The sequence below is a fragment of the Saimiri boliviensis genome, chromosome 18 (assembly GCF_048565385.1).
Source record: "Saimiri boliviensis isolate mSaiBol1 chromosome 18, mSaiBol1.pri, whole genome shotgun sequence".
NCBI classification, from domain to species: domain Eukaryota; kingdom Metazoa; phylum Chordata; class Mammalia; order Primates; family Cebidae; genus Saimiri; species Saimiri boliviensis.
The window spans coordinates 33,517,631-33,589,719 of NC_133466.1; positions in this window are offsets into that span (position 1 = coordinate 33,517,631).

The window sequence follows — 72,089 nt, forward strand, 5'->3', positions numbered from 1 at the left end:
AAAATCCAAGTGAGGAAAAAAAAAAAAAAAAAAAAAAAAAAAAAAAAAAAACAAATCATAGTTTAATCACTTAAACTTGAAAGCTACAAAATACTTGCAGGGATTATTATTATACTAAAGGGGCATTTATTTACTTAGGCTCCATTTTCATGGAAGAGAATGCCTTAACAGAATAATTTTCATCTAGTGAGTATATGAGGGCAAGAGTACTCTCTCCAAGTATGTTGGAGAAAAGGGTAAGGAACTACCAGAATCTGAAATGTTGTGATTATGAGGCATGTACAGTCTTAGAAAAGCAAATTCAATAATGTATTTGTATGTTTATATGAAAATATTAAATAAACTATGGAAAGAAATTCTACACATAATTTTCTGGTCAGATATGTGATCCAGCATAAAAAACTCATTTTACTATCATTTCCTTGGGCCACTCTCATTATCACCCATGTCATTTTGAATCCTCTGAGAAATACACATCAAGATGGGATTTGTTATGCAAACAATTTTCTGAGAAAATACCTGAAGAGGATCAAGGGAGGGAGAAGCTATAGGCAGAATGGGTAAACAGAATCTCAGAATGCAGCTCAGGTAATATAATGTGGCCATGTCAGTGTGGAGACTGGTAGAGGAGTCCTGCACGCTGCAGGAAGGGATCAGCATGAGTACCTCTGTAGTGCCTAGTCACTGGATCAGAGAAGCCTGCTGGAGCCATGATCTTGTCATGAATGTATTTTTGGATCGATAGAGGAGGCAGCCAACCACATACCCTGTAACATGTTCTCTTGAAGGAGATGAGCAGCAGATTTTTACATCACTGTACAGAGACTGAGAAGAAATTCATAGAAATTTTGGGTTGCTGTAAAAGTTCCAGGTCTTTATTTTCTGGTAGTTATAAATATATTTGTCAAAATTTATCAAATTTTGAGTTGCTGTAAAAGTTCCAGGTCTTTATTTTCTGGTAGTTATAAATATATTTGTCAAAATTTATCAAAGTAGATATATTATTGTATGCAAACTTTATTTTAAAAATGTTAATTTTTTAAAATGAGCATTAATTACCATTTTGATATTTTTATGTTTAATATTTTACTGTGAATACTTATTTACCACATCACATTACTAATATGTTTTCTCATTTTTTTAAACACCATCCTTTCTGTTTTAATATCATTCTTTCTGAAGTGTATGTTTTAGTGGTCTCCTTAGTAAAGGAATATGAGAAGTAAACTTAGAATCTTGGTCTAAACAAATTCTCCAATCTCTCTTATTCGTGAATGGCTATTAAAATAAGAATCAAATTCTAGATTGACAGTAATTTAGAATGTATTGTTTTGAATGCATTGTTCCACTGTCTTCTGGCATCTATTGTTACAAATGAGAAATCTGTCATTCTGTCAGACTTTTTAAAGCAGATTTTATGTTATTTTTTTGTGTGTCTTTGAAGTTCTGTAATTTCAGTCTGATGAGTCTCAGTGAGAAATTGTTTTTGTATTTCCTGCTTGAAACTTGATGTGATCTTTTAATTTGAGAACTCATGTCTTCAACTCTGGAAAATGTTCAGACTTTATTTCTATGAATATTTTCTCCTCTCCATTCTGTGTGTTGTATTTCTGAGACTCCTAACAGTCAGTGTTCTTAATTGCAAGCAAAACAATTAAACTGCTTGAGTTGAGGAGAAAATAAACCACTAGGGAGATTGGAGAATGAAAAATCAGAAAGTGAGCAGAAGTACAGGAAAGCAAAGCAATCAGCACCTGAGACAAGGGCATACCACAAACAACCGTGAAGAGAATATTGTTGTGACTGCCAACTATTAGACCTCGTGGACTGCATGGGCAGCACCCCTGGTGCTGGACACTGGACACTGGTCTTACAGCCACCTCCACTGGGCTCCAGGAGACTACATGCTGTTGTCCTCATATGAAAAGATGCTGCACTGTTTCTTCTTTACACATTAGTTTCCCACTAATGTCCAAAGTGGATGTGTTTAATTGGCCTTGCCTAAGAGGTATATTCCTTCCATTACTGCCAAGGCAAGGTTAAAAAGTAGGTATCTGTCCTTTTCAGTGTCTATCATGGGATACAGGATCTGCCTTCCATCAATTCTTACAATGTGGAATATTTCTCTCCCTCCCCTCCCCTTTCCCCCCTCCCCTCCCCCTCCTCTCCCCTCTCCTCCCCTCTCCTCCCCTCTCCTCTCCTTTCCTTCCTTCCTTCTGTCTTTCCCTTTCTTTCCCTCCTTCTTTCCTTCCTTCCTTCCTTCTTTCTTTCTTTCTTTTTCTTTCTTTTCTTCCCAACTCTTGCTCTGTCACCCAGGCTACAGTACAATGGTGTAATTTTGACTCGCTGCAATTTTCATCTCCCTGGTTCAAGGTTCAAGCATTTGTCATGCTTCAGCCTCCAGAGTAGCAGGCACCTGCCACCACATCTGGCTTTTTTTTATTATTACTATTTTTTATTTTTAATAGAGACAGGGTTTCACTATGTTCACCAGGCTGGTCTTAAACTCCTGAACTCAAGTGACCCACCTACCTGGAACTCCCGATGTGCTGTGTTAGAATCACAGGCGTGAGCCACTGTGCCTGACCAAACTGGACTATTTCTTTTTTTTTTTTTTTTTTTTTTTTTTTGAGACGGAGTTTCGCTCTTGTTGCCCAGGCTGGAGTGCAATGGCGCGATCTCGGCTCACCGCAACCTCCGCCTCCTGGGTTCAGGCAATTCTCCTGCCTCAGCCTCCTGAGTAGCTGGGATTACAGGTACGCACCACCATGTCCAGCTAATTTTTTGTATTTTTAGTAGAGACGGGGTTTCACCATGTTGACCAGGATGGTCTCGATCTCTTGACCTTGTGATCCACCTGCCTCGGCCTCCCAAAGTGCTGTGATTACAGGCTTGAGTCACCACGCCCGGCCGAAATATTTCTTAATAGAAATGTTAAGAAAATAAACTTAATAATTTCAACACTAGTAGCATACTCAAAATATAATATAAACTTAATAGTTTATATTCAGAATAGAATATGAACTTGATAGTTTTTATTCAGAATATAATATAAACTTAATAGTTTCAGAAGTTCAGCTTTCTGAGTGATAAGATTCACCATGATTATATCTTTATTCCAAAAAAAGTTCAAATCTAATATGCCTTTCCTTTAAATAAACAAAAATGAACTCTCTTTTTTCCAGTGCTGATGTTTATCAGTTATTCCTAATGCAAATTTCCATTCCCCCATTTATCTCACCTCAGTATATGGTAATCTACGAGCCCTGTGCCACCTTATCCATAACATAAAATGTAAAAGTGGAGAAAATAAAGAATATGTTAGCATAAATGCTAAAGATATTAAAATACAGTTGTATTGCCAACACATCATAAATAAAAATATGGAATAACTACCATAATTGTTCTTGCTACTCCTGTTTTCTAGACAACATTAGATATAATGACTCAATTTACTTTACCTCATTTTTCAATGATTTTAACTACTATTTTTCATTACTCTTTCCTGTTTTATTTCATTGTTAATTCTTAGTAATTGTAATATGCACATAGATGATCAGTAGAGTGCCTAGCTTCTCAGTTCTTTGACACATTCTGCTTAATGTGTTCTGCAGTCTCTCCACCAGCCATTAGTCTCATAATCTCATGGTCACACTCTAGACCTTCTCATTACCAATATCTGCATACCTTCCATGTCTCAGTAATGTCTGACCTACTCTTTAAACACCACTTATTATTTTTCCAGGTCACTTCCTCTTGTATCGTAGCTACCTATACTACTCAGAACAATGTAGAAATGGCAGTTACCCTCATTGTTCCATATAGCAATTTCTCTGGTAACTTCAGTTTTAGGTTAAGTACCGATAGTTAGGACTCCAACCAATTCATGACGTAGGATTGGTAGTTTCCTTGTCCTCCTGATATCTGTTGGGAACATCCCTACTCTAAGGCCATTGTATTGGTTACATGCAATGTTCATAAGACATATATATTTGCTATTTAAAATAATGGATGTGTTGGGATTTACTTGTTACAGTGTGTAACTTAGACTATGCTGACAGAAAAATAAATTGTCTTCTAGAAGTGCAATGTTGTTACAGCAAGATCTTAACTTGTCTTTCTGTAGAATAGAAGCCTGGGGGCAAATAGTGAAGATGCAACTGGCTTGTAGGTTGGTTCCCCACGTCAGGCAGTCATAATATATTTGACTTAATAAAATACAGCTCTAGACACAGACATTGGAAAGCAGAATTGCAATAGTCTGTATTGGTTACTGGCACTGACAGGAGACTGATGACTTAAGAAGATAAATAATTTATTCATCAGTAAGTACAAAGGGGATGAGAATGAGAGGAAGTGATTATTTTCCCTTTCCACTTTTCCACCCAGCACATGACTAGAAAAAGGTAAAATGGAAAAGTCCTGTTTGTGAAGGTCAAATTAAGGTGTGGACTTCATGCTTAAATTTTTCCAAATGTATTTAGGTGTATAAAAATGAGGCCTGAATATTTTTAAAGTATACTTCAAAATCAGGTTTGACATAAGTATACAATCCAAGAAACCATTGCCACAAATAAGATTAGTAATATTGCCATTACCCTCAAATGTTTTCTTGTCCACCCCTCCTCTGCCTTTCCCAGCACTGGCCAGGCAACCACCGACCTGCTTTCTGTCACCTTTAAAGCCAATGAATGGATTAAAGTGTCTCAGCGTAAAGATCAAGTTAAGAATGTAGAGCCTACTTGAATTTGTATCCTTTCAAATATACAAAATGCCTCAGGGAGAAAAGAATAGATATGTGACTTTCCAACTAAAACATAAAAGGTTCAAGGAAACTGGAAAGAAACAGGGGAAAAGACACATACATGGGTTATCAATCAAAGAAATAGAGTTGAGATTTGTATCTCAAAACTAATTGTATATATTGTTTCTGGCACAGCAAATGTATTGGAATTAAAGAAATACAGTATCCGTGGGTTTTCTTTAGAAAACTGTACTTTTACAAGAACCAGAAGCCTGAATTATTTAAAACTAAAAATGTCCACTCATGCCCCTTACTTTCCTTGTCTAAAAAGAAAGTTGTCATCTGCTTAGCTGCCAAGGAGTAGTTTCCAGAAGCAGAATCAGAGATTGATAAAGGATCATTTCACCCTCCCAGGGTTAAGTAATTACGAACCCATATAATCTGACTTGAGCACATCACTACCTATGTCCCCTATCCTCCTCTTTATCACCACATACATCTCTAATCCTTGTCTTTACAAATGGGACTGGATAGTATGATGATATTATCCTTGTTTCACTGCAGTATTCGGAATACATAACTTTCCTTTTCAGTTCCTATTTGAAATACATAACTTGTCCTTTCAATTCATAGTCACCAGATCAAACAGAAATGCATCTAGGAGAAATAAAGAAAACTACCACACACCACACAGAGGTCTTGGACTTTGAGACTGATGTTATAACTAGCTGTAGGTTTTAGGACTTTTTCTTTGTGAAGGGGTAAAGTGGAGGAAGACAGTCAGTCAGAGATTTGAAGAACAGAGGAACACACTGTGATAGTCACAAAGGCCGCTGACTGAATATGTTTAGCACTCCAAATTTCAGGCATATAGGAGTGCAAGTCCTTGACATTTTCTTCTTTTACCTCTTTGACATATTTTCCTAGTTTTATTCTCCTTGTATACTCACCCTCACTCCCCAACATTGGCCTTCTAATTGTCTTGATACCTGCTATACATATTCCTACTTTAAGGCCATTGCATTGGCTAAGTGCAGTTTCCCCTGCTTGGACAAGTATTTTCCCAGTTATCCACTGAACTACCCATTTCTTTCAAATCTTTGTTCAAACATGACGTCAGTGAGGCATAGAAATCACACTATTTCCCTCACCCTGACATTGTGGATTCTTTTTCAGTTTTCCTTTTTTTCTCCATCACATTGAACAACCTATAATATAAAATTTAACATAGTTTCCTGTGGTATTTACTGCTTATTTTTGCCTTGTTCCCAGTGAAATGTAAGTTCAACAAAGGATTTTTTTATTTGTTGCTTTGTTCTTTTATTTTCCACAAATGTATCGCAAACCCATGCAATTATTATTTACACCCAGTAATATTTAATAAATACATAAGTGAATCACATGGTGATTTTTTTTTAGAAGAGTCAATTATATTGGTCCCTGATATTTGGGTTATATTTCCATTTTAGGAACTTCAAGGTGAGATAAACACCGAGTGCATTTAACAAGGAGGGTTATCAGAGCAGCCTTAGGAAGGTGAAGTTTCTTTTGATAAGCTGTCAAATAGCCACATTTTTTTTTTTCAACATGGACATTTTGTTTGTCCATAAACTCCTCAGAAATCACTGAGGTTTTAGGGGACATTAGATGACTGATATCCTCAGAGCAAGTCATCCTGTTGTTATGAATATTAAGAATATCATTCACACTGCAGGCTTGTTATTTCAAAAGCAATAAAACGATTCGTCTTTTGTTTTGTCATTCAAACTGCTAAATTGCTGCAGGTATCTCTCCAGACATGCTAGGTAGAAAATTCATCATAGGTACCAGTGCTATCATTGCAAATTTCTTTTTCAATACTCGCTTTCCTTTTCATTTGAATGATCCTGAGGCTGTGAAACGACTCAAATCTGGAATTTGGTTAAAGGCATTTGAAAACCTGTGTGGCTTAAACCTGATCTTTTAATAAGCAGACTCAAGAATTTTATTTTGTCTATACAAATTAAAGTAGGCACCTAATGAGACACCTGTATATTTTGGTACTAGGGACATTTGTCAACTTCCTCATTCCATTCTTAAGTAGTGAATAATTTAATTATTATTTTGATCTTATGCCCAAGAGTTTAACTCTGTTAGTTAAATGTCCTGTCATGTCTTTGACTTTTGAGATTATGCCAATTCTATTGAAATATCACTCATCTGTATCATCACAGCTACCGATGACTTTAGCCTATAAGTTAAAGAAACTGCCATAAAGCCACTTTTAATTTCTCAGCGCTTTGGTGAAAAGACAATTTCTCAGTCACTAAGGAGAAATATGTAGTAATAGAACAACTGTATCACATATTACAATCCACTTTAATAGTCTATGTATTTGTGTATAGCACATCATTCCAAGAACTTTTCAATAACTCAACCTTGTTTCACTTCCTCACAGGAAGCCAACCAAAGAAACAATGAGAACTCGATGCTTTATATGTCATATTGAAACAGACTCCTTGGCAATACATTTACATTAACGTTCTTCAATCTGAGCATTATTGACATTTAGGGCTGAAAAATTCTTTGCTTTAGGAGATTACTCTGTGCATTGTAAGACATTTAGCAAGATCTGTGGTATGTACCTGTGACTGGGTCCAGACAGTTTGGGGCACAGCTCCCCACCACTCGATGTGCCCAAGGTTCTTGGCCTCTCTCTTTGCCCCAAGAACGGGGAAGGGGCCCTGGTGGCCTGGTGAGTTTACAGTTCAAGTAAGGAACAGACGCAAAGAGTTTACCAGAAAGCGATTCATTAGGCAGAGAGAGAAAGAGAAGAAGCTCCCACGCTGTGGTGGGAAGGGGAAGGGCACTGGAGGGAGATATTCCCAGCGGCAGAGAGGGAAAAGCAGCTCCCACGTGGCTGTGGGAGGGGGTCTCAGAGACGGAAATCGGCACAGGAAAGAGGCGTTTTGACTTTGAAGTTATTCCTGCCCCTTCAGGTTCTTGTCCAATGAGAGGAGTGCTTTTAAACTTCCTCTGCAGTGATTGGTCTTTGACTCTGATTCCAGATTGGTTGCTTGGACCCACAACAGAACCCCTCCTTCCGGAGCTTTTGGCGGGCTGTCTAAACACAGGAAGCTCACCTGGAGTTTCTACCTAGCCCGTGTGAGGGAAAGTCAGACAAAGAACTCTAGGTTCCGGGATTGGGAGGTGGATTAACACAGTCCCTCATACCCATTAGAAGACGATTTTACCCTCCACCGATTTCAAACAATGGCAAATGTCCTTGGGAGAACAAAATTTCCCCTCATTCCAAACCACTGAATAAGTCAATGCATTCAGCCAAAGCCAAATAATTTTTGACTTTGTGGTAAAGGAATTTCAGAATGTGTATCTACTTACATTCTCCAGATATTTTCTGACATAAAGTAGTCATATCTGACAACGTCTGTGGTCTCCAGCTCCATTGGCTTCACTGGTCTCCTGAAACGTGAGAGAATGTGATATTGGCTGTAGACCTGAAGAGCTGAGAGATAGTAGAGTTGGATCTTGAGTTTGGCTTTTCCTTGAAATGTAACTTCAGGTGAGGCCACCTAGCCTCATGAATTAAGGCACAGGCTGTCTCATAATCTATGGCAGGTAGAAAAGTTTGGGTTAGCAAGAAAAGTACAGTATTTATTCACTTTAAAAAAAAAAGTTTTCAATAACTGTAAAATCAATGAACATATTTTTTAACTTCTGTAATTTTGTTCTGAAATAAGTATACTTTTAAAAATGAGAGAGGTTTTCATAATCCATGCTTGGCTTATGAGTAATATTATAGCTGAGAATATTTTGAATATACTTATTTCAATGACTTTAAAATTTATATTATTGCCATTTCGTGTGATGAGATATGTTTTTATTTTTGGAATAACCTGACTCTGCTTTTATTTAAATTATTTTATTTTTTTACATTGAGTTCAATTTTATTATGATGTATTGTCTATTTTTTTTTTTCAGGTGCTCCGTGTTTACATTTGCACTTCCAAGATTAAGAATTTTAAAAGTTTATAGCATGTTGTCATATAATTTCATCTGAAGTTCTTGCATCCTTTAGGTAATATGATTTTGAATCCATTCCCAGGCATGTTGCAGACTTGGGGCTTTGATTTCTCAGAGTGTCTTTACCTCCTATGAGCCTGAATGATCAGCAGACTTACAAAATAGAACAAAGAGTTCTGAATCTTTGACAGCCTTTTATAGCTCTTTTTTTAATGGGATCACAGAGATCCAGATTCCACAGCAAAATAGAATGTCCTTGCTTTCCATCCCTATGCAGATATTAACATCCCAATGCCAGCTGTTCAGGTCTTTCTCTAGTTCTGACTTACCCGTGATCTCTCTGGCTTGAAGTCTTCCTCATAAATCTTAGCTATGATTTCTATTTATTTTTCTTTCTGGTTTCTGAATAGTTTCCTCCTTGGTTTGAGCTAAACTTGGTCTGAAAGTTTATATATTACATTTGGAATGGCAAAATGAGATGTGAGAGTTTCTACCACAAACCCGAATCTGCTATATTAAATAGAAGTCAGCACTAGGTATGCTTCAATTAGAATATATATGAATATATATATATATATATATATATATAATTATGTTTATTTTTCTGAGATACCGAAAGTCAAGATTTGACTCACCTCTCAGAGATAAATTGGTGAAAATTTGAATAATAATTCAGAATATTAGTCTCCCAATTCTATTACTTCAATAACCTTGCATAGTCTCCCTTTGGATTTTTTTTTTTTTTTCACTCCAAGGAATTAAACAGGATAATGTAGATAAATAGATAGTAGTCGATATATATTCTTTAAAAGTATATTTCTTTATTCAACAACTATTTATGGAGTCTCTACCATGTACCAAGCTCTGTTTCAGTTAATAGGAATATTTCAGTTATGAATATAGCACTATTTCTCACTTTCGGTAGGTTTATATTCTAACTTGGAACTCAGAAACTACACAGATAGACACACACACATACACATTATAATTTAATAAATACAGTGTAACCATAGAGACACTGATAGATACACATTATACAAAAAATAAGGAAGTTTATTGAATCAAATGGCAGTACGATGTTTAGTTCTTTGAGAATCTCCATAAAGGTTGCGCCAATTTATAGTCCCACTACCAGTGCATAAGTGTCCTCTTTTCTGTGTATAGTAATCAACATAAGTATCTGTCAACAAATGTTGGATAAAGAAAATGTAGTGTGTGTGTGTGTGTGTGTGTGTGTCCTCGCATATATATATATATATATATATATATATATATATATATATATGTATGATATATAATATATCATATAAACTATATGTGACACATGTAATATATAATATACAAAATATCTAACATACATATTTTATATACACCCACACACACCTTGAAATACTACTCAGTTTTAAAAATACTAAATTGCTTCCTTTATAGTCACATGGACGGAACTGGAGGACTTTATCCTAAGTGAAATGACTCAGAAAAAGAAAGTAAAAAACTGTATGTTTTCTCTGACAAGTAGAAACCAAACAATGGGTACATATGCACCTGTAAACATACAGAATGGAATAATCAGTATTAGAGACTTAAAGGGAGGAGGGTCAGATGGTGGAAGGGAACGAGGGCTGAGGAAGTGAGAAATTATCTATGGGGTACAATGCTTTCTATTTTGATGATAGTTTCACTAAAATCATCCATTTCACCTCTACACAATATCTTCATATAACACAACTGTATTTGTACTCCCTAAATGTATTAAAATAAAAATAAAGTTTAGTTGGGAAAGGCTGAAGTTAGAAAGATTATTACAAATACAACGATTAAAAAAAAAAACTCTCAAGATGTAAAATTTGGACAGCATCTGAAGCAAAATTGTTAAAAGATGTAATAGGAAAGCCCGTTAAAAGACTTCTCCAAGCAGAAAGAACAAGAATTCACATACCCTGACATTGGAGCAAATTTGTCATGTTGGAAGGAAATTGAGCCCACTAGTGGGAATGTATGGAATAAAGGGAAAGATTATTTTAGAATTGGACGTTGGAATTCAGCAGGAGCCAAGGCTCATTAAAAGAGGTGCATGTTCTAATCCCTGGAACTTTTGAATATGTTATGTTCCATGTCAAATGGGAATTAAAATTTCAGATAGAATGAAATTTGTTTATCAGCTTGTTTTGAGATGGGGAATATATAGTGGGTTATCTGGGTGAGTGCAGTGTAATCACAGATTTCCTTATAAGTAAAAGAGGAAGACAGAGAAGTCAGTGTCAGAGGACTCCAACAGGAAAGACTCAATAATCACTTCTGGCTTCAAACACAAAAGAGAACCATAAACCAGATATGATAGGCAGAGCCTTGAGAACTGTAAAAAGAAAAGAAATGGATCTCTCCCAGAGCCTCAGGAAGGAGTGAAGACCTGATGATGTCTTTATTTCAGCCCAGTGAAATCCATTTTGGATTTCTAATCTCCAGGACTGCAAGATAATACATTTGTGTTGATTTAAGAGATTAAGTTTGTGTTCCTTTCTTACTGCAGTAGTAGGAAACAAATACAGGTCATCTCATTTAAGGCCTTTTAGGAGGCCTTCAGTAGCACTTTGGACTTTGTTCTAACCTTTTAGGATCCCACCACCAGAACATATTTAGCAGGAAAACAATACAATACGTTTTATTGATTTACAACAATATTCTAGCTAATCCATAGAGAATAGTCTAGAAAGGATTATTAGTGTAAGCAACAAGATTTTTAGTTAGATATTTTAATAGTTTAGATGAAAACCTATGAGGGCTTTAGTTATATTTTAAATATAAACAACTGTAGGACTGGTAAGAGCTGTAGTTCATAGGTGTTGATATAGATGTCTCCAACAGTGGTACCTGAGGGCTGAAGAAAATAAAAAACTGGGAATTAGTGAATCTACACTATCTAAAGTCAGGGAACTGGAAGTGAATACCTTGGTAGACTGTAGTTGAAAAAGAAAAGTGGTAGAAGGAGTAAGCCACAGAAGATATTCAAAATCAGAGGCTGGGATAAAGAAGATCCAGAAAGTTAGAACCATAATAAATAACTTATGAAGTACATTGAAGTCTAGTAAAGTATACATGTCCTGAAATAAATTAAAAAAAAATTTCTAAAAAGTAGGAATGATTCATTGTGTCCAATGCTACTGAAAAATGGTAATTTGAGATTGTAATTTGAGAATCAAGAATTAACCATTGTCACATAGGATTATTTTGTAACATTAAAATATATAGATTTAATACAATTAAGAGGAAAATGGCTTCTTAGTCTGAATTTAAGAGAAAATGCTAGGTGAAGAAAGAAATTTTGTCTGCTATTTTTAATATTTAATATTTACTTATGTTTTGAAAATGTTCATTCCTTGAAAATTCCAGGAAGAAAAATTGGAGGAAGTGAAAGAAAATATGAAAATAATAGTGGCAACTTAAAATTATTGAATAATTATAATATTTTAATTTATTGAACTTAATTTTTTCTAAGAAATATAAGTTCAATGCAATAATCCCAGGACATCCTACAATAGGATAAACAGATAGGGATAGATAATATGTGTGGACTTATCTATCTGTCTATCAGTTTAAAGAATTAATGTCAGGATGACAATGTTACTAAGTTAAAGAGAAACTTAATGCTATAAAAATGCTTTAACTATTTGTACCTCAATTTTTGTTTTTATTTGAAAACTAGAACTTTAAAGAAACTGTAAGTTAATCAGGTATGGGACTCACATCTGTAATCTGAATGCTTTGGGAGGCTGAGATAGGAAGATGGATTGCTTGAGGCTAGGTGTTTGAGAGCAGCCAGGGCAACATAGTGAGACCTCATCTGCACACAAAAAAATGAAATAAGATAAAATTAACTAAGTATGGTATCAGATGTGTGTAGTCCTAGCTACTCAGGAGGCTGAAGAGGAAGGATCACTTGAGCTTAGGAGTTACAGGTTACAGGGAGCTGAGATCATTCCATCCTGGGTGACAGAGCAAGGCTTTGTTTCTTAAAATTAAAAAAATGAAATGATACATAGTATTAATTGATGAAAATTTTTTAAACATTTGCTGAAAAACAAATTATGCTAAGATGTCTTCTGTTAATCATGTGGTATTGGAAATCAAATTTCCAGAAGGATGTCTGCAAAATTGTAAACTAGAAAAGCCCCAGGCTCTCATTCTGTCCTAGAAACATTTAAAAAAAAAATAACCCAAACCACGACAATTCTCAAAAACTAAACTTGAAGCTGGCTAAAGAAACTTTATAAGAACTCTTAAAAACAGTTAAAGCACTGCAGAAAGCAAGAAACATCCGTCAGAAGAAAGTCACCTTCAAAATAGTCAGAAATTTAATGGTATTTTTACTTTCCTTGCCCTGCTATCTCCCCAGCCTGGTACAATTTTGCTCTGAAGGAAGCAGTATCCTAGTTCTTAATACCATCATTTTAATGGAAAGGAGCAGAAAATATCCTATTTGCAATATTCCAATCTGTCTGGAGGCAGCCAGAAGGACAGGTACTCTGTTTCAACCAACTCAGAGCTCAGGTGAGAGAGTAGAATACGGTATTCTAACTTGGATCCCAGGCAGCACTTGAATCTAAATGCTACTTGAAAAAACTGCAGAGATACAAAAACTCACAGACTAGGGCGAGAAATTCGAAGAGAAGACACAACAGACCATGTAAGACCCCTCAAAATCTGTGAAAAAGCTCTTCAGGAAATTAGGGAATTCAAAAGCATCTATGTATACAGGATAATCAAAAAAGCCACACTCAGGCCTGGAGAAGATGAGCACTCAGAAAAGACATAAAAATACGCAAAGTTTCTACCTCAGCCTGATGACAAAGACTCAAACGTATCCAAATAATAAGCAGAGGACTTTCTCAACACAGTTTGCTAAAACTGAGAGGTTGCTGATTTTTTTTAATGCCCAGTTTTTCAAAATCAAAAAATTATAAGGCACAAAAGAAACAGGGAAACATGGTCCCTTCAAAGACAAAAACAAACAAACAAACAAAAAACAGATTGCATTCCTGAGGATAGACAGACATTGGGTTTGCTAGACCAAGACTTGAACAAAATTGTTTTAAATCTGCTAAGATAGTTAAAGGAAAACTAATTAAATTATGAAAATGGTACATGAAAAAATGTGAATTTCAATAAAGAGATTTGAAAAATTATTTAAAAAGGAATGAAACAAAATTTCTGAATCTAAAATTTACAATAATGGAGTAGAAAAATGTACTAGAGCATCTCAGCAGATTTCAACATGCAAAACAGATAATCCAGAATTGAAGATAATACATTTGAAATTATTGATTGTGATGAGCAGAGAGCAAAAAGAACAAATAAAATTGAACAAAGCCTGAGACATATACCATATTATCAAGCAGACCAATCTATACATTATAGAACTCTTAGAGAAGAAAGAGCTGGAGAGTCTTCAAGGAAATGATGGCTGTAAGATTTTCTAATTTAAGGAAATATATCAATAGGCATATATTAAAAAACTCAACAAGCTACAATAGGATAAATCTGAAGATATCAACACCAAGGCACATTATAATCAAACTTTTGAAAGACAAAGATGCGAGGAGAATCTAGAAAAAGCAAGATAAATGAAATTCACTGCATCCAAGGGATTCTCAATAAGAACAGCAGCCAACTTCTATTTTGTTTTCTACAGGGCTAAACTCATATATAATCTCACCACAGAATATAGACATTCCCTTCTCTCTGCAACATTGCCAACATCTGTTATTTTTTGATGTTTTAATCGAAACCATTCTGACTGGTGTGGGATGGTATTTCATTGTGTTTTTGATTTGCATTTCTCTGATAATTAGTGATGCTGAAATTTTTTTCATGTTTGTTGCCTAATCATATGTTTTCTTTTGAGAAATGTTTGTTCATGTTTTTGCCCACTTTTTACTAGGATTGTTTGTTTCAGTCTTGTTGATAAGTTCTGTATATATTCTGAATTTTAGTGCTTTGTTGAAGGGATAGTTTGCAAATATTTTCTCACATTCTATAGGTAACTGTATACCGTATTGATTGTTGCTATGCAGAAGCTTTTTAGTCTCAGCAGAATCTTTTAAGGCCATAGGAGTTGGATAATACACAACCAGGTGTCACATGAAAATGAGACACATTCTGAGAAATATGCCATTACGTGATTTTCGTCAATGTGTCAACATCATAGAGTATGCTTACACAAACCTAGATGGTATAGCCTAACACATCTAAGCTCTATGGGGCAGTTTATTGCCCCTAGGCTACAAACCTATACAGCATGTTATCGTACTGAATACTGTAGGTCATTGTGACACAATGATTTTTGTGTATTTAAATATATATAAACATAGAAAAGGTGTTGGAATAATGCAATATAATAAAAAATGGTACACTTGTATGGGGTACTTTCCATGAATAGAGCTTGCAGGACTGGAAGTTGCTCTAGGTGAGTCAGTAAGTTGTGACTAAATATGAAGACCTAGGATATTATCTTACACTACTCTAGATTTTATAAACTGTACACTTTGGCTAAAATCAATTTATTAAAAATTTCTCTTTAATAATGAATTAATCTTAGCTTACTTTAAATCTTTACTTTGTTAACTTTAAGTTTTTAAATGTTTCACTTCTGTAGTAACACTTAAAACACAAACACATTATAAAACTGTACAAAAATATATTTCATATCTTTATTCTATAAACTTTTTATTTTTAATTTCATTTTACTTTTAAGCTTTTTTGGCTAAAAAGTAAGACACAAACACACACATTAGCCTAGGTCTGCAGAGGGTTAGGATCATGAATATCACTGTCTTCCACCTTCAAATCTTGTCCCAATGGAAGGTCTTCAGGAGAACTAACATGCACAGAGCTGTCATCTCCTATAATAACAGTACTTTCTTCTGGGATACCTCCTGAAGGACTTGCCTGAGGCTGTTTCAAAGTTAACCTTTTTATTTTTAATAAGTAGAAGGAATAAACTCTAAAATACTGATAAAAGTATAGTTCAGTACATACATAAACCAGTATCATGGGCATTTATCATTATTAATTATATCATTATTAATCTGTACTGCCTGTAAATGTATAATACTTTCATACAACTGGCAGTGTACCAGATTTGTTTAGAACAGCATCACCACAAACACAGGAGCGATGCATTGTGCTATGATGTGAAAATGGCTAGTTTCACTAGATGAGAGGAAACATTTTGCTCCATTACAGTGGAAAGGAACCACTGTCCTGTATGTGTCTATCATTGACCAAATTGTTATTATGTGGTGCCTGACTATATTTAAAGTGTCGGAGGTGACGGGGACAGTCAACTGAGAATTCTAGAAGAAAATTTATGTAAATATAAAAGAAACATGAACAATTAGAGTTTAAAAAGTCTTAAAAGTGTTTTATTTGAGTTTTATGAGAGTGGGACTCGAAGCCCAGCCCCCAGCCTTCACGGCATATCTGGCCTGAAAGTTGGGCATTCATGGCACCCAGGCTTGGCCCTGACTTTGTTCCGGGATTCTGGAAGGGAGAAACTAGGCAGCAGTATCAGGCACTTTGGAGCATTCAAGGGTGAGGGAGCCCTTCCTAGCCCCCTAAGAGTGCAGATTCCACAGTTAAGGAGTGGCTGCAGCTGCTCCTGGGGTGCAGGTCGGGAGGTGAGCTGCTGCCTTCTCTGTGGAGTAGGGGGCCTGAACCTGCAGCACCATTTATGTGGCTGTAGCTGTTCCTGGGGTCAGGGGCATGGCTTCCTCCTGCTCTTGGGCTCCATAGAGTGTGCAGCCCAGCCCATGCCTCCCGACTGCAGCCCCAGGCCATCTGGAGCAGCCTCTGCCGTCATAATGATAACAATATTACTTAGATATGCTATTTCTTAATTTTTCAGTTGTTCCTTACTTTCTATCAACAGTATTTTATAGTTTTAATATGCTCATATGTCTAACATGTTTTTAATTAAATTTATTATTAAGTGTATTAATTTTCCAGTGCTGCCAAAACAAATTATCACATACTTGGTGGGTTAAAGTGACAGAAATTGTTTTCTTTCATCTTTCTAGAGGCCAGAGCCCAAAATCAAGATGTCAGCAGGCCTAGACTCCTTCTGGAAGCTCTAGGGGAGCTTCCTTTTCCTCTAGTTTCAGTAGGCTTTCAACATTCTTTGGTTCATGGCAATATCACTCCAAACTCTGCCTCTATTTTTACATGGCCTTCTTATCTGTGTTTCTAAGGACATTAGTCATTAGGTTTAGGGAATATTTAAATAATCCAGTATATTCTCAATTTGACATCCTTTATTTACAACTGTAAATGTTTTTTGTTTTCTTAAGAAAGTATTCACAGGGCTTGGGAATTAGGGTGTAGCCATATCTTTCGGAGGCTACAACCCATTTTATTAAGTATTTTACATTGTTTAAAAATATTGTGGATTATTTTTAATTCTATCAAAATATAGTTATAAAAAAGAAACAAAATGAGTGCAACTTATTTTTATATATTGACCTTTTATCATAAAACTTGATAAACTTGTTAGTTATACTTGTTTTGCATTGTGAGATTCCCCCAGATAATCTATGTAGAAAATTGTAACCATTTTGAATAAAGATAGCTTTTCTTCCTGCTTTTTAACTTTTATTTATTTATTTATTTATTTATTTTTGTTTTGCTTTATTTCACTGGTAATGTACTCCAGCACAATTTTGAATTTAAGTGGTTAAAGTGGTCAGAATCTTTTTTTATTCAGTCTCTATGAAAAAGGGTTCAATATTTCACCAACAGATATGTTATTACAGTTTATCTGGAGGATGTCCTTATTTAGTTGAGAGACTACCATTCTGTTGGAATAAAAGTCATGAAAATGAGATAACAATTTGTAACTCTAAATTATGAAATGTTTTTAAAATGCTCATGAGTGTTTTCCTTGTAAGTTTATGGTAAATATGCAAATATATGCAATTTTATGTAAAATTGCATAAACTAATTTGATAAATATATATATAATATATATATTTTTTTAATCCTATAATTTAAATACAGTAGATAAAAATGATTGAGATGGCTGGTTGCGGTGTCTCAGGTCTGTAGTCCTAGCACTTTAGAAGGCCCAGGTGGGTGGATCAGGAGGTCAAGATATGGAGACCATACTGGCCAACATGGTGAAATCCTACCTCTACTAAAAATACAAAAATTAGCTGGGCATGGTGGCATGCACTTGTAGTCCCAGCTACTCAAGAGGCTGAGGTAGGAGAATAGCCTGAACCCAGAAGGTGAAAAGTTACAGAGAGCCGAGATTGCAACACTGAACTCCAGCCTGGTGGTAGTTACAGATATTTTTTTTTTTGGAAATGGGTTATTTTCGGATAAATTCATTATCTATGAATGATCAGATGGATGTAATTGAAATCTAGGTTACAATTTGAAACTGTTCAGAGCTATTATAAAAAATAACTCTGATTCGACATAAGCATAATTCTAGAAGTTTTAAACTATAAAGTCTTTGAATTTTACAAAGGCTTATATATGCCTTTTCAAAATATAAAATCACGTTTCTAATGCCTATGCTTACAGATATCTTTAGCAGATCTCAGAGGAGTTGCCCTTTTTCTATTGCATTATCCACCTTTGAAAGTGGTTTAATGTTTCACCAGGTTTTGAAGGATTCTAAAAGATTCTTTAAATTTGGCAAGACCTGCTTGTCTGTCTAGATTGATATGTGAAAATGTCATTGTTCATAATCTGTCCCCAAATATTCAATTTAGAACTCTCAGAATCTTTGAAATTAGAAAGAAGTCTGGGAACGAATTAATTAGAATAAAAAGGCTATCTATTGTTAGTTAGCTCAAAGTATGTCTGATGTTGCTACCATACATGGTGTACTGTTACCTTGTAACTTCTGAGACTAACATGACTGGGAAGTTTTGTACTAATTCCTAGGCCTCACCCTCAGAAATTATAACTTATTTGTTCTGGGGTAGGGCTCCAGCCTGAGTTATATTTAAAGCCCCGCAATTGATACTAATGTTTACTCCAGACTAACCCTTCTGGTGTTCATGTAGTAATACCAAGTCTAATTCCCTTTTTCCTCAAAGAGCTTATGGTAGGCAGAATTTGTAAAATGGCCAAGAAAATATCCCACTTTGATCCCCAGAAACAGAATATTATGCTATATCACTTTGATGATTGTGTTATTTTATACAGTGTAGTTGATCTTAAGACAAGGAGTACGTATCTGGTAGTTTTGGTACAACTACAAAAGCTCTTAAAAGCATAGAACTATATCCACATGATAGTAGCAGGAAATGTGAAACAGAGTCAAAGCACAATGACGATTTAATATGCTATTGTTGGCTCTGAGGATGGACTTGGCTCCATAAAAAGAAACTGGAAAATACCCTCTAGAAGCTGAAGTCAGCCCTTTACTAAAAACTGTTAAGGAATTGAGGTCCTCAATTACACAATCTCAAGGAACTAGATTTCACTAACAATTTCAATGAATTTGGAATCAGATTTTTCTTCAGATACTCCAGATAACAGCTTAGCTAGGATGACACCCCAAGTTTGATCTTCAAAGGTACTAAGCAGAGAACAATCGAGCTTGCCTAGAGTTTTTACCTACTAAACTGTAAGCTAATGGATATTCTTTCAAGCCACTAACTTAGTGATATTTTTAATCAACAATAGAAAACTAAAATATTCTTCAAAGAAACTCTTTAAATCACATCCCTAGACCTTTTATTCCTGTTTTTGTAAACCGAAGCTCAAATTTTAGTTTTTATGTCAAATATTCTCTACTATGCTGTATGTCAATATGACTTCTGCTAATTAACCGTCCCCCTGTTTCTTTCTGCCTACAGAAACTACACTTCGTACTTAGTGAGTTTATTACTCCTTGTGAAGAAATTTCCTGCTGCTTCTTTCATGGCTGAAACATATTTCTTCCCCAAGGATGTCACTTTCTCTTTAGCCTTCCAAGTCATGCTCTTCACTTCTGCTTCTCGAGCAATTCTCTATCACCTTTCAGGAAAACTGATGAAACAGACAACCACCATAATAAAAGCTACAGAAAGTCTATTATCTCTATTATTCTTTAAATAATATCCCCCCACCAATCTTTGGCTTACTCCTAATAGTTGGCATCTGTTGAATTTTTAGTAACTGCTTCGCTTTCGCAAAAAAACACTAGTCAACTATTTGAATAGCTTATCCATACACTATGTGGAAAACTTCAATTCTGATAAATTTGTCTTGCAGTTTGGAAACCTCCTAAACCTCCTAATTTATAATGACCTATTTTTTTAATGCTTTCTCAGCATACAGGAACTTTTGATCTCCTGCTGCCATTTTAATCTCTAAAACTACCAATTCAAACATAAGAAAAATTGTACAAAACCATTTCTTTCTCATCAGGACATCTAGTTCACAGATCCTTCTCCTTGCTGTCAGTCCTTTCTTCCTTTCTTTTCTTATTTAGCATAAAGTTCATAGCACACTTATCTATTAACAATGTGAATTCCCTTGAATTTTTATTGTCATTGAATGGCAAAAATACTAATGAATAATTTTTTGAGTGCTTTGTTAGATATAGTCATAATAAAAGATGTTGCAAATGTAATAAATGAAGGATCAATAACCTTAAATATGACCTCAAAAGAGTTTGACATTTTATTCCTACTGGCATAATACTATGTTCAAATATGTTTTATTCTTACAACCATAATTCTGTGATCAAATTCAATACCTCAATTTGCAAAAACAAGCACTTCAGTACTTTTCTACTTTTACAAATATTTGACCTTATCCCACGGAGTCCTCTCCATGTTTAAGATAAGACTTTTACCAAACTTCCATGTCTTTCTGTATCTATGACTCATCTTCTGGTACAATGCAAAAGGTGAGACTTCAACTACTTTAGGGGATTCTCCAAACTATACATTGAGTTACAGTTCTTATTTTCACTTTGAGATTGTAAATTTTGGCTGTTCTCCCTATGCAATAGCTACTGTTTGGTTTCTTTACTGTTCTAATAAACTTGGTTATACTTTACTCTGTAATAAATAAATGAATGAATAAATAAATAAATTGGAAAGAGTTTAAATTTCAACTTCTTGCTCTTGTACATCCAATACCTCCACTTCACCCAGTCAGAGTATCTCTTACCTTAAAGAAACACACTAAACACACAATATTGATTACAAAACATTTTCCTGTTTCTTGATCTAGTCATCTCCTTTCTTACATAGATGACTTTTTTTTTCTTCATCAACTTATTTATCAGATGCTAATCTGTTTCCAGGGTAACTTATGCATCTAGTCTCATTAAAGTTACCAGTGTCTTTACATTTCTTGGATATTTTATACATTTTATCTTGATTGACTTTTCAGGAATACTGAAAATCTTTCTTACTTTTGATTTCCTGACAAAACTGCTGGTTTTCTTCCTGTTACTGTGGTCACTCTTTGTTTTCTTTGCTGTCATATCTTCATTTACTCAGCCATTATTGTTGGGATTCATTGAAACTTTGGGGTCTTCTCAATATTTCTATTTTTAGGTTGATTTATTTACTAACAAGATATAAATAAATGGTTTCCAAATTAATGTCTCTAGTCCTGGTATCTTACCTGAATCATAAACATGTACCAATCCCAAACACAACACTGGAAAACTAAACTGATGATCTTTTTGCCCCTCTGTCAATTAAAATGGTCCTCTATCCTTCTAGGGTTTCTTATCCTAGTGAAAGGCACTATTTATCAAATAGCTCCACAGGACTACAGACTTAGGAGTCAATATTGTATCTTTCTTTTTTTTTTTTTTCTTTCAACCTATTATCCTATACATCACTTAGACTATTGATTTTCCTTCTAATAAATTCCATTTACATACCTCCTTAATTCCCCCACTTTGCCTGCCTTAATTTTGTCTAGCAACTTCTGCTTCTACTTGAGCCATGTTTTTCAGTATTTAATGAAAGTCACTTTTTTCTATTTTTGTTGTTGGCGACTTAATTTTAACATTTATTTAAAGTGAAAATACTAGAAGCTGTAATATGAATGCAATTCAATCTAAGTGTCTAATTTTGAAGGTTCTTATACAGTACCTCCTTTAAATACTCACTGGATGCTTCACAGAAAAATCAAATGTATACTCTGTTAGGCAGAACAAAAACAAAAACAAAACCGAGGCTACAAATTAATACTAATACATGGACTAAAAGTCCTCTACTTTGGTTACAGTTTGAATATCATTTCAATATTATTCAAAACTTTTAAACAGAGCATTATCTTTGCTCCTTGTCACCAAGAGCAAGCAAACATGGAGTATGATGAAAGGAATGCAGAGAGACATGCCAACCAGGTGACAGCTTTGGGGCTGCCGAAAACACATAATAAGATAAATTTTTATTTCGTTTTGTACTGAGTTACTCTCAAGATTTGTTGGACATCAAACACATTAACGCATCCTAATTTCCACATATATTTGGTCATTTATAAGCAAATTTTAGCACTCTGTAAGGAAGAAAACACATAAACGTATTACATTGTCCCTTAAAACAATCTCCCCTTGTAACATCAGGTAAACTTTTTTTTTTTTTTAAATAGATGGAGCCTTGCTCTGTTGCTCAGGTGACATCATGAAGTGACATGATCTTGGCTCACTGGAACCTTTGCCTCCTGGGTTCCTGGGTTCAAGCAATTCTTTTGCCTCAGCCTCCCCAGTAGATGGGCTTATAGGCAGAAAGACACATTTCTTAATCCAAAAATTGAGTTTGGTCCTTTACTAATATGTTCCCTATTTATTTCAAATATTTTTCCTTTGGATATTTATTGTTTCTACATATCAATGTTCTATTTTGTTGTGAGATTTTATTAAAATAGCAGGAATTGGGGTATTGGGGAGGGATAGTATCAGGAGTAATAATTAATGTAGATGATGGGGTGATGGATGCAGCAAACCACCATGGCAAGTGTATACCTGTGTAACAAACCTGCACGTTCTGCACATGTACACCAGAACTTAAAGTATAATAAATAAAACAAATAAAAACCATTCTTTTTTAAAGTGCTAAATTTAAGTTCATTCTGACTTCAAACTCTAAACTTAAGTTAAATTAAAATTGTGTGCCTAATATATTTTTATTTTTTAAAACAAAATATATGAGTACTAATCACAAAATTAATGTAATTATAACAGGCTATAGCACAAAATTCAAAAGAAATATGCTCCATTATGTTTACTGACTTTTGACACGTGATTAAACATTTTCTCTTTTTGATTATCATTGTCACAACTTTTTACAGATATCATTTATATATATATATGAGTGACTATTAATTTCTTATTGATGTTCAAATACAGTCAAGTTGATGGAAATATGAGATTCTGCAGTCCTCTAAATTTATAAGCATTCTTTCTCTCTGGCAATAAAAAGTCTCAACTTATGCTTTCTTTGCCCTAGATATAAAATAAGTCTTGATTTTTTCAACAGACTCTGGTTATGTTTATTGAAAAATAGTCCTGAAAACAAAAAATCTAGGAACTAAAGAATACTTGTCAAAATTTTGAGTTAGAAAAAATATGTTTTTAATAGCCATGAGTTTATTTATATTTCCTAACAGATTGAATAATGTACAGTATATCTATAACTATAATAATTAATGTAATTATTTTAATTTGCATAGATTTGTAACTAATTTTTTGTCATTCAATAAACTGTATAATTATCTCAGTAAAATGCATCATTTATAATAAAGCTAGCATACATGTTTGTTATATCTTCTAACATTAAAAATAATTCTAAATAGACTTTTTCTCCTTTAGAAAGCTGCCTAATTTAGAAGCTTAGCTTAGTTTTGTATTTTGCAGTTATTAAGTCTCTTTAAGTCCTTAGCCTTGTTTTATATTGTTGTTTATTTAGATTACAGCTGGGCAATTACTTTTGTGGTTAGATAAGTCTGGAAAGTCATGAAAACATTGGCAATTCCAAGCATAGTGAAAACTATTTCTATCCTTGCATATGAATGATTGAAAAGGAAGCAAAATCTAACTCGAGGCTGGCTCATGAGAAGCAGCTTCCAACCAAACTGAAAAATTAATTTGAATTTTCTTAAATTTTATATAAATGGATTAAAAGTATGTAGTCTTTCATTTTGTCTCTATTAGAGCAAAATTATTTTGAGATGCTTCCACCTTGTAGTATGTATGCATAGTTCATTGTGTTTGTATGAGTAGCGATACATTCTACAGAATCACTACATTTAGATGAGTAATTAACTAGATGAAGGAATATGAATGTTTTTCCAGATTTTTTCTTTTACAAATAAAGCTACTATAAGACTTCATACTAAAATCATTGTATGGAAATATGCTCTCATTTCCATGGGGTAAAAGCGAGAAATGGACTGGATCTTATGATAGGTGAATATTTAACTTTTAAGACACTAGCAAACAATTTTCAGAAGTGGTTACACTGTTACATTCCTACCAACTGTGTATGAGAGTTCCATTTTCCTACATACTGCCTGATAATAAGTGCAGTAAATATTTTTAAATTATTATTTAATTTTAGACATTCTGCTGGGTCTATAGTAGTATTAATATAAATTAGTTTTACAGTTTCCCAATAACATATGATACTGAGCTTTTTTCATAATCCTTATATTCCATGTACTCATCTTCTTTGGAGAAATTAGTGTTCATATTTTTTAACCAAATTATTATTGTTTTCCTATTATTAAATTTGGAGTATGCTTTATATAGTTTGGATAGAAGTTATTCAACAGATATGTGCTTTGTAAATATTTTCTCCCAACATATGGATTATCTTTTTATAAACTTAGCAGTGTGTTTCAAGGAGTGAAAGATTTTACTTGATTAAGCTTAATTTTATATATTTTCATTTTATGAATAATGCTTGTGGTATTATCATAACATTTAAAATATCTACTTATATCAAATGTTCTTCTGTGTTTTCTTCTGTAAGTTTCATAGTTTTAGTTTTATATTTAGACCTATGACATTTAGAGTTCATTTATGTATATGTTGTATGAATTCAAATTTACTTTTGCATATAGGTATCCATCATGTTTATTGAAGACTGGCATTTATCCACGTAATTGTCTTTTTACCTATTGTGAAAATCAATTTCCCATATGTGTTCTATTTCTGTAGTCTTGTCTCTTTTATTTGCTTATCTTTATGCTGATTTTATATTGAGTATTAACCTTTACAATCAATTTTGAATTTAGTTAGTTACCTCAGATTTGTTCTATTTCAAAGTTGCTTTAGTTATTAAAAGTTCTTTAATTTTTTAATGAAATTTATAATAATTTTGTTAATTCCCTTAAAGTATGCCTACTGTGATTTTTTAAACTATACTTTTAAGTTCCGGGGTACATGTGCAGAATGTACAGGTTTGTTACATAGGTATATACTTGCCATAGTGGTTTGCTGCAGGCATCACCTTGCCACTTACATTACGTATTTCTCCTAATGCTATCCCTTCTGTATCCCCTCCCAACCCTTGCTATCCCTCCACTAGCCCCACACCCATTGACAGGCCCCAGTGTGTAATGTTCCCCTTCCTGTGTTCATGTGTTCTCATTGTTCAATGTCCACTTATGAGTGAGAACATGAAGTGTTGTTTGGTTATCTGTTCTTGTGTCAGTTTGCTGAGAGTGATAGTTTCCAGATTCATTTATGTCCCTGCCAAGGACATAAACTCATCCTTTTTTAGGGCTGCATAGTATTCTGTGATGTATATGTGCCACATTTTCTTTACCAGTCTATCATTGATGGGCATTTGGGTTGCTTCCAAGTCTTTGCCATTGTGAACAGTGCCACAATAAACACATGTGTGCATGTGTCTTTATAACAGAATGATGTATAATCATTTGAGTATATACCCAGCAATGAGATTGCTTGGTCAAATGGTACTTCTTTTTTAAATCCTTGAGGAATTGCCACACTGTCTTCCACAATGGTTGAACTAATTTACTCTCCCACCAATAGTGTAAAAGCGCATAATATTGCATTGAATCAAATAATGCAAATTTCAAATAATGGCAAATGTGAAAGATTCACATTGTAAGTAAGTATTTAGTGTTTTGACACATGGTTATGTATCTCTCTTCATTTAGTTAGGTCTTCTTTAATTTGTCTCAGCAGGTTTTATAGTTTATGGTGTACAGATTTTTCACTTTCAATAAAAATTTTATTTTCCATTTTGATGCTATTGTAAAGGGTGTTTAAAAAATATTTTCCAATTGTTTGCTGCCAGGATGAAGAAATCAACTATTTTTGTATGTTAATCTTATTTCTTAAATTACCTGACTTTAGTTCCTTATTTAAAACTTCAATGGATTATTTCCCTTAATTATGCCATCTATAAATACGAGCACTTTTACTTCCTGTTTTATCTGGAAGGATTTTATTTTTTATCTTCCCTTATTGCTCTGTCTAGAACATCTAGTAAAATGCAAAATAAAACAGAGGAAATTAAACCTGCTAGTCATATTTCTGATCTTAGAGGGAAAGCATTCAGTTTTAGCAATTAAATGAAATGTTAGCTGTAGGTTTTTATACATTAAATAACTGCCTTCTAAATTTGCTGAGAGGTTTTGTGAGGACTGGTTGTGAGATTCTGCCATCACTGTTTTTTTGTTTCTATTGATATGATCATGTGGTGCTTCTAAAATTGTTAGCATGGTTAGAGAGAGTTTTCCATAGAAACAGAAACAATAGGATACATAGAGAATTATGTGTGAGGTGATTTATGAAGATAATTAGCTCACAAAACTATGAAGGCTGAAAAGTCCCACCATATGCTGCCTGCAAGCTGGAAATCCAGGGAAGCTGGTGGCATACCTCAGTCCAACTCTGCAGGCCTGAGAACAGGGGGAGCTGATAGTGTGACTCTTATTCCAAGGCTGAAGAGCTGAGAACCAGGGGAGCCACTGGTGCAAGTCCCAGTTCAAAGGTCAGAAAGCCTAGAATTCTGATGATCAAGGGCACTGGAATATGGGTGTCCCAGGTCCAGAAGTGAGAGAGAGAGAGAATGAATTTGCCTTTCTTCTGCCTCTTTGCTCTATTTGGGCCTTCAACTCCTTTGACAAAGCCCACCTATATTGAGTGAGAATGAATTTTTCTTACTTAGTCCATTGAGTAGAATCCAATTAAAGTTAACAAATATGTTTCTACTTGTCAGCTTTTCTTTTATCATCAGGGGTTTTGCAAACAAATTAAAATTGTGAAATGATGTACATGTGTAATTGTAAAATCTATACATTAAATATCAAGGGATTCTATTGCTATTCTGTTCTCTTACTCTTATGCTTATATTTTGTCAAAATATTTTAAACAATATCTGTCACTGTCTTTCTAATCTTTCAAATGTAATGCTGGTAATTCTTACCTATTTATTAACACATACGCTAACTTTGTTTTATTGCTGTTGTTATTGCTATTATGAAGAAAATTATTTTTCCTAATGAATTCTAACAGATTATTGCTAACATAAAGAAATCCAAACAAATTTTACACAATCTTAAAATCCAGTGGTAAATCAATCCAGTGGTAAATCATTCTTAAAATCCAGTGGTAAATATTTTTAAATCTTGTAAAAATAATATAACTAAGTATAGAAAGGAACAAACAATACTTCTAGGAGAAATTTAAATAGCTATTTTTTTAATGCTCAAGGAGGTGTACATGTAGGCATAGCAAAGTAGATACTAAGTATGACCTATGTAAATTGCATTTGTGGGCAATTTAGTTGGCACAGCTTTTATGAGAAGCAATTTTGCACCACAGATCAAGCATTTTAAAAAGTTTCTATCCCTTGACACAGCAATAATCTCATTTATAGGAATCACTCTTATGAGAGAAAAATGGCAAATGAAGAAATGTTTTATTTCTACCAGTATTTATACTGATATTTATATTACAATTTATTAAATCAATTATAATGATGAATTATAATTAATTCATGAAAATCATATTTATTAGTAATGTTTCATAAACTAATTAGTGCAGGACAAGTCTCCAGAAGGCTTTGGTGACCCAGCTCTTTCTCCCTTTTTCACTTGTAGTTCTCAAGAATGACTGCAGAATGTGCTCATCATGCCACATTCTGTGGTAAGGAGGGATCGACCAAAACAGCCTGGGCTCAGTTTTCATCTTTCTCTAGAATAATCTGTCATGAAATGCTTTAGCCCGGAGTATTAAGAGTTCATAGGTATAAAAGCCAGGGTGGAGTCCACTTTTCAGAGTCTTCAGCTGCAATGCGAAATGGGGCATATACAGAAGAGACTCCATGCACCACCCTGGGCAGCTTTCCTGAGCCTTGGCAGATGAGTCCACTGTGAATCCTAGGCTTATGTTGCTCCATGCTGCCTGTCTGTGAGTGAAAAATTTGCTTCATTTGAAACATGTCGTGTGAGTGTTCTGTCTTTCTGGACCCATGTAAGTGGATTGATACTGGTTTATGATATTAGTCTGGTGTTTCAAGTCCCACCCTGGGTTTGATACCAGTACACACTGAACCTGCTTCACAATGTTATGTTCATGATTTCCATGCAGTGTTGCCATGTGAACTCACAAGGACACATGCACATGCATGTACCAAAATAGTACTCTTCAAGAGAATAATGAAGATGACGAGTGTGCTATTTAGTTCTCTTCTTATTGAAGGTATCTCACTGCCAATATTATATTAGCATTGGCCTTTCAATAGTGTAAATTATAAAAATAGTCAGTTATTTTAGTGTACTTCATACTTCAGGTGGAATTGATATGTGCAAGTAAATCTTACTGCATACCCATATTACAGTTCAGTTTTATTCAGATCTGTTCATTAATTATGTACCGATGCAAATCTTGCTACCTAGGAATATACCAATATTGAATTCTATAAAATAAGGCATTGATATTTCTATATTGCTATGGTTGATATACTATTTGATTTTATAGTCACGGAAGTATCTTACTAGTTTTTTTCTTTGCATGGATTTCAAATTCTATAACATTTGGTATTTGCAGATGATGCTTTTCCTATTGTAAAAGTTAGTCTGTCTGAACAGGTTCTGCGTTTCTCCTCTCTTTGGTTTCCTATTTTTTTCTTAATAAGGTTACAAATCCTGTATCGAAGACCATATTTACAATGGAATTAAAATTTCTGCCATGGAAAGTGACCTTTGTTCACTAATTCATTCAGCAGAGTAGCCTTCCTCAGTATTCCTTAAGAGATATCTAACACATTTTTTCATTTTAATATAATAATGATTTTAAGAACTTGTTAATTTTGGCGTTAAGGTCTTCTTAAACTTTGAGTACATTTCTAGCTTTAACAAACACATATAAATGACTTAAGAAGCTTAGATTTTTGTACCTGTTTTTGTCATATTAATTACTGAAGTGAATTAAAAAAAAAAAAGCAGCACCAAACTACTAGTGATATAGAACCAAGATAGAAAAAGTTTATGAGGTCTAATTTTTTTTAATCTTTCTAAGAAATAGAACTTCATTCATTTTTCTATTTCTTAGGATTCTAAGTAACTTAACCTTGTATGAAAACAACCATGTACTTTTTTACGGTACAATGTCTACTGCAATATGGTAAAACTTATTTTTACCCTTGCAATGACCCGTCAAAGTAAAACAACTGCCTTTTCCTGGAAACTCTTTACCTGAAATTGATTCCCTTTAATAGTTCTAGCATAAAACTAAGTGTATTTTAATTATATAAGGAAAAACAACTATTAACTACTAAATATTATATACTAGGTACCCAACTCATAGTTTTTGTTTGTTTGTTTGTTTGGTTGGTTGGTTGGTTTTTTGAGATGGAGTTTGCTCTTGTTGCCCAGGCTGGAGTTCAATGGCATGATCTCGGCTCAAAACAACCTCTGCCTCCCAGGTTCAAGCAATTCTGCTTCCTTAGCCCCCCAAGTGGTGGCACATGCTGGGATTACAGGCATGTCCCACCACACCTGGCTAATTTTGTATTTTTAGTAGAGATGGGGTTTCTCCATGTTGGTCAGGTTGGTCTTGAACTCCCAACCTCAGGTCGTCTGTCCACCTCCGCCTCCCAAAGTGCTGGGATTACAGGCGTGAGCCACCACTCTGGCCTGTTATTTTGTTATTTTGTTTTGTTTTGTTTTAAGCTGTTCTGGAAAATACTAAGTTACAGTTTCACTTGGGATCCTAAGACAGAGAGGGTAACTACATATTCACATATGAAAGTGGGCTAAGAGATTTATCAAACTAAAATTATAAAATTGTAAGCAGTCTTAATGTACTCTAATTTTTTTTTTCTCTAAAATCACAGTTCTTAATCTTTTGGACTTTTAATTTTGATAAGAGGAAAGGGTGACCAAACTCATGTATAGGCACCACTTAGCAAATGCTTGGTGTGGTGGGAATCCTTTCCCCTTATCTGAAGCCTAGGGAAATGCTTCAACACAGCTACTGAGTGTATTTGCTGTGTGCTTTTTGAAGATGGAGGAACTTATGCACTGATGTCTGACATGTCTAAGAAATCTAAAGGCTACACATGGCTGTATATTTTCTTTGAGAGAAAGTATTTAGGGTGGCATGTTCCCCAGAGCTTGTTTGAATAAAGACATGTTATCGATTTCATGTACCCAAATTGGAGCATATGTTTGAAAGAGAACTGGCCTGGCATTGTCTTCTATTCTCTCTATAAGATTGTCTTAAATTCCTGCAAAAAATATGTACCCAACAGGGATGTGGTCTGGATGAGGTCTGACTTTGAAGTGTGAAAACCTAGGTGACCTGACAGAGGAAATACATTTGCCTGATTTAGAGGGAAAGCTTATAGAAGACCACTAGTGAGGGCAGGGAAAAGCTTAAAAATGTACCTTACCAGAAAAAGAATCCTCTTTAACCAACGGCTGGGTGCCAGAAGCATTACAACTATCTCACAATATTACTAATAAAATACAAATTTCTTGCCCCTTAATTTACAATTTGTTCTCCACTTCAATACTAAAGGCACTAAAATCAGCCCAGAATTTAGGAGAGGTGTGAGGTAGAAAAATGGAGAAAAAGCTCCCATGTGCTCCTTCCCCATAGCAGGCAATTTATTTGGAGCAAGCTAAGCAGGAGGAGAGAAATTTTAGTTGGAATGAAGACTGGTATTTTATTATTTACTAGATTAATATATTAAATATTGAATTAATGCACTTTTTAATAATGGAATAAGCAAGTAACTTTTAATTACCTAAGAATTATTAGAAGTCATGTTATGTGTTCTATTTTTTCTCCAATGAGCAGTTGAAGCAACAACTGCATAAACAGTGGGGAAAATGTTTTTTTGCATGTATATTCAATAAGCGTCACCTTTTACCTAAAACTTATATTTTCTACATCTACTAACTGGGCATTGTCTCTAAATAGGTAAGCATAAATATCCTCCTTTAATAAATGAATAAATTGAGACTCATAGTAATAGTTAAGCCATGGATACACAATTGACAAAGACTAAAGCAAAGATTCTGATCCACGAGTGGCTGACTTTAAATTCATTAAGTTATTTCCACTATCTAATGCAAATATACACAGCTTTGGACGTTTTCATGATATTTTGCATATGCACTTTGCATTTGAAATTTCTTCTTTATTATGAGGAAGCAAGAAATTGAAAGGAAAGCCAATAAGTAAACATTAAAATATCTCTGAAATGTGACATAGTAAATTTTATGAAACATAGATAGGTAGACAAGAAGTAGGCATTCCGTTTTTCTATCTATCTGTCTAATTTATCTGTCTATCAATCACCTATGTTTCACTCTATCTTTTATTAACCCCCTTATGGCAGAAGTGACTTTGATGAATAAACAGAAGTATTTTATTAAAAATATTACTCTACAAATTAGAATATTCTACTAAACTTTTTTATTAGAAGAAGGAATTTATTTAAAACATTAGATTTCTTATAAAATTATGTTATTATTAAGGGTGTCCAATCTTGGTTTCTCTGGGCCATGTTGGAAGAATTGTCTTGGGTCATACATAAAATATACTAACAATAGCTAATTAGTTAAAAAAAAAAACTCAAAAACATCTGATAATGTTTTAAGAAGGTTTACAAATTTGTATTGGGTTACATTCAAAGCCATGCTTTGAAAAACATTTGCAAATATTTGAAAAGTATTTAATTCAGTTTCTCAGAAAAAGAAACATCTTTTCCTCTTTCGTGGGTGGAGGACTAATCCTTCAATACAGTCGTTTGTTTTTCAGTTTACTCATCCTTGGCAACATTCAGTGTTATTGTTATTATCTTAATTATATCAAAATTGCATGCAACCTAGTGAGGTGTTAAATTCGAAATGAGGAGTTTTTTTTTTTTTTTAATACAAAATTTTTGCCACAATTGGACTTGTAAGACAGACCACCTGATAAGACAGAAAAGTTTAACATTAAAACTTATTAAGTGCTAGTGATACGCTTTTCAGATTCATTAAGGGATGAAGATTTGTATTTTTTTGTCTGTTTCAAGTTCACATTACCAGCATTAAGTTAAAAGTCCAAATTCCTGCCTAAATAAGAGAGGGAAGTTCTGTGATGCAGTTGCTATATCAAAGAGCTGTCATTTCAATGTCAGCTCTAGAAGCACCAATTTAGTTGCATGTTATGAACTTCACAGAAGATGGTATCTCATAGGAAAAACAGTTATTTATTATTTTTTATTCACTTTGGTGGCAGTTAAATAAATGAGTGTTTCTTTTACAAATATATATTTTCATCTATATATTTCTTTTAGGTTGGGCATGGTGGCTCATGTCTGCAATCGCAGAACTTTGGGAGGCCACAGAAGGTGGATCACTTGAGGTCAGGAGTTTGAGACCCACCTTGCCAACATAGTGAAACCCGATTTCTACCAAAATTACAAAAATTAGCAGGGCATGATGGCGGTGCCTGTCATCTCAGCTACTTGGGAGGCAGAGGCAGAAGAATCACTTGAATCCAGGAGAGAGAGGTTGCAGTGTGCCAAGATCATGCGATTGTACACTAGCCTGGGTGATGAGTGAAAATCTGTCTCAAAAAAAAAAAAAAAAAGAAAGAAAAGAAAAAAAAAAGAAATGTATATATTTTTTACACTTTTTTGATATGGATGTTACGTTTCAGAATAAAAATATATGCATTTTGTAAATGGAAGAGAACAAAGTATATTAGGAAAAAAAGAAGAAATGCATAACAAAGCAAACTGAGAAGATGTGGTAGAACATAGTGAACAAAGAAAAGTATTTAATTCAATAAAAGTTTTTAAAGAATGTTATTTCAGTATAAAACTGCCATGTCCTTTCAATCTTTTAAACAGGGTAGAGTGAATATACTGAAGGTTTATTATACAAGTCATGTATTTACTGCCATCAGAAACATCATGTATAAAGTGTCAAAATATGTAATTAATAAGATTGGATCTGCACAACGTCATTTTACATGTAAAATTTTACTATTTGCTGGTACAATGAACTACTATGTCTGTAAGGTGCTCCAACACTTTGTCATTAAAATATGTATGCATTTTGGAAATGAACCTATATACAAGTTAAATGTATTAGACAATAAAATACAATCCAAAAGTCATGGTCAGTTTGTGTGCCTATTTCTTATAAAAATCTCAATTTTTTAAAGATAATTATTTATTGTAATTTTAGATACACAATTTAAAATTATGTAATAAATGGTACAACATTGGCAGATAATTTAGCTTAAAAAAGCTCTTACTCATTTTTCTAATTTAGATTTTTAGAGCTTAATTTTCAATAAAAATCTTGAATTAATTCACATGTCACAAATTCTATTATTGAAGATCACCATATTCCATGTGATTCTTTAACACAGAAAACTATAATATTAACATTATTTTTATTGGTTCTTAATTGCAGTAATATTGCTTCTGGTAATATTTGTAAACAAATCTATATGCATTGCATTCACATATAAGAAATGCATTGTAAATTATATTGGAAAAATAATAAGTTGAAAATATTCATGGATAATGATAGTATGAAACAGAATAACCAGTCTGATTGTACAGAAATTACTTGGTCAATAATTACACACACCAATCAGAAGTAAAGAAGGATTAAAACAGAGTGATCAATGCCTTAATATTACAGAGATAATAATGACAATAATAACAGTGTTGAGAATCATAGTATCATACGCTTCCTAGGCAACAATAATGCCAATTTTACTTCAATTATTTCTGAAAAAGTTTCAGAAACAGAAGTAGTTCTTGCAACAAAGCATGAGACATATAGCTGTCAGGTAGTTTACCTCAGGTGACAGTTACTGTCAATTTATCATTGTCTAAATTACTGTCCGCCAAAATGAGCTCTTAAAAATAATGAGTCAGTCTCCTGTGGACCGAAATACATAGCTTAATTTACAAAAACTTACATAAAATGTAAAAGCTAGAAAGTTAATATATAAGAAAAAATACTACTTTAAACATGATAATTTGACTAGGACTTTCTCTACCTGTAAACTAAATGAGAAGTTAAAATAAGAAATTTGAACAAGAAATTTTGATTATGGGAGTCAATTTCATATTTTTAGAGCTCTTGATTCAAAGTAGAAGAGAATGCTGTTTTCAAATATATTTTATTTTTGTAATTTTTTCTTCTTTAATTTTTCTTTATATTAGTTTAGTCTGTACAGCATTATTAATGTTTTCATGCATATACACCTAGTGAAATGATTACTATCGCCATGTAAATTAACATATCCATCTCCTCAGAAAGTTATCTTTTTTAGTGTGTATGGTAGTGGGACCCGAAATCTGCTCTCATAGCAAATTTCCAATATAAAATACAATGTTATTAACTGTTGTCATCATGCTGCACATTAGAGCTTTAGACTGATTCAGCCTGTCTAACAACAACTTTGTACCACCATAGCAATATCTTCCATTTACTCCCTCCCTGTCCCTGGTAATGACTGATTTACTCTCTATTTATTCAATTTCTTTTTAGATTCTACATCTAAGTGAGATTATGCAGTATATTTATTTTTATGTATGGCTTATTTCAATTAGCACAATGTCCTCCAGATTCATCCACGTTATCTCAAATGGCAAGATCTCCTTTTAAATTATAATATATTTTCCATTTATCTGTTGATGGACGTTTAGATTGTTTCTATATATTGGCTATTGTGAATGATAATGCAATGAACATAGGAGTGAAGATATCTCCATGAGGAATTGATTTAATTTTTTTCCAATGAAAAGAAAAATCCTGGGTATATTTCTAGAAGAGTGCATGCTGGAGCAACAATCTGTCCAAAAAAGAAGTCAGGAAAATGATTCCATTTATGATTGCATTCAAAAGAATTAAACACTTAGAAATTAACTTAACCAGGAAGATGAAAACTCTGTAAGCAGAAGAGCTAAAAAACATTAATGAAACCAATTGAAAAATAAATGGAAAGATATTTTGTTTATGGATTTGAAGAATTCAAATTGTTAAAATGTCCATGCTACCCAAAGCAATATATAGTTTCAGCACAACCCTATCAAAATTCCAGTAGCATTTTTCATATAAATAGAAAGGTTTAAAAATCTGTATGGAACAACAAAAGACTCCAAATAGTCAAAGCAATCTTAAGAAAGAAGAACAAAGTTGTAGGCATCACATTCCCTGATTTAAAATTGTATTACAAAGCCCTAGTAATCAAAACGTTATGGTATTGGCATATAAGCAGACACATAGAACAACAGAATAGAGAGTCCAGAACTAAATCTGACCATATGCACTAAACTAATTTTCAGCAAGAGTGTCAAGAAGATATGACGGGGAAAGGACAATCTCTTTAATAAAGATGTTGGAAAACCTGAATATCCACATGGAAAAAAAATTAAACCCTTATCCTACACCATATGCAAAAATCAATTCCATCCAAAATATAACAATCTGTCCAAAAAAGAAATCAAGAAAATCGTTTTACTTACGATTGCATCAAAAAGTGAAATACTTAGACATTTATTTAACCAGGGAAAGGGAAAGGGAAAGGGAAAGGGAAAGGGAAAGGGAAAGGGAAAGGGAAAGGGAAAGGGAAAGGGAAAAGGAAAGGGAAAGGGAAAGGGAGAGGGAAAGAAAGAAAGAGAGAAAGAAAGAAAAAGAAGAGGGAGGGAGGGATGAGAGGAAAGGAAGCAGAATAGAGAAAGAGAAGGATGGAAGGAAGGAAGGGAGGGAAGGAGGGAGGAAGGAAGGGAGGGAGGAAGGAAGAAAGGGAGGGAAAGAAGGAGAAAGAAAGAAAAAGAAAGAAAAGAAAGAAAGAAAAGGAAGAGAAAGAAAGAGAGGGAGGCAGGAAGGAAGGAAGGGAGGCAGGAAGGGAGGGAAAGAAGGAGAAAGAAAGAGAAAGAAAAGAAAGAAAGAAAAGGAAGAGAAAGAAAGAGAGGGAGGGAGGAAGGAAGGAAGGAGAAGAGAGACATAGAAGGAAGAAGAAAATGTTGGGGCTCAGGGGTTCAGGGGAGCCCTCAGCTCCTCTGAGAGGACATTTCTCCAGGTTCTTGGTCCCTGCTCTCTCAGGGATAAGAGAGGAGACCACAGTACAGTACACTCGTAAATATGTGACCCCAAAACAGTGTTTGTAGAAAGTGATTTATTTAGGTAGAGAAAGAGAAAAAAAGGAGGAGAGAAAGCTTTCACAAAGAATGTGAAAGGGCAACCCCAGAAGGGAAAAGCAGCCGGGTGTGGGGACAAGGACTTTCAACCTGGGAGGAATTTCCTCCCTCTCCAAGCCCCTGCTCTCTGTTCTGGCCAATAAAGAGTTCCTTTAAACTTCAGCTGGAGTGATTGACTTTTGGCCCTTTTCCCCATCCTGTGCACAAAAATTAAAACAGAAATCATTAAATATCCTGGGTGTAGAGAGATGGGGGATGGGCATGGTGCTGATAAATTCTTGCCCTTAAAACTACACCCCCTTGTGGAAAGAGAACATATTCTCTCAAAAGGAAGGAAGGGAAAGGAAGGGAAGGGAAGGAAGGGGAAGGGGAAGGGGAAGGAGAAGGGGAAGGGAAGAAAGGAAAGAGAAAGAAAGGGAGGAGGGAAGGAAGGAAGGAAGGAGAAAGAAGAAAGAAAAAGAAAGAAAGAAAGAGAAAGAAAGAAAGAGAAAGAAAGAAAGAAAGAAAAAAGAAAGAAAGAAAGAAAGAAAGAAAAAAAGAAAGAAAGAAAAAGAAGGAAAGAAAGACAGCCTATAGTTTGGAAGAAAATATTTACTAACTGTATATCTAACAGGAGGCTAACATGCAAATAGGTAAATAACTCACACTACTCAATAAACAACTGAATTGAAATATAGGCAAAGGATCTGAATAGACATTTTTTAAAAGGAGACATAACAATGGTCAACAGGTACATGAAAAGGTGCTCAACATTACCAATCATCAGAGAAATGCAAATAAACAACACAATAAGATATCACGTAACACATGTTAGATTGGCTATTACCAAAAAAGGACAAAAAAATTACAGATGCTAGCAAGCTTACAGAGGTTTCTCAAAATATTAAAAATAAAATATAGTGTATTAATAAAAAATTTGAACTATTGCAAGGCCAAAAGATCAGGTGATGATTGCCACTAAAAAGATAATTTAACATTACTTTAAATAAATAATTTGTCTCATTCACTAATTGATCTTCATTGACTGTGAACATGTCATTTTTTTTGTCTCTAAATTCCTCTTTTTTTAAAAAAAATTATAAAGTTCTGGGGTACATGTGCAAATCATGCAGGATTGTTATATATGTATACATATGCCATGGTGGTTTGCTGCATCCATCCCCCAGTCATCTACATTAGATATTCCTCTTAATGTTATCCCTCCTCAATATCCCCACACCCCCATCTATCCATCCCCTGGTCCCCCACCCCACAACAGATCCCAGTGTGTGATGTTTCCCTTCCTGTGTCCACGTTTCTCATTGTTCAATACCCACTTATGAATGAGAACATGTAGTGTTTGGTTTTCTATTCTTGCATCAGTTTTCTTAGAATGATGGTTTACAGCTTCATCCATGTCCCTGCAAAGGACATAAAATCATTCTTTTTTATGGCTGCATAGTATTCCATTGTGTATATGTGCCACATATTCTTCATCCAGTCTATAATTGATGGGCATTTGGATTGTTTCCAAGTCTTAGCTATTGTAAACAGTGCCATAATGAACATACATGTGCATGTGTCTTTATAATAGAACAATTTATAATCCTTTGGGTATTAATCCAGTAATGGGATTGCTGAGTCAAATAGTATTTCTATTTCTAGATCCTTGAGGAATTGCGACACTGTCTTAACAATTGTTGAACTAATTTACACTACCACCAATAGTGTAAAAGTTTTTCTATTTTTCATATCCTCTCCAGCATCTGTTGTCTCCTGATTTTTTAATGACTGCCATTCTGACTGGCATGAGATGGTATCTCAGTATGGTTTTGATTGCATTTCTGGAATGACCAGTGACCATGAGCATTTTTTCATGTTTGTTGGCAGCATAAATGTCTTCTTTAGAAAAGTGTCTGATCGTATCCTTTGCCCACTTTTTGTTGGGGCTGTTTCTGTCCAGTTTCAGCTTTCTGCACATGGCTACCAGTTTTCCCAACACTATTTATTAAACAGGGAATCTTTTTCCCTATGCTTACTTTTGTCAGGTTTGTCAAAGATCAGATGGTTGCATGTATGTGGCATTACTTCCGAGGCCTCTGTTCTGTTCCATTGGTCTATATCTCTGTTTTGGTACCAGTACCATGCTGTTTTGATTACTGTAGCCTTGTAGTATGGTTTGAAGTTAGGTAGCATAATGCCTCCAGCTTTGTTCTTTTTGTTTAGGATTGTCTTATCTATGCAGGTTGTTTTTTGGTTCCATACGAAGTTTAAGGTGTTTTTTTCCAGTTGTGTGAAGAAGGTCAATGGTAGTTCGATGGGGAGAGCATTGAATCTATAAATTGCTTAGGACGGTATGGCCATTTTCACAATATTGATTCTTCCTAACCATGAGCATGGAATGTTTTTCCATCTGTTTGTGTCCTCTCTTATTTTCCTGAGCAGTGGTTTGTTAGTTCTCCTTGAAGAGGTCCTTCATGTCCTTTGTTCATTGTATTGCTAGATATTTTATTCTTTTTGTAGCAGTTGTGTATGGGAGTTCACTCATGATTTGACTCTCAGTTTGTCCATTATTGGTGTATAGCAATGCTTGTGATTTTTGCACATTGATTTTGTGTCCTGAGACTTTGCTGAAGTTGCTTATCATCCTAAGGCGATTTGGGGCTGAGACAATGGGACCTTCTAAATATACAATCATGTTGTCTGCAAATACAGACAACTTGACTTCCTCTTTTCTTAATAAATTTCCTTTATTTCTTTTTCTTGCCTGATTGCTCTGGCTAGAACTTCCAATACTAGGTTGAATAGGAATGGTGAGAGAGGGCACCCTTGTCTAGTGTCAGTTTTCAAAGGAAATGCTTCCAGTTTTGCCCATTCAGTATGATATTGCCTGTGGGTTTGTCATAAATTGCTTTCTTATTTTGAGATACATTCCATCCATATCTAGCTTATTAAGAGTTTTTCAAATAACTGGTGCTGAATTTTGTTGAAGGCCTTTTCTGCCTTTATTGAGATACTCATGTGGTTTTTGTCTTTGGTTCTGTTTATGTGATGGATTACATTTATAGATTTGTGTTTTCCAGCTTGGATTCATTCTCCTTGACACATTCAGGTACACTGGTTAAATGTAGATTAGGTCTTTTCACGTAATTCCATGTTTCTTAGAGGCTTTGTTCATTTCTTTTCACTCTTTCTTCTCTAATTTTGCCTTCTCATTTTATTTCATTGAGTTGATTTTCAATCTTTTATAACCTTTCTTCTGCTTGATCGATTTTGCTATGAAACTTGTGTATGCTTCCTGAAGTTCTCATGGTTTGTTTTTCAGCTCCATCTAGTCATTTATATTCTTCTCTAAGCTGGTTATTCAAGTTAGCATTTTATCTAACCTTTTTTCAAGGTTTTTAGTTTCTTTGAATTGGATTAGAGCATGTTCCTTTAGCTCAGAGAAGTTTGTTATTACCCACCTTCTTAGTATTAGTTCTTTAGTTGAACATAACATTCTCTATACATTTCCATTTATTTATGCAGAATAAATTTTATTTCAAAAGACAGGAAATTAGGAGATAAACTCTCAACAATTTAGATTTAAAAATAATTACAAAAACCTTTTGTATTTAATTGGTATCACTATTTTATAAATAAATGAATTATGACTAAAAGAACTTACTGGTATAGTGTAACTAGGAGTTATTTCTTGAAGTCAAAGCATTAAAGAAAATTCCATTGGAATATCATCAGGCCAATAATTAAACCATATAGCAATTTAGGTTAATTGGGTTAAATACAAGTTTGAAGCATGCAATACTTTAAAACTAGTTTTGTTTCGTTATTATTTTCAAAGAACCACAACAAACTAACTGCTAATAGCTTCTTGTTAAAAAGATATTCTGCCAGATATCCAACTTTAGTGAACTCTAAATATTTATGAAAAACTAACACATTATTTTATGCAAAATAAAAACACTGATCTATGCATCACACTATGAACTAAGTAAATTATGTCCCTTTCCCAATTTAAACATTCCTCCTGCTATGTCAAATACATATATTTATATACGTGTGTATATATACATATGTATATAAATTTGAAGCACTTCTTATTTTTAACTGTGAATATTCTGTGTTTCTATTACCACATATCTTTAATTGACAGAATCAAAATCAACTAGAGATGAATCCCAGGTCTATGATTTTAATTCAGTGTAATTTTTAATGAAATCACTCTTCTCATCACATTATACAAATTTATCCAGAGATTGATAGGTGGATGAAAATAAAACTAAATAATTATTCAACAAGATTAAATAATTTCTAATTCATAATTAGAGTTACCATGATATGTGGGAAATTGATTTTACTAAAATGTTCGGTTTCCATGTAAGCCAGAAAATCTTTGATTTCTTTATCTTTAGTAATTTAGAAGTATATCTATTTCTCTATATAAGTTTATGTCTACTTATATATGATATCCCAGAGTAATTATCTGTTAGCTCAGAAAATATTTGCTTGTCAATGTGTGGAGGTAAATATGCTTCTAAAGTAAAAAAATTATAAGTGGGATTTTTTGGGTAAAATTATTTTATATATCTAATATTTCATTATAAAATTATTCCATATGAAGTATACTTCGTTTTCTTGCTATTTCTTTTTTCTTTCTTTTTTTCTCTTACTTCTTTCTTTCTCTGTCTCTCCCTCCTCCTCTCCTTATTTCTTTCTTTCCTTCTTTCTTTCTCTGTCTCTCCCTCTCCCTTTCTTTTTTCCTTTTATTCCTTCTTTCTTTCTGTCTCTCCCTTTCTCTTTCCCTCTTTCTTTCCCTCCTTCTTTCTTTCTTTTTCTTCCTTTCCTTCATTCTTTTCTGTCTCTCTCCCTCCTTCCTTCCCTTCCTCCTTCCTTCCCTTCCTCCTTCCTTCCCTTTCTTTTTTTTTTTTCTGTTACATTTTAAGGTTAACATACAATGTTACTTTTAATCTCCACTGACAAATGAAAATAGATGGCATTAGGTCTGAAAGTTTTCCTCAAAGCCCTAATTCCCTTCTTTGGATCCCTTTTAATTTTTCCATATGTTTCATTTAGAATAGGTTGCACTTCTGAGTGTTTTGTATGTAGAAATGTGTAAGATACTCAGTTTGCCTTTTGGATGTAGATGTATGGTTAACACCTGTCACATCCTCTAAAGGGAGTGGCATTTATATTGTTCTCTCTCTCTGCAATCTGACACCCTTTCTCAGGGAAGTGATCAGACTTCAACCCAGGAGATGGATGTGGCCAGTCTCTCCCAAGGACATGTTTCTACCAAGTGTTAGCATATCTGCAGAATTTATCCTCACTGATAAGGGGCTACTCATCCTGTTGGTTAGTTTTTAATGAGTCATTTCAAAAGACTAATAAATTAGTCTGGGATTAATCAATTTTAATCAGAGAAGGTTAATATAAACAAATAATTAGGCCACATAGAAGAAACTACAAAAATGCAAGGAGCTGCTCAAGGATATCCTAGGTCTAAAGAAAGAGTAGCCAAGGAGGGACAAAGTTGGAAGGCCTTTCAAATCTTTTTGAAGAGGCATGGTTGCACCCCTCTGCATGGTGGAATTTTGGGGAACTACTTTATAGTTGTCACACCAATAGAAAGAACCTTCTGGAGCACAGATGAGTCAAGGCTAGTAGGTGGTATGCAGAGAGAATGAGAATGCCACTGCGGGTTCCAGGCCTAGAGCACAGGAATCTAATACACTTCTGTGTAAAGCTTGGGCTGGCTGGGTCAGGCCAATCTGGAGAATGAAACTCATCTTGAGAGGAGACCCTATTAATTCATCAGTCCCTGCAGGGCCCTGCAGTGCAAACACATGGAGCAAAGGAGAGTCTAACGGAAGGGACCTGGGCTCTCGTTGTGTCTCTGTTTCTCCCTCCCTCCCTCCCTTCTTCCTCTACCTTTCTCTTTCCCTTTCCCAATCATAATCTCTTCTTCTTTCCTTCCTCTTCCTCTTCATTCTCCTCTTCCTCTTTTTCTTCTCTTCCCCTATTCTTCCTCCCCTTCTTCCCTGTCTTCCTCATCTTCTGCTTCTACTCCTCCTTCTCCTCTTCCTCTTTCTCCTCCTTGTTATTCTTTTTCTTCTACCCCTTTTCCTCTTCTTTTTCATTCCTCTTTCCCGTCTCCTCCTCCTTCCCCTTTTGTCTTTCTCCTTCTTGTTTTTTTCTTGGTTTCCTTGCTCTCCTTTTCCTCTTCTTCCCCTTCACCTTCCCCTTTTCCTTTCACTTCCCCTTCCACCCTTTCCCTTCTCCTCTTCTTTCTCCTTCTTCCTCTTCTCTTTCTTCCCCTTCTCCTTCATCCTCCTCCTCCTCCTTTTCTCCCACTTATTATTTTCTTTCCCTCCCTCATTCAAACAGTTAACAGCCACTGAGCTTTCTTTTCAGGATTATGGAGCAGTTTACTGGATATGTTTATGTAATTTTGAACCCACAGATAAGATTTCAATAGGCATCAGGGATTTCATTGGTCTGAGTCTGAGATGTAAAGCAGCAAACTTCAGATGGAAGGACTGCATAAAACAGGGGCATCTAATCCCATAAATATTAAGAAGTCCAAAGGGAACATCGAAGCAGGAAGTTACCAGACTTCATGGAGAGATTAGACAATGAGATTGTCAGTAGAAACTTTGCCACACAGAAAAACAGAGTTTTTATTTTAACCCAGTTTTTATGGTATTAGATTAACCTATAGCATTGTGATATAGTCTGGAGAGAATGAAAGTGGTTTCATAAACGACTAAGGTAAAAATTCTCAAAACCCTGAGAGAAAACAAACATTGAATCATAAACATTCTGACCTAGATGAAATAAAATTATGTTATTTTCAAGTCTGAATTTATGGATTGAGTTTGACATAGGCTGATCTCTATAGGTGTCCATACTTTGTGATACAAGAGGTAAAAATATTTAAGGCTTGTGAAAACGCATGTAGTTATTCATTCATGCTATAAACTCCTTTTCTTGGGACACTATAAAAACCAGGGATAAAAATCGAAGAAATACAAGGCACTTAAACTAATTCCAGCATAGGTGTGAAAATATTCTCAGAAAGTATGCATTTTATATTTAATATTACTATATTTATGTATGTATGTGTGTGCATATATACACACAAATATACATACATGTACATGTATACATTGTAGATGACACACACACACACACATACACACACCCACCCCAACAGACATAATCAGCAAAAGGCCATTGGGTCAAAGACACAGATGGTTGTTGATTTTTCACATCAAAATTAGCAGGCAGAGCAGCATCTTCTGTCAGCTCTGAAGTTCGAATCTCCGTAGGGTAATTCTATGAGGGCCACATAATTTTTGTGTGTGAAGTGGGATGTATTATAGGGGAAGAATCTTGAATTTTAGGAGAATTTAAGCCTTAATAAGATGTTTGGTACATATGCCCATCCTTTACAGAAAATATATATATATATATATATATATATATATATATATATATATATATATATAGAGAGAGAGAGAGAGAGAGAGAGAGAGAGAAGGAGAGAGAGAGAGAGAGAGAGAGAGAGAGAGCAAATTACCTCTATGGAAGAGAAAGTTATCTCTAAGTTTATTATCCTAGAATGTAAGGCAACTGTCTCTGAAGAAGAGAAGAGATGATTTTATCTTTAGTGCCAAGGGAAATCTCTGGGTATGTATATTTCTCATTTTTTTTCTGGAGAAATACATTATTTCTAGCTTCCAAAGCTGTTTGCTTTTGAAAAATACCCTTTGCTTAAAAAGCCTGAGAAATTCAGGAATAGAATAAACTCATAAAAATTTGTCTCCCAACAGGAAGTCAACAGGTAAATCTCATTAGAAGTCCAATAGCGGAGATAGATACAAAGTTGAAGCTCCTAAATCACTTATATGTGGATGGCTGTTAGGGAGGTGCAACAATTTTGAGATATTTTTGAGAAGGATTGGAGGCATGGTTATTCAAGTTACTGTAAACAACTAGGTGTTACATGATGAGATGTGAAGTTAGAGGCACTGATTTGTGTCAAATGTTACGGGACATTGTATACTTCAAAAAATTCTGGTCTTACTGTTAAAAACAAAGACAGGGCAATAATTAAATGGTTTAAGTAAAAAGATACCTTAAAGAGATGAGTTATTAAAAGAGCACATTAACTGTAATAAAGAATTAATTCTGTGTTAAATTGATGTGAATATAAGAATTGAATTTTTAAAAGACCAGTTAAAACATAATTGGAATATTCTAGGTAAAGATACAGATCACTTGAACTAGTCTGGTAACAGTGCAGATGGAATGACGTTGCTTTAACACAGGCATGGAAATCATAAATATCTTAGTATGATGTTAATTTTTCCATATGTACATTAACATTTCTGGAAACAATTACGATTTTTTTTTTGTTGTTGTTTTGAGACGGAGTTTCGCTCTTGTTACCCAGGCTGGAGTGCAGTGGCGCGATCTCGGCTCACCGCAACCTCCGCCTCCTGGATTCAGGCAATTCTCCTACCTCAGCCTCCTGAGTAGCTGGGATTACAGGCACGCACCACCATGCCCAGCTAATTTTTTGTATTTTTAGTAGAGACGGGGCTTCACCATGTTGACCAGGATGGTCTCGATCTCTTGACCTCGTGATCCACCTGCCTTGGCCTCCCAAAGTGCTGTGATTACAGGCTTGAGCCACCGCGCCCAGCCACGATTTTTTTTTATTGTGATGGTCAAAGTTATATGTGATACCAAAACCTCATCCATGGGACATTTGGATGTGCCGAAAGAACAGAAGCACAGGACATAAAGAGCTGGTGAGAAGAGCCATGTGGGACACAAATAACAACCCATCGCCTTTGAGTGGGCTCACTCTGGACCCAGGAAACCTGTTGTATCCAGTATGTCTGATCGGTCAGATAGGAGATGCTCTAGGTGTTTAGAAATTGAAGAGTTAGTGAATAGATGGTGTGACGATTAATTTTATGTGCCAATTTGTCAGACTAAGAGATGCCCAGAGTTGTTAAGACGTTATTTCTGGAAGAGATTAGCATTTGTGGCCTGAGTAGCAAAAATAATGCTCACCAACGTGGGCAGCCATCATCCAACTCACTGAGGGCCTGAATAGAGCAGAAAGGCGGGGAAGGGTAAAATTGCTCTAGCCGCTTGAGTTGAATGAACCTTCTATGTTCACCTGCCCTTGGACTTTAGTACTTCCAGTTCTCAGGCCTTTGAAGTCAGACTGGGACTTAAACTGTCATCCTCACCCCTCTAGCAGGTTCTTAGACTGGAATATGGACTGGGACTCACATAATTGACTTCCCTGGTTCTCAGGCCTTAGAGTTTGGAATAGAACTGAAACACTGGCTTCCTTGGGCCTCCAATTCACAGATGACAGATTGTGGGACTTCTCCACTTACATAAACATGTGAGCCAATTCCTCTAAATAAATCCCTTTCCAAAGATGTTATTGGTTCTGTTTCTCTGGAGAATCCTGAATAATATACTTGAGAAAGTTATGATTCCATTATGTTTATTTATTTATTTTTTCGCAATGGAGTTTCGCTCTTGTTACCCAGGCTGGAGTGCAATGGCGCGATCTCGGCTCACCGCAACCTCCGCCTCCCGGGTTCAGGCAATTCTCCTGCCTCAGCCTCCTGAGTAGCTGGGATTACAGGCACGCACCACCACACCCAGCTAATATTTTGTAGTTTTAGTAGAGACGGGGTTTCACCATGTTGACCAGGATGGTCTCGATCTCTTGACCTCGTGATCCACCCACCTCGGCCTCCCAAAGTGCTGGGATTACAGGTTTGAGCCACTGCACCCGGCCCTATGCTTGTTTGTTGAATTAGGGAGTCATAAACCTCTGGAGAGTACAGGAGCAATCAGGCCCCCCAGGAGTAAGAGATTGAAAGAGTGATGCAGTATTGCGGTTGATGTCCCTGATGAATTGCTGGGATTTGCATAGAGTATTTTGCATTGGTAGAATAGGAGCACACGCTAGAAAACAGAGTAGAGGGAAACTAGCCACAGGACAAAGCTACCATGTCATAGATTAGCCAAAAACACTGCAAAATTAAATATCATTGTAAAATTCATTATATTCTCACAGAGGCATTTTATGTTCAGAAACATTATTTAGAGTTTCGTTTGGTTTTAAAAATTAATATTCAATTTATTAAAGTTACAAATTCCCAAAATAGTTCGTCTTTAAGCTTTTAAGCTCTGCATACGAATTATATTTCTAAGTCTAGTAAATTTTTATTACCAATTTTAATAGGCTTTTGAATAATGTTTGGCCGCATTTAAAAACTTAGTTAATTAAACACCTTCAACAGTTTAAACTGCTTTCATAAATTTAATATATTCAATTTCTTTTTTAAGTATTCCAATTGTTTAATTAACAAATAAAACCCTCTTGAATACTTAAATAACTCATATAAATTTAACATGGTAAGGTAAACCTTAAGTTCACTTAAATGTTCCAATACTGAATATAACATTAGAAAACCTATATTATTTTTTCAATTATACTTATTAAAATTGAAATTATGAGATTAGTCAGTTGAACTGCTAAAATGTCAAAAATTTAAAAATGAGTTGGACGTGCTTAAGTAGCAAATACATATGACTTTTAAATTTAACAAAAAATACAACACTATACTTTTTTTAAATACATGTCTATAGTAACTTAGATTTCCCATGAGTTAATGATGCTTATCATTAAAAAATCTTTCATTTGGGGGCTGCTTAACGTTGTTTATTGCTCAGAGACTATAATTTGTAATTATGGACTGCAACACATTTTTTCTCATGATCCTAACTTTCCTGCTGAGCTAATGTCATCATGTCATGGACTAAAAAACTTAAAGAACTTGTTAGTTATATCCCCATATCAGAGTCATCATTGCCTAATTTTCAAATTAAATTAGAATCTAGAAAATCAACTCAATTACCCATATATCTAATTGGATATAAATAATTTCATTTATAAATTATGAATATGTGATAACTTATTCGCTGTTTCGTCTTTTTACCTACCTGTTCAACTCTTTTGAATGCTAAGATGGTATCTAGTTGAAGTCTATATGTTTCCCAAATCTTGGTCTAGTTTTTCAGTCATATCTCCTAAGGTTATTTCCTGAGAGAAAACCGACTCAGAACTTATGCTACAGACTGGATAATGTATTATTTGGACAATGCCTTGCTCTCCAAAGCCTTACTGCTGCTGGGGGCGAGCAGCCTAGTGCATTACCAGACTTCATCAGTACTGCCCTGTAGCCAGGTAACTGAAGCTGCAGGCTGAAAATAAAAAGTGACTGTTCCTCTCTTCGCCGGGAAGAGAATAGATCATATCCATCATTCAGGGATGTATTACTAAATATCTAAATTTCCTAGGTCTTAAGTTTTAGAGAGTAATGTAATCAAAAGAACAAATAGTTTTGAGATAAATATTTCTAATCACAAGTGTGTAGTAACCAAGGTTACAGGCTCTGGAGCCAGGTTGCCTGGGATCAAATCCTACCTCTGACACTTGCTAGTTTCTATAACCTAAGGGATATTGATTAACTTGAAATGTTTTCATTTTCACATGTTGAAAATGGAATAATAATAATAAAGGCTTCTGAAAAAGGTGTAATGAGGATTAATTTAGATGACTCCATGTTAAAATCCCCGGGTTGATTTTAAAAATAAACACAGGCTTCTAGATCCATTCTAAAAGTAAATTGGAATCTTTGAAGGCAGGCCTTAAGTAATGCTCATAAGACGATGAGAATTGGCCAGGCACAGTGCCTCATGCATATGATCCCAGTGCTTTGGCAGGCCAAGGTAGGCCCTCCAGTTGAGGCCAGCAGTTCCAGGCCAGCCTGGCCAAAATCCGAAACTCTGTATTAAAAATGCGAAAAAAAAAATTAGCCAGATGTGGTGGCATATGTCTGTAATCTCAGCTACTATGGAGGCTTCGTGACAATCATTTGAACGAGGGAAGCCGAGGTTGCAGTAAGCCAAGATCTCATCACTGCACTGTGGCCTGGGCAACAGAGCTAGACTCTGTTGCAAAAAAAAAAGAAAAAAAAAAAAAGACATGAAAGATTTAAAGTACTATATTCAAGAGGAGTATGGTGGCTCATACCTGTAATCTCAGTGACTTGGGAGGCTAAAATGGGAAGATCTCTTGATCCTAGGAGTTAGAGGCTACAGTGAGCTATGATCACAAGACTACATTCCAGCCTAGGTGGTAGAGTAAGACAGACCTTAACTCCAGATACAAACAAAAACAGAAAACAAAAGTAGTATGTTACATTGCTCCTACTGCATGCTGGTCCATATTAAAGATTATTCCCTAATTAGTTACATGCAAGGTGATATGCTCCACATCTTCTCCTCATCTCCCATTTCTTAGCAGGTCACAGGCAGCTAAGATTCCTCTTTGGTTATTATAGATGAGGAAGTAAAACCAGATTTTCTTAGCAATATGGTATGTGTATAAATAGAACAATAATCCCAAATTAGAGTTCTGCTGCCTTTTGGTTTAAGACCACAACCGGCTGGGCATGGTGGCTCATGCCTATAATCTCAGCACTTTGGGAGGCCAAAGTGGGTGGATCACGAGGTCTAGAGATCAAGACCATCCTGGCCAACATGGTGAAACTCCATCTCTACTAAAAATACAAAAACTAGCTGGGTGTGGTGGTGTGTGCCTGTAGTCCCAGCTACTTGGGAGGCTGAGGTAGGAGAATTGCTTGAACCCAGGAGGCGGAGGGTGCAGTGAGCTGAGATCCCGCCACTGCACCACTCCAGCCTGGTGCCTGGCGGCACAAAGAGACTCTGTCTCAAAAAAAAAAAAAAAAAAAAAAAAAAAAAAATCACAACCAGGGTGTATGGTTATTGAGTATTTCAGGGTTAAACTCTGGCCTTTGGCTTTTAACCTGTCACTTGATTCTCACACCTTGTCTATAGTCTTGCAGTCTTTTTTGTAAAGAGATAGATAGTAAGTATTTTAGGCTTTGGGGTTATGTGTCCCCTGTGCTAACTACTCAGCTCTGGCATCGTAGTAGAAATGCAGTTACAGCCAATATGTACCAAAAAAAAAAAAAAAAAAAAGTGTAAGGCTGTTATCATAGTATATTTTATACTACTGTAACAGAATACCACAGACTGGATAATTTACAATGAATAGAAATTTACTGGCTCACAGGGCTGGAGACTGGGAAGTCCAAGATTAAGAAAGTAGCATCTGACAAGATCCTTTTTGCAGCATCATCACATGGCAGAAGGTATCATATGACGGAAAGGGAAAAAAAGAGGGCAAGAGAGAGAACAAGAAGGAACAAATCCACTCCCACCCTAAAAACATTAGTCTCTTTGTGAGGGCAGAGCCCTCATGATCTAAACATCCCCCCTCCCAGTGCCATCAGAATGGCAATTAAGTTTCAATATGCTTTGGAGGAGACATTCCAACTAAAGCATCCATGTTTCAGTGTAATTTTATTTACAAAAGCAAGCTACGAGCCAGATTTACACCACAAGATGTAATCTTCCAAACCCTGATCTAAATCATGAACTTTTCATGTCTTACTAATATCATATCTTAATTTTAGCAAGAATGTTATTTCCATGGTGTGTTACATGTGCCTTTGCATGTGTACGGGGGACAGGAGGTTAGTATGTGGGCCTTAGGTCTCTAACAGGAAAATGTTTGCTAGGTAAGCCTATCCCATAGGCGAGTCCCAGCAGTACTTGGCTGGTAGTCTTCTAAACCTGCTCCAACTGTTCTTCTCCACTATTCATAATAAAGATGCCTAGCCTTATTCCCACAGTGAAAGCATCATCATTCCTGAGAGTACTCAAAACACATTATTATTTCCTCAGTATTTCTACTGAGGCTCAAGGCCAGGAACCCATCAAGCCAGGTAAACTTCGTTACTCATGTTTTTCTCAATGCAGTTTCTCAAGGATGGGACCTGTGAGTGCTCTAAAGCTTACCTGCATTTCTCAACATCTGATAACTTAATTCCTGTAACACGTCTCTAACTTGTTTCATCCCATTCATCTTCTCTTGGACTTTACATTCTCATGAATATCTTGCACTTTCATCCATGGTGGTGTGTAACACAGACTGCATACATTGCTTGTCCTGTTACAGGCTCCAGAGCCTAACAAAATGTTTCAGAGTAGGTGCGGCTGAGATAACACATGTCTGAATCCTCCCATCAAGTACATGTATTTTTTTAGACAAGCAATCTGACTTTTTGTTGTTGTTGTTAGTAATTACAGGTAAGTGGATACAATTGTATCCAATGCTCTCCCCAGCTCACAAGGGTAAAGGCATAATAGTTCCACCAGGAAAGTCTAGTTTCTGCTGTCTGATGACAGAAGCTTCTTGAACTTTATACTCTTCCAGTACCATGAGCACTATCTGTCTCCTGTTGGGTACATTCATTCTCATGTTAGATCAAACATCATTTAGTAGTTTTCTGGTAACATTACATGCCGTGGGAGAGCAGCACCTGCTAATTTGTATCCAGGTCTAGTCAGTCAACACGCAGAATGGGATTAAATACTACACAAATATAACTCTGTTCATGTGCCCTTCATCATTTTGAGGGAGTATCATTAGAGACATTTTCCATAAATTCAACTTCTAACTAATGGCTGAAAATAAACAAACTTGAAGATGAGATGGATGGTAGAGACTATTTGCTTCTTTCATTAGGCGGACATAAGTTTATAGTGGCTGTGGAAATACATCCTTCTTCCCTGGAGTTCCTTTTTTATTGGTTACTTTTCTTTCATTTGGCAGCACCAGCTTGCTAGAGTTCTGCACGTTTCTGTCCTGGCACCCTGCATCACTGTACTTTGGACCTCTTTCACCTAGCTTTTCATTCAAGATGGTAGGTAGGAAGATAGTTTTTGAGTCCTTATAATTCTGCAGTCATAAAGCATGAGATTTTAGTTGGAGGTTGATAACATATCATTAGTAATGATAATCATTTTGTCTTACAAAAACACGTCTTCCCATATTCAGTTTTTTTTTTCTTTTTCTTCTTTTTTGAGACAGAGGCTGGAGTACAATGGCACGATCTCAGCTCACTGCGACCTCTGCCTCTCTGGTACAAGCGATCTCGTACCTCAGCCTCCCGAGTAGCTGAGATTACAGGTGTGTACCACCGTGTCCGGCTATTTTTGTATTTTTAACAGAGATGGGGTTTTACCATGTTGGCCAGGCTGGTCTCAAACTCCTGACCTCAGGTGATCTGCCCATGCCGGCCTCTGTAGTCTAAAATGTATTCTCATAATTATTTACTTATTTTCCAATTTATCTTATGTTATGATTTCTACGGTTTAAATGTATCCTCCAAAACTCATTTTAAAATTTAATTACCATTGTAACAACATTAAAAGGAGGTATCTATAAGAGATGATTACATCATGAGGTCCCACCTTTATGAATAAATTCATGTCCTTGTCCTGGGAGTGCACTAGTTACGCAGGAATGGGTTCCTGATAAAAAAGGATGTGTTCAGCCCTCTCCCCTCTCTGCCTCACATGCTTACTTGCTCTTCCACTGTGGGATGATACTCACCAGGTATCAGCATTCTGCTCTTGAATTTTGCAGCTTACAGAATCATGGGCCCAATGAACCTCTGTTCTTTATAGTTACTCAGCCGGTGGTATTCTGTTATAGAAGAAAAAAAAAATGAATGAACACACTTTTGTTTCTCAGCAGCAATTTTCATAGCTTAATAAAATACATGTCTATTGATTCCAGGCCCTTTTCTTTTGTGTGTACAAGGCTCAAATAGACTATGCTTTTTGAAATGCTAAACTCTTGACCTAATTGCTTTTGATATTTCTAAAATAAATGTTGAACTGTCAGAGATTCTTTGAGTTATCACTCTGAATCAGATCTTGTAATATAGCCACCACTGCAAGCTACATTGGTACCAAACGAATAGAGCTGTCAAATCTACAGTTGAATAAAATTTCAAAAATACATCAAATTGTTTTTATTAATTCATTATTTATTTCCTTACCTAGTGACCCACAATCTCCAATGTATAAATTGCCCAGAAGTACTTGACTGAAGACTATTTACTCAAATATTAAGTATGTTTTTTCCTCTCAGTTAAAATACCACCAAAACATGTAGGAAAAAAAATAAGACAAAAACAAAACAAAATGAGAGCTTTCTTTTATTGCAACAGTGCTAAAGAAAATATAATAGAATATCTGTAATATGTATCTGAATTTGTACTGTCCCTCTTGAATACAATCATTGGTGTACTGCCTCTGGGACAAAGTATAAAGTAGTATGTTTTCATAAAAAAATTAAATAATTTTCATCCCCTGTTGACAAAATATGTTTTGTAAGGACATTTTTGGTCTGAAATGCATCTCCTTTTTTCTGTTTCAACAATGAAAAATGCTCTTTCAGTTTGAAAAGAGATAGGCTTGTTTTTTTGTAAGGTAGTCAAACATTTCTGTCCTTACATTGTTCATGAGTAAAATAAATTTATGTACTGATGTGAAAAAATGCATTTATAATTAACTCATCTTATAAAATTCCAACGATCATGAATTTAAACTATCAAATCTTTTACAATAACATATAATCAAAACTAAAACAAAAGTGTGTTGTTTGCCTTTTAGAAAAACTCACACCTGGTATAGTAACTGTTTTGAATTTAGTGGAATTCCCTCCAAAATAATAATCCTACTAATATAACATTCACAATTTAATATATATTACTGACTACCTACTATGTGCTGAAGGATAATATATATAATGTTTTTCCTGTATGTAAATAACTATAATAAAGTTAATTTGTAAATTAGGCACAGTAAGAAATTAAAAATAACTAATAATATAATAGAATAATTACAACCTTACACTATAATAAAAGTTATATGAATATGGGTTCTTCTCTTAAATTTTCTTAAATTACTGTATGCATTTATTTTTGAGCCACAGTTGACATAGTGAAAATAGTAAACCAGGGAGAAATGGATAAATTCCTGGACACTTGTACTCTACCAAGACTAAATCAGGAGGAAGTTGAAAACCTGAATATACCAATAACAAGGGTTGAAGTTGAGGCAGCAATTAATAGCCTACCAACCAAAACAAGTCCAAGTCCAGACTGGTTCACAGCTGAATTCTCCCAGATGTACAAAGAGGAGCTGGTTCCATTTCTTCTGAAACTATATCAAACAATACAAAAAGAGGGAATGCACCCTAACTCATTTTATGAGACCAACATCATCCTGATACCAAAACCAGGCAGAGACTCAACAAGAAAATAAAACTTGAGGCTACCATCCATGATGAACATTGACACAAAAATCTTCAATAAAATACTGGCAAACTGAAAGCAACAGCACATCAAAAAGCTTATTCATCACGATCAAACAGGCTTCATCCTGGGGATGCAAGGCTGGTTCAACATATGCAAGTCCATAAACATAATCCACCACATAAACGGAACCAAAGACAAAAGCCACTTGATTATCTCAATAGATGCAGAGAAGGCTTTTGACAAAATTCAACAGCCCTTCATACTAAAAACTCCCAATAAACTAGGTATCAATGGAACATGTCATAAAATAATAAAACCTATTTATGACAAACCTACAGCCAATATCATACTGAATAGGCAAAAGTTGGAAGAATTCCCTTTGAAATCAGGCACTAGACAAGGATGCCTTCTCTTACCAATCCTGCTCAATATAGTATTGGAAGTTCTAGCCAGAGCAATCAGGCAAGAAAAAGAAATAAAGGGAATTTATTAAGGAAAGAGGAAGTTAAGTTGCCTCTATTTGCAGACAACATGATTGTATATTTAGAAGACCCCATTGTCTCTGTCGAAAATCTCAAACTGATAAGCAGCTTCAGCAAAGTCTCAGGATACGAAATCAATGTGCAGAAATCGCAAGCATTCCTATATACCAATAAGACCAACAGAGAGCCAAATCAAGAGCAAACTCTCATTCACAATTGCTACAAAGAGAATAAAGTATCTAGGAATACAACTAACAAAGGATGTAAAGGACTTCTTCAAAAAGAACTACAAACCACTGCTCAACGAAATAAGAGAGGACACAAACAGATGGAAAAACATTCTATTCTTATGGTTAGGAAGAATCAATATTGTGAAAATGGCCCTACTGCCCAAAGTAATTTATAGATTCAATGTTATCCCCATCAAGCTACCAATGACATTCTTCACAGAACTGGAAAAACTACTTGAAACTTCATATGGAATCAAGAGAGCCTGCATAGCCAAGACAATCCTAAGCAAAAAGAACAAAGCCGGAGGAATGACACTGCTGGACTTCAAACTATACTACAAGGCTACAGTAATCAAAAAAGCATGGTACTGGTACCAAAACAGACATAGACCAATAGAACAGAACAGAGGCCTCAGAAGCAAAACCACACATCTACAGCCATCTGATCTTTGACAAACCTGACAAAAACAAGCAATGGGGAAAGGACTCCATGTTTAATAAATGCTGTTGGAAAAACTGGCTAGCAATGTGCAGAAAGCAGAAACTGGACCCCCTCCTGTCACCTTACACTAAAATTAACTACAGATGGATTAAAGATTTAAACATAAAACCTAACACCATAAAAACACTAGAAGAAAGCCTAGGTAAAATCATTCAGGACATAGGCATAGGCAAGGACTTCATGACTAAAACACCTAAAAGCAATGGCTACAAAAGCCAAGATAGACAAATGGGATCTAATTAAAATTCAAAGCTTCTGTACAGCAAAAGAAACAATCATTAGAGTGAATGGGCAGCCAACAGAATAGGAAAAAGTTTTTGCAGTCTACCCATCTGACAAAGGGCTAATACCTGGAATCTGCAAAGATCTAAAGCAGATATACAAGAAAAAAAAAAAAAAAACAACCCCATTCAAAAGTGGGCAAAGGATGTGAGCAGACACTTTACAAAAGAAGACATATATGAGTCCAACAAACATATGAAAAAATGCTCATCATCACTGGTCATTAGAGAAATGCAAATCAAAACCACATTGAGATACTATCTCATGCCAGTTAGAATGGTGATCATTAAAAAAATCTGGAGACAACAGATTCTGGAGAGGATGTGGAGAAATAGGAACACTCTAATACGGTTGGTGGGAGTGTAAATTAGTTCAACCATTGTGGAAGACAATGTGGCAATTTCTCAAGGATCTAGAAACAGAAATTCCATTTGACTCAGAATCCCATACCCAGAGAACTATAAACTATTCTATTATAAAGCCACATACAGACATATGTTCATTGCAGCCCTGTGTATAATAGCAAAGACCTGGAACCAACCCAAATGCCCATCAATGACAGGCTGGACAAAGAAAATGTGGCACATATACACTATAGAATACTACGCAGTCATAAAAAATGACAAGTTCATGTTCTTTGTAGGGAATTGGATGAATCTGGAAACCATCATTCTCAGTAAACTGACACAAGAACAGAAAACCAAACACCAAGTGTTCTTACTCATAGGTGGGTGTTGAACAATGAGATCACATGGACTCCAGGAGAGGAGCATCACACACTGGGGGCAGTTAGGGGGTGTTGGGGAGGGACAGTGGTGGTGGGGAGGGTAGAGAGGGATAACATGAGGAGAAATGCCGGATATAGTCAAAGGGGGAATGGAGGCAGCAAACCACCTGGTTATGTATGTACCTATGCAACAACCCTACTTGACCTGCACATGTACTCCAGAACCTAAATAAAATTAAAAAAAAAAAAAGTGTATGTGTTGAATAAAGATTTTACATAATTTTAAGGGCACCTTATCAGATGAATGTTTTTCATGGCAGCTGTCGTAAATCAAAGTCTATATTATTTTGAGTTCTTTAAGAAGCAGGCACTAAAACATGATCAGCTGGGCAATCCGTATTATATATTAAAATATCATGTGTAATATAAATTAGTCTCAAAAGGAGGGATCCAGAGAAGGCTATGAGAGCTCTTAGACTGTGGTGCCGGTCTAACCCTCTATGAAGGAGAGAGTGAAATATGGAAGGTTGGAAGGGTACCAACATCTTGGGTGTGGGGCAGAAATAAAATAATTCTGCAAGAACAGTAGAGCATCCTCTATTCTAAGTTTACCAACAGAGAAGTCCTATGTTTCTGGAAATGGCTTGGCTTTAACATTTTTAAAATGCTCAGTCATTGGTTAAGAGTAGCTCACGCAAAAGATGGCCTCCGTGGAGACACATTGATGGGTAAATAATCAGAAAATTACAATATTCCAAAACTTGTGGGATACAGAAAGGGGATGTTGAAAGAGAAGTTTATAGTGGCAAATGTTTACCTGAAGAAAGAGAAAAGATGTAAAATAAATAATTGAACTTAACTCCTCAAGGAACTAGAAGAACAAAATAAACATGCACTTAACACTTTGACATGTTTTAGTCTCTAAGATCCTTTCTTTGGAATTAATGATACTTAAATAAATGTCATATAATAATTATGTGAAATGATTTCTGTGGAAGGAAATGTGTTTTAATATTTCATTTTTTATTATAATCATTAAATTATAAAATATTTCTCACTTTTACCACATCAATAAATATTTCTTGAGATTTTTACTATAGATTTAATAAACAGATGTCTGTTTATTTAACCTTTTATAGTGTTGTTTTTTAACGTTATTCTCCAGAGGAATAATTGATAAACATTACGTAAACTTAGCCTGCATTTATGAATTTTAATCTCATTAACTGCTTCCTGGGAAATGTTTTATTGTTTACTTGTATTCATTTGTGTTTCACTTCATCTGGTTTGTAGATATCTGAACAACCTAATTAACTGTCTTCACCTTCGACATTCCAACAGAACACTGTCCATTGTTCATATTATTTTTTGTTATCAAAATACCAGGGACCTGAATGTTTAATACCAGCTGTCATGCATCCTGAATAAGTCTACCAGGTGCAACCAATTTTTTTGTAGTTAAAAACAATATTTTTCAAAACTTTCTATTGTAATACAAAATCACAGGAAATATAAAACTAATCACATTTGAAAATACTGAGAAGGCTGGGTGCATCCTGACCAGCTGTTGTGCATCCTGAATAAGTCTACCAGGTGCAACTAATTTTTTGTAGTTAAAAACAATATCTTTCAAAACTTTCTATTGTAATACAAAATCACAGTAAATATAAAACTAATCACATTTAAAAACACTGAGAAGGCTGGGTGCTGTGGCTCACACCTGTAATCCCAGTATATTGGGAGGCCGAGGCAGGTGGATCATTTGAGGTTAAGAGTTCATGATCAGCCTGACCAACATGGTGAAACCACAACTCTACTAAAAATACAAATTTAGCCAGAGGTGGTGACACGTGCCTATAATTCCATGTACTTGGGAGGCAGAGGCAGGAAAACCACTTGAACCCAGGAGGCAGAGATTGCAGTGAGCGGAGGTTGTGCCATTGCTCTCCAGCCTGGGCAACAAGAGTGAAACTCCATCTCAAAAATACATAAATAAATATGTAAATAAATAAATAAACATTGAAAAACTTTAAAAAAATGTTAATTTTTATGAGAATCAATAATGGTGTAGTAGATTATAGCAGTGTTCTGTTCAAATATATGTGTCTTTCATGATCAACCTCAAAAATACTGTCATGATAGGTTAGAGACTGGCTATATGCAACCGTCCAAATATGTCTATTTAAAACTACACATTTTGGCATCATTTTACAGGTGGAATAAATTCAATGGAAGGACCTTAAAAGGTAAGCTCTATCTATCATAAGCATATTATACATTAATTCTACAAAATATCAGCAATGAAAATATTCAGCTTTATAGTTTAGTTTTGCCTGTGATAAGTCAGAGGATATTCTGGCCATGTTTCTCAGTTTGCATGAATTTATTAACATTATAGAAAAGCCCGAGAACAAAACATTCTCTCTCATTCTCTCTCTCTTCCCCTGTTCTCTCCATCTATCTTTATCTCTGTCAATGTTCTGTCTTATTTATATTTGTATCTATGTTTCCCTGGAATTAAAAAGGTTTAACAATTAAAATATTACATTTTTGTCAATAGACTATTTGACCAATTTGTTGTAGAGATTATAATCAGTTTTAAAATAGTTATATTACCTCTTCAATGGAATTTTGCTGAAATGTGAGAGGAACATGGATGGGAATACAAGGTAGGTATATATTCAGTGTATTAATGTAACTATTTAGATTTTTAAATTTAGCTAATGATAACTATATTATAGAAATAAAATTTTTCAAATTACATATTATAGGTTCATTTTTCAATGATAATATTGTTTAAATTGTCTACCAAGAATTGTCACTTTAAGCATTATGATTTGTAATGTTTAGGGAATTAGCTATCCATTTTGATAAAAACTTTTCTCTAATTTTACGCTTACTTATGAGACAACTTAAAAGTACTATCTCATTACTTTTGGTGATACTATAAAGCCCAAAGATAATATCTATTTTTGTAGTTCATTTATGTCTCCAATTATTAAAAAATAAAGCTATAATACCAAAGTACATCTAGACTCAATTAAATACCTAAATGTTATTTTCTAAAACTCAATATGTGAAAACAGTCTTTAATAGGCTTCACCATTTATTCTCTGAAGATACTGCCTATGACAAAAACATTTTTTGAAGAGCAAAATATCATGTTATTTTAAATGTAATTTTTATTATGCTCCAATTACACGTAATATTTTAGGAACATTCATTTAATTAACATTGTATATTTTAGCTCCTTAGCAGATTATTAGTATCATATTTTGCAAATTAATATGATTTAAAAATATATCTCTTCTCATTATAGTCACATCGTGTTACACAGGTTATTGATCTAAATATAGACAACATGAAAGCCTTTGTCTCTTCTCAAACTTTTTAAGAAAATAATTTGACTAGTGTTACTAAAGTTATACAAATGGCTTATAAATCATTATTCCAGTTTTTTAAAATGCTGATTATTCTATAAGATGTAATGGCCAATGAAATGATCATAAAACTACATGTTAAAAGAGAAAATACTTCAAACACACGATTATGACTATTTGTACTCAAAAAAAAAAAGGGAATTATATATACAACCTTATATAAATGTTTAGAAAACATACAAACTATCTTAAGACTAGTATTTAAAATACACCTTTTAGTTACTAATCTCCTCACATTGCCACTAATTCATTGTTGGTTGTAATTTTATTGAATGATAATCATCACCATCTTTATCTTATAAACAGTAGAGACTATGAAATGTAAAATAAGCATCACATCTCAAAGCCAAAATTTGAGGATGAGGAAAAGTGTTTATTCAACATAAATCTTCTATTTTAAATCTCCTCTTCCTCCCCATTTGCATCTAATTGTACTACATAAACACAAGCAATGTGAATTTAGACCTCAACAGAAATCAGAATATTTCCTTTTTAAAAAGCATCTAATAATATAGGAATACATGAAATAAATTCTAAATATTTTACTTTATGACATTTTGCTAAAAACTTACTCTGTGTATTTTTTATTTTTGTGTATTTCACTTTATGACATTTTGCTAATAACTTGTTCTGTACTTAAAAGTACACAGAGCATTATCAAATACTCTGTACTAAAATTCTAAATATACCATGACTATTTAATTTTAGTAATATGGCAAATGAACTATTTTCTTACAGTGATGAAAGTTTAAATAATCCGACTTTATTATATGTAATAAATTTACATGTAGAGATATAGAAAGAGATAAATGTTGAAATTGATATATTTTACTGAGATTTAATCCAAAAATATTTTCAGATAAATTGGCACACATATACCTCTGCAACAAACTTGCACGATCTGCACTTGTACCCCAGAATTTAAATTATAATTTTTTAAAAATTGGATATTTGTTTAAATAAACTGTCTAGGATTTTCCTCAAGTTTTTTTTAAAGTTTTTTTTTTTTTTTTTTTTTGTGTGTGTGTGTGTGTATGTACTATTTCAATTTGCCAATGCTCCCTACAGAGAGAATAACTTTCCTGGTTGTTCGTGACACCCTCTGTTCACAAAAACAAGCCCCTTGCTGTTCAAGTCCAATCTCTGAACAGTGGGGAAAAATAAGTTAACTGTAATTGATTTGTGGTCATCAGCTGGACTTTTCAACCAGAAAAATCAACTGAAATTGCTAGTAGCTTTGAGGATTGCAGTATCATTTTTCCTAGTAACCCTACCAAACCCCAAGTCATAGGTCTATGGTCTTTCAAGAGATCATTCTTCATATATGAATAGCTTAATTCTCTTTGTCAGCGCAGAACTCCATGCTGAGTAACTTATAAGCAAATTAATAGAAAAAAAGTCTTTCTTTTTTTCTATATTCTGTGATGTACGCTATTCACTAGGCTTCAAGCATATCTTAATTTCATCACTACTGGCATTTTTTAGTAGCTAAAGTAAGACTCAAACTAAGTCTCTTACGAAGGTGACTAATCTGGTGGCATTTAGAAGGCATATTTGAACAAAATACTAAATTACAGGTAGTGTAGTTAGTTCAGCATTTTACTACTTATATTTTGCATTTATATACATAATAGAAATTTTATTGGCATCTGTTATATTTAATATTTTTTATGATGAAACAATCAAGGCTGTAGTAAACTAAAATAGTTGCCAAAAGTTTCAGTGCTAATAGGTGGCAGATACTGGGAAAGACTGTAAATATTTTAACAGAGGGTCTCTTACTCTTTTTAGTATTTCACGCTGCCTCTTAGAATGAGTTATGTATGCTTAACATATATTAAGCTCAGTTTAGAATAAAACGAGAATTAAAATATTCCTAGAATCATTTGTTTTGACTCAAATACAACTCAATAAGAGGGTTTTTGATTCATAGCTGACTAAAGGAATAGTTTGTTTTGGCTTAAATAAAACTCAATAAAATGGTTTTTGATTCACAAATGACCAAAGCAAAAAGTAAATCTAACACTTGTTTTAAAGCCTAAAATAAGAAAAATTTGTAAAAAAAAATTTAAATCAAAATTCTTGAAATTAAGTATCAAACATGAAGGCAAACACTCATTAAACCCTTAATCTTCCAGTAAATCACTGTAGAAGAGTAAAGAAATAATTTCACAAAGTCTTGGAAACCTCAATTTTATATTACTGTAGAATTTTCAAACCAATGCTAATGATTCAATATTACTACAAGAGATACCGAATACTTCTCCATAATATTCCTTGTATATCTATTTTCTTTGTAGTTAATTCACTTATACTTTAAAAATGCATTCCCATGGTTACTCTTCTTAAATCATTTCTAAAATTAGGTGAAGTATAAATAAATTATTGAGCCTGAGTTTGTTTAAAAATGTTAATATTTGGCCCAATTATGAACATCTAGGACCTAAATCACTGGATGGAACATAGGCAATGTTTAATAACATTTTTGGAAAGAAGAAAAAAATAAAGTAATGAAAGAATTAAAGTACAAAAGGAAGCAGACGTAGTTCAAGACGGTATATGATGATCTTCTCTTGCTTTATAATAAATTACAACTAAGCAGCTTAAAACAACAAATTTATTATTTCACATTTCTAGAAATAATGAATTTGCTCAAGGTCTCACAAGGCTACAATGTAGTCTAGCCAAAAATGTAGTTGGTCAGACTACATTATCATCTGGGGGCTCAAATTTGGAAGAATTTGCTAGCACGTGCATTCAGGTTGTTAGTAGAATTAAACTCCTTGCTGTCTCATGATTAGAAACATTTTTTAGATTTTACAAACTGCCCTCAACTCCTTGCCACCTGTCTGCCTATATTATAAAACTTACAAATTGTCATCTCTACATAAAATGCAGTCTGGCTGACACCTAGACTGCAACTTTGTGAGACTTAAGCAAATTACCCATCTAAGTCATGCTGAGGCTCCTGCCCACAGATATTGTGAGCAAGTCAGCAGTAAAAAGCATGAGAGGAGGTGACTTTCAGAGATGTAGCAGGGCCAAATAAAGTGTGATCTTATAGACCATGATTAACAATTTAAATTTTAATTGAGATGTCATGTCATACTTAATCTATACTAACAGCGGCCCTTTCTTTGTCCTTTATTCTTTAAAAACATCTCTTCTGCCAAGGAAGTAGTAAAGCTGATTTTTTAGTGGGTGCTTTTGTGTTTACTTTGAAGGTACAGTGAATAAAACTTGTTGAGTTGGATAAGGAGGGTTAGAAAAAGTAAGGTATTAAAAATCACTGCTAGTTTTATAGCTAGAATAGTTTGTTGAATAGTAATGAGTGTAATCTAATCTGCTATCCTCTTAAAGCTCTGGCTATGAGAAAATATGTGAGGCACTTAGGATAAAAAAAAAATCACACTATGTCTTGTAACTTTGCCCCAACCTAATAATTTAATATCTACACATAGCCCTCTGTAAACAGCAATTTCTATCACCCATTCTCATACCTTAACTGATTGTTTTTAAATTTGTTTCTTTCTTTGCATCCATTTATTTGAGATATGCAGTGTCCTTTTATCAACTGCCCAAATCCAGAAAGAAATGTTACTGGTCCAACACATGCGTATGCCTGCTGCATAGTAACATATCAATATACTGAGACAGCAGGGTTTGTAGCAGAGAAAGAGTTTTAGATTGCTGGGTGGCCCAGTGTCAGGATGGAAAGAGATCCTCAAATCTTTCCCCCCAAGGAGTTCCTGGTTGGGGTTTCAAGGAGATCATGGAGTATGAGGGGTTAGAAAATTGGAGTTATTGATTGGTTGGAGTTAGAGGGATGTAATTACCAGTATGTGGAAAATGCATTCTTTGGAGAGCCAGCTCCTCATAGGGTCCTTCAGACCAGCTGGTATCAGTGGTTTCATGGCTAAAGAGTATATCAGATAGAAAATAACATTTCACAGTGTGAAGTTATGTATAGAGAAGTTTAGGGGACTCACAGCCTGTAGACAGAGTTTACATGTTTCTTGGATAGTAGGCAGCAAAAAGTAAGAGAAAGTGGACCAGAGAGCAAACTGCCCTAATGATTAATGCTGAGTACGCTGCAAGGTTGGTTTATTTTTGTCGCCCCCTCCTCTCCTGTCTTCTGTGATTAATTCTGTAATGTTTATAGGGATGATTTCAGAAGCATTTATTTTTCAAGGATTGCTTTTTCCACCCATTTAAATTAAATCAGGTTTAAAAATATACAACTAGATTTATACTGAAACTTTGTGTATATGATACCTTTTGAAGAAATGCAATTCTCACAACATCAATAACAAGCATGTCAAATAAATATGACTGTGTCGGGTCAGAAAAGTGGCTTTTAACAGTAAATTCACATTCGTAAATAACTATTACATTTGACATATTTCTTATTTCACTATAGTTTAAGTAGAAGGTGAAAGCGTACAAAGGTCAAGAAAATTTGAATGGATTTTCATCCATCAGTACTAAATTCTCTTCTATAGGATAGTTTTACTTATACAAAACAGCAATCTATGTATTCTTTTTTTTTCAAAAGTAATATTACAAGCTCAGTTTAAAGTTTCTAAATTTTAAATTTCTCAGTTTAAAATTCCTTAAGTTTTAGTTTCATTTGAATTCTTTATAGGATGTCTATAATATTAAATATAGAGATAAATTTAACAATAAATGGTTGATATTTATACAACTATTATAAGGATGTCTCAGGATTTCTGTGTGGCAACTGGTATAATAACTATTGCATACAATAACATTATCTCAACTTTCATGGAAACGTTTTGACATATTAGTAATTTTGCAGATTCGGATTTGGTAGATAGCATATAATTCAACATGTTAGAGGAGGCTTTATAATTAAGCATATAATTCAACATGTTAGAGGAGGCTTTATAATTATCTGAACAAATTATTATATTCAATTTTGGTTATGACATTGAGTTTACTTTTGGCCATCTACTGAATATGTAGAAAAAAGATAGATTCATTTGTGCATCCAGTGAGATAATCCAGAATAACTACAAATAAGTAGGGATTATTACAATATAAACATTAATTGAAGTCCAGCTTAGAGTATTGTGTAGGTGAATAAGAGCTGGTACTGAGAAAAGTACAGTAAGTAATGCTAGGCACTTAAGCATTTGACATTAAGGAATGTAGCTCCACCGGGAGTGATGGCTCATGCCTATAATCTCAGAACTTTAGGAGGCCAAGGTGGGTGGATCATGAGGTCAAGAGGTCGAGGCCATCCTGGTCAACATGGTGAAACCCCATCTCTACTAAAAATACAAAAATTAGCTGGGCATGGTGGTGAGCACCTGTAGTTCCAGCTACTCGGGAGGCTGAGGCGGGAGAATTGCTTGAGCCTGGGAGGCGGAGGTTGCAGTGAGCCTAGATTGCACTATTGCACTCCAGCCTGGGAAACAAGAGCAAAACTCCGTCTCAAAAAAAAAAAAAAAAAAAAAAAAAAAAAAAAAAAAAAAATGTAGTTCACCAAAAAGACTACGGAGAAACATCAGTTTGAGAAGCAAGAAGGTGTATCAAAAAAAAAAAAAAAAAAAAAAAAAAAAAAAAAAAAAAAAGCAAGAGGTTATTTTCCCTTAAAGTGGCCAACAGTGGCAAAATTCAGCAATGAGATCAAGTAATTTATAAATTGAACAACTGTTTCTGAGTTTGTCAGTTGAGTAATCACCATGAGAGTAACTATATGCTCTTGATGCAAATAGCTCCAATGGGCAAATCCAAACCAAAGTATTTGGAATGGGGACCACTATTTTAGACATTTATTTAGTGTCAGGCCTGGTAAAGAGGCAGAGCAATGCTAGCTCTCAGCCTGTCCTTTTGCGGGCAAAATGCTTCATTCTTTAGTGCCCCACAGTGTCTGAATAAATGGCTAAGTTTTTTGCTTATCTGCAAAATGGTCCTGATAATAAGATCTGAAATGATGTTTACTTGTATTTGTAAAGTAGTAACTTAATGTTGAGTATATAGATAAAATGTCACACGTGCCTGTGTAAAATAACTTACATTAGATGAATCAATTTAAACATTGATTATTCAAAATTGCCTTTTTAAAAAATACCTTTAAGGTACTATCATTTTCTATGAAATTTATCATTATTTATAAATAATATAGTGTGGTAACATACATTCCACTTCACTAATGTTTTTTGTATTCTTTAATTCTCATGGATTAAATCCATAATAAATCATTAGTAAATGTTGTGTGAGCAAATGAATATCTTTTAATCAGGAGAGGCTAGATGGGAGGCCCTTTATTCCTCTCTTCTAACATTCTTTTTTTCCTTTTTTATATAAATACTTTGTCTTAAAAAAAAGTCTCTCTTAATCTATTTTTTTAAAGTAAATATCAAAAGGGTAAAACTTTACGCGGTCCCAGAAGATTCTATTGATGAATAGAATATATATATATATATATATATATATATATATATATATATATATATAAAATCAAGTAATATATCCAAAATTTAGACTGAAACTCAGTCTAATTGTTCAAATAAGATGTATTTGATTATCATGGGAAAATAAGGTTAAGAAATATGTATAAATAATATATCTAAACAAACAAACTGATATTACACTTTTTTTCCTACTTTAATTTTTTTTTTTTTTTTTAATATTGTACTTTAGGTTCTGGGGTACATGTGCAGATCATGTAGTTTGCATAGGTACACACATGGGAATGTGGTTTGCTACCTTCACACCCCCGTCACTCACATCTGGCGTTACTCCCCATGTTATCCCTCCCCGACCTCCCCATCCCTGCCCCACTGTCCCTCCCTTGGCCTCCCCCAACAGACCCCAGTGTGTGATGCTCTCCTCCCTGTGTCCACGTGTTCTCATTGTTCAACACTCACCTATGAGTAAAAACATGCAGTGTTTGATTTTCTGTTCTTGTATCAGTTTTCTGAGAGTGACGGTTTCCAGATTCATCCATGTCCCTACAAAGGACATGAACTCATCATTTTTTATGGCTGCATAGTATTCCACAGTGTATATGTGCCACATTTTCTTTGTCTAGTCTATCACAGATGGGCATTTGGGTTGATTCCAGGTCTTTGCTATTGTAAACAGCTCTGCAGTGAACATTCGTTTGCATGCGTCTTTACAATAGAATGATTTATAACCCTTTGGGTATATACCCAGAAATGGGATTGCTGGGTCAAATGGTATTTCTATTTCTATATCTTTGAGGAATCACCACACTGTCTTCCACAATGGTTGAACTAATTTACACTCCCATCAACAGTGTAAAAGTGTTCTTACTTCTCTACATCCTCTCCAGCATCTGTTGTCTCCAGATTTTTTAATGATCACCATTCTAACTGGCATGAGGTAGTATCTCAATGTGGTTTTGATTTGCATTTCTCTAATAATCAGTGATGATGAGCATTTTTTCATATGTTTGTTGGCCTCATATATGTCTTCTTTTGAAAAGTGTCTATTCATATCCTTCTCCCACTTTCGGATGGGTTTTTTTTTTCTTGTAAATCTGTTTTAGTTCTTTGTAGATTCTGTATATTAGCTGTTTGTCAGATGAGTAGATTGCAAAAATTTTTTCCCATTCTGTTAGTTGCTGGTTCACTCTAATGATTGTTTCTTTTGCTCTGCAGAAGCTCTGGAGTTTGATTAGATCCCATTTGTCTATTTTGGCTTTCATTGGCAATGCTTTGGTGTTTTAGTCATAAAATCCTTGCCTATGCCTATGAGCTGAATGGTTTTGCCTAGATTCTCTTCTAGGGTTTTATGGTGTTAGGTCTTATGTTTAAGTCTTTAATCCATCTGTAGTTAATTTTAGTGTAAGGTGTCAGGAAGGGGTTCAGTTTCTGCTTTCTGCACACTGCTATATTACACGTTTTATCAGCATGTGTATCCTCTTCTAGATATGCCTTTTTTCTTGTACTTCAGGTTCTGGAGTACATGTGCAGATCATGCAGGATTGTTGCATAAGTACATACGTGGCAACGTTGTTTGCTGCCTTCATCCCCCCATCACTATATCTGTCATTTCTCCCCATGTTATCCCTCCCCACCCTCCCCAAATCCCACTGTCCATCCCCTAGCCACCCTCAACAGACTCCAGTGTGTGATGCTCTCCTCCCTGTGTCCATGTGTTCTCATTGTTCAACACCCGCCTATGAGTGTGAACATGTAGTGTTTCATTTTCTGTTCTTGTGTCAGTTTGCTGAGAATGTTGGCTTCCAGATTCATCCATGTCCCTACAAAGGACCTAACTCATCATTTTTTATGACTGCATAGTATTCCATGGTGTATATGTGCCACATTTTCGTTGTCCAGTCTATCACTGATGGGCATTTCGGTTGGTTCCAGGTCTTTGCTATTGTAAACAGTGTCACAATGAACATACATATACATGTGTTTTTATAATAGAACGATGTATATTCCTTTGGATATATACCCAGTAATGGGATTGCTGTGTCTAATGAAATTTCTATTTCTAGATCCTTGAGGAATCATCACACTGCCTTCCACAATGGTTGAACTAATTTACACACCCATCAACTGTGTACGAGTGTTCCTATTTCTCCACATCCTCTCCAGCATCTGTGGTCTCCAGATTTTTTAATGATTGCCATTCTGACTGCCGTGAGACAGTATCTCAACAATCACTACAGCAAACTGGCAACCAACAGAATGGGAAAAAATTTTCTCAATCTACCCATATGACAAAGGGCTAATATCCAGAATCTACAAAGAACTAAAACAGATTTACAAGAAAAAAAAAAAAAAACATTCAAAAGTGGGTGAAGAATATGAACAGACACTTTTCAAAAGAAGACATATATGAGGCTAACAGACATTTTTTAAAAGAATACATATATGAAGCGACAAACATATGAAACAATGCTCATGATCACTGGTCATTAGAGGAACGTGTTTTTTTTTTTTTTTTTTTTTTTTGTAGAAATTCAGCTAACTGAATTACTCTCAGGAGGTTTTAATTTCTCCATATCAAGGCTGGAGGAATGTATTTTTGATTATATTACTAATTGCTTACTTGCAATAAAACAAAAACTTTCATCTAGAGATTTTTTTCCAATCCTCAGGCTGTACTGGATGTGAATATGACTAGTGTAATATACTAAAAGAGTAAGCCATTGCAAAGTACCATACATTGAAATCTCCCAAGAGAATTCCAAAGCCAGAAATTTTTTACATTGTTATCTTAATATAAATTAATATACCATATAAATATTACTATTTTAATTTTATAAAAATGCTTTTAAATAATGGTATGAATACTGAATTTTATAAATGGAGTTTTTAAGTCTGCTAAATTAACTAATTTTACTACTGTTAAATAAAAAATCTAGTAGCCATGGCTTATATTCTCAAAGTCTTGGTTTTCAAAGAAAGGTCAGAATTAAATTAGCTTAATGTGACTGTACTCCTTTGTGTACTTAAAAGCATAACTATAAATAATTACTAAAGATAGACTGTTAATAAATAGATGAATAAAGTATTATACAATAGATTTGCAGAGAGATAGGCCATAACATTTTTCCAAAACACTCTTAAGCTTGTCTCATTTAACTGGATGCTCAGAACTGTATTATAGACATATGCATTAAAAGGATAGTTGAATCTGGTAGTTGCAGAACTTAAAATAAAAAATATCTTCACAATGCAACATTTTTGAAGAATGAACTGGACATTTCATACTAGAAAACATGCACAAGTTCACAAATAACACTGTGAATTTGGATACCACAAAGCAATTTGACATTGTTGTCTATATTATAGGATTCATTAATACATATCTATAATAGCTTCTGTTACTATAAAAATTCTAGCTGAAAATAAAATTCCATGTCTACTGTTTCATTAAAGTTGAGCAATATGAGTGTTAGTAGCTTCTAGCCATCTTATAATAGAGTTATTAGCTATAAAAAGACAAAGCTTGTCTTATGATAGTGATTTTATAAGAAATATATTACATTGGTTTAGATATCTCTTCTATTTTTTGTAGAGTTTATTTAATAATCTGTAAATATATTTATTTCCAGAAATTTTTCCTCCATTGAAATATTCCATACTTTTACAGCTACAAGGAATTTTTCAATCTTAACTGAATAGACATTTATACAAATTGTTTAAAAATGCATTTTATCTACAGATATGATGTTCCTTTTCATGATGGAGAATAAAATAAACAAACCAAAAATAGAACAATAGATAGAGTGGACATTATTAATAATGAACTTGCTTACAGCAAAATAACTTCAAGTAATACAAACTGAAGCCTTGGGACTGCAGGCAAAAGGGCACCCATATTTAGAGAATCATTGATTTGAAACATGACACTCTTTAAACTTCGAAAAATAGTTTGAAGGTGATCACTGACTCAGGATTAAGCTGTCCTCGGCTTTAGAAGTAAAGGTTTAACTTTATAGAAGTCAATATATAAGAAAATGTAGCAGGTGGAAGGTTGTAGTATCTTCTCAAAATAGTTGATTTCCCTACTGCCACACAAAACAGGGCATACCAAAGCTAAATAATAAAGGGATTGGATCATAGAAGTTATAAAAATGTATTTTGTAGCTAGCTATCAAATTTTAGCTTAGGAAATACATATATAAAGATGAATAATCTTTTAAAATTTATTTTAGACTGTCTTGTCAAGTATTTTGTTGTTTTTTCATTTCTTAACAGTAAAATGTACCTCTTTCAATACATTCCTTCCCCAATATCACCTACTCCTAAATCGTTATTCAAAATATTATATGTTTCATTTGTGTTGTTATGGCAATAATTTACTTAAAAACCCATTAACACATACAGTGTAACATTTTGTATATGCATGTGTTACTTGAAATTATATCCAGGTGCAGTCAGCTTTCTCAAGAAGCACTACTTGAGCCATGGAAGATGTTGTCTAGAATTTACGAGAAAGGTCACAGTTTAGAAGCAAGTACTACAAGCATTCAGCTTTCTTTAATTCTGACTAACATAAGATTATGTGTTAATTAGCTTAGTGAATGTAATGTGTAAGTATTGATAAAATTAATGGTTCATTGATTATTATCAATATTAAAAATAAGTACTCATTGTTGAAATTAAGACTTTTCATAATATGCTGATTGGTTGGCCATAATGTTTTTAAAGTGATGCAGAGTTTTACAAATGTGAAATAAGAATTTAGCCAAGTTGACACCTTTTATCTTTTGGAATGGCATCTAAGTTTTACATCCTAATGATGATTTTATTTTTGTTACTTTTGGCTACCCCATGGCTCAGCAAGCTTTACTTCCTAAATGGTCTTGTGTTCAGTATGGCCTTTCATTTGAAGAACTTCTTGTTGCTTAGCGATATCTATGGCTTCAGTAATCCCTTGCATGTGCTCTGTCGGGTTTTTTCCTTGGGAAACCCTTTCATGCCAGATGTACTTAGAGTACTTGAAAGGTGAGACACTGGAGGCTTCATGAAACACACAAACTATATTGTGTGAATGGTTGTGTACCTTCCTTGGAAATAAATTTTTAAAAAATACATATCTGATTTGCAAAAATTGTTCTGAAATATGTTTTTGTAACACACATGACAGTATGTTGCAGGAAAAGTTGCTAAACTTCTCCAGCTTTACACATAACCATGCTGTTGAGTACATCAAATGGAAATGGATAAGAAAAAAACACCAGGCAACTACGGCTTGTCTATTATCCTAAATAAAGATTCACTTGGTAATTTAAATATGTCTCTAATCTGGAGAATACCAATGAGAAAAACGTAAAACTAGTTTATGTAATAATTCCGTTTAAGAGTAATTTTACTAAAACTTGTGACAAACTATAGTTTATATGAAAAATAATTATGTTACTTTTGCAATTTCAGGAGAAATGTCGGGAAATGTCCACTTTTCTATATAGAAGAGAATTTACCATTTAAAAATATTAATATCATTGTTGATTTAAATTGTTTTCATTCTGACATTACTTAAATATAAAAAAACCTATAATCATTATATCCCAATTTAGGCTTATAACTCATATAATAAAGAGATCATAAACTGATAGAAATTTTTGACTACAAATACCTAAATGTGAAGTTTAGGTATTTTGACTACAAATACCTAAATTTGACTACAAATACCTAAATAAAATTAAAATTTCATATAAGTATTAACTGTATCACCTAAGTTTAAATCATTATTTCAGAAAAATAAATATTTATTATTTATTATTTATTATTTTATTATTTTTAATTAGTTATGTTTTTAACTGTCATGAAAAACCATCTCATGGGTCTCTATTTTTTTACACTACTATTACTTTCCCACTTTAAAACACATATTATAAATCTTGATCCATTTTGCAATTGGTATGACAAATTACAAAAAAATATGGTGTTAAGTAATTTTGCATGTTCTGCACATTTACCCCAGAACCTAAAGTGCAATTATATATATATATATAATATATATGTATATTATATATACATATATATATAATTGTGTATATATTTGCATTTAAATATAATATACATTTTCCAATTTTCTTCATTGTATGTTTATAGTAGTATAATCACATAAATGTTATGAAGTATTATGAAAATTTTGTCATAGGTAAAAAGATTCATAATTTAAAAACATAACTATTTAATGATTTCTGTATATTCTACATCATTATTTCTTCTTGTAAAGCATTCAACAT